We start from the raw sequence: 72,089 nt of genomic DNA on the forward strand, positions 1-72,089 counted from the left end.
CATGTTCCAGAAGCATTCTCTCCTAAAGTTTCACCCATATCTATGGCAGGCATCTTCAGAGGTCAGCTAACACCTTCCAACAAAGAATTCCCCCAGGCAGGAAGAAGCCAGGCTTTGAAGCTGTAAGGCTATTCAATGCTAATCAAGGTGGTTAATTGTAACATTCACACTTGCCTCAGACAGGAGTTCTTTCTCCTGCCTGAGACATTCCACTGAGATATATATATACACACACACACACACCCCACTCGCCAAGTTTCCAACAGACCTCACAACCTCTGAGGATGCCTGCCATAGATGTGGGCAAAACATCTGGAGAGAATGCTTTTGGGACATGACCATACAGCCTGGAAAACTCACAGCAACTCAGTGATTCCAGCCATGAAAGCCCTTGGCAGCACAGATATTGTTGAATTGCTCAGGATGCAATGCAAAGGTTATGGAACGTTTTTAGCCTAGGTTTTCTAGGATAATTTACACTGCTAGAGCAGTCAAGCAAGGTTGCCCTGCCATTGATATCTCAGACATTTGATCACAGAATTGCACAACATGTAAGCCTTCCTATGTCAAACCTGAATTTATTGCATTATGCTAATACTAGTTTTGCTGTTGTCCTTGGTTTGTAGAGGACTGAGATAGCTTTTGTGAAATGTTTGGGCAATACATCAGAATCACAGCCAGTTCAGATACTTCTATAAAAATGATGTGACAAACTGGGAAGAAGAATCATCATAAGTCATATACTGAACAACCACAAAGAAGGTGAAACTTTCTCAGTACCCATTCTGTCATTTTTAAACAAGTGAATGAAAGTTTCCTCCTGTGTTGACCCCAGAATTTTTTGAAGTGATGCCTTTCATTCAACAATACACTTGACTACGGGGCTGCATTTATACTGCAGAATTAATGCAGTTTGACATTTTAACTGCTATGGTTGAATGCAATGGGTACCAGGTCTTTATATGTCTGTCAAGGAAAGCCAGTGAGTCAAACTACAAATCACAGGATTTCATAGCATTGACCTATGTCAGTTAGGAGCCCCCTGTGGCGCAATGGGCTAAACCCTTGCGCCTGCAGGACTGCTGAATGAAAGGTTGGCGGTTCGAATCTGGGGAGCGGGATGAGATCCCGTCTGTCAGGTCCAGCTTCTCTTGCGAGGACATGAGACACTGATTTATAATTTTTAGAAAACTCCAACCGGCATGTTCAGTATCATAATGACTGGCAGGTTCAGGGAGTTTGGGGTCAAAATGTAACTTTTAAAACTCCTGGAAAATATATTGATTCAAGATGGGTGTGGAGACTTGCCACTCCACCCCAAGGAGCTGAACATCATGGGCATTGGAAATATAATCTAACAATACCGGGAGGGCCAGAATTTGCCCAGAATTGGAGCTTAAGCAGGACAGTAAATTAATAAAGCTGGCCAGTGTACTGGTAACATTGCTGCAGAACAATATATATTTTTAAACACTTTCAATGGTGCATGTCTTTTGCTGGTATTTAACCTTTAGTGCCTATGGCTAGGCCTTTCCATCTTGTTGCAAATCCCAAATTCTGAAATTGTGTTCTTAGTTATGCAGCAAGCAGAACAATGAGTTTACACAGTAGTTCAAACTGTACAAGCTTGTGGGTCAAGAGCTTAGAACAACTGTTCATGTTCTGAATTAGGGTCTAACCCAGTGGTTCTCATCCTGTGGTTCCTAGATATTTTGGCCTTCAACTCCCAGAAATCCAAACAGCTGGTAAACTGCCAGGGATTTTTGAGAGTCATTTTCAGGTAGGTAACTTTCATGTATGTATTATGCTTTAAACACTTCGTCCCTTATTTTTAATGAGCTGAACCAGACTTTTTACAAATCTGAGACAGAATTACTGAAGTTGTCATGTTGATGTTGTATCTAACGAAAAGCTTCTAGATTTTCAGTGTTTCCATAAGTTTCCCTTTTTTTTAGACCACCACATTTCATATGTGCATTTGGCATGCTAATTTAGGGAACATTTTATATTATCAAAGACAAACTGCCTTTGATAACATAAAGAAAGATGTGTCTTTTTAATCCGTGTTTGTTGTAATAATCCTAACCTTTTTTTTAGTTGCCTCCTTTATACAATTATGGTGTAAGCAACTTTGAATCCAAGTCCCAAGAAATGAAAGTGGGATAAAAGTGAAATGAAATAATCTGTGTTTTAAGTGACTATATTTTCATATTGTTGTTGTTCATTTGTTCAGTCTCTTCCTACTCTTCGTGACCTCATGGACCAGACCACACCAGAGCTCTGTCAGCCATCACCTCCCCCAGCTCCTTCAGGGTCAAGCCAGTCACTTCCAGGATACCATCCATCCATCTTGCCCTTGGTCGGCCCCTCTTCCTTTTTCCTTCCTTTTCCCCCAGCATAATTGTCTTCTCTAAGCTTTCCTTTCTTCTCATGATGTGGCCAAAGTACTTCATCTTTGCCTCTACTATCCTTCCCTGTAATGAGCAGTTGGGCTTTATTTCCTGAAGTATGGACTGGTTGGATCTTCTCACTATCCAAGGCACTCTTAGAACCTTCCTCCAACACCACAGTTCAAAAGCATCTATCTTCCTTCGCTCAGCCTTCCTTAAGGTCCAGCTCTCAGATACATAGGTGACTACGGGGAAGACCATTGCTTTGACTATGAGGATCTTTGTTGCCAGTGTGATGTCTCTACTCTTCACTATTTTATCGAGATTGGACATTGCTCTCCTCCCAAGAAGTAAGCATCTTCTGATTTCCTATTTTCATATTAGAAGATTTAGAGGATATTAAAATGAAAAGTTAATTTAATTTGCAACAATAGCTTTTTTTCTTGTTAAAATGAAAAAAGGAATATTTTAAGATAAATATTTCAATTCCTATTTAATTCATACTTAAGTTAAAATGGCTGCCAAAGCATAGTTGGCCTGAAACCTGAAGGCCACAATCCATTTAGATTTACAGCTTTATCCAGGATTCTAACCATAAGTGATATAAATACTGTCAATTAAACTGATTTTTAAATTATATTTCTAAAGATTCCCAAGAGGGGTAGATTTGGGTCTTGCAGTGTAGTAAGCAAACAGATCAGCATCTTGTTACTTAGTACAAATTAGAGTAGACCCGTTGAAAAAAGAAAAATAAATAATCAGATAGGCAAACCTCATTAATTTAGGTGTCTACTCTGGTCAGTACTAACAAGACTTAAGCTTTGGTAAATTACCACAAATCATTCTAACTTTGGGACTTTCTTTCTCCTTTCTCTTTATTCCTTTACAAATAGTTTAGAAATTCATAAATGTCATGTTCTTCCAATCCCCATTTTAAAAATGCACTTGCATTTTTATCAGCCAAGTTTGATACTGTACAGACTCTACAACTCTCATACAGGAAAGGCAGAGATACAGTAAATATTTTGAGTTTATTCCAGAATAATTTCTGTGTGACTAACGAAAGTATTATAAGCAAATGACATTATACATAAAACATACAGTTGATTAAAACTGGAGAAATAAAAACATGACACCAAGTAGCAATGTTCTTATATTTCCTTCTCTTGCTTCATTACAAAAGCACAATCAGCAAACAGGCACTAGAAGTTCACATGTTGAATTCCACAAAGCAGAAAGAATCAGAGGATTTCAAGATAACAGAGAAGGGTGATTATGAGTTGCACCAAAATGCATGGATTACAATTGGAGATGTGCCACTACGTTTTCCTTGAACATATATATAAGTAATGGAAATAAAAGATCTGGATTTCCTTTGTTTCCCAGAAGAACTTAGAAAAAAGGACACACAGGCATCAACCCTAGAAACAACAGAAATGGAAAGGAAAACAAACAACAATATGTGAAGGCAAAGATGGAAATAATTTGCATAGACACAATCTCCTCCTCCTGGTTATTTATTATATTGGCAAGAGAAATCGAAAGAATTCATTAAAAAAAGCATTAAGTATTGGAGAATGTTGCTTATCTTATACTAATTCATAGACAAACGGTGTTTCCATTTTTACAAACAGCTTGATAGTATCACACAGATAATTAATGAACATGATAATATAAAAGGAAAAAAAATTCTGTTGCGTTTAAAAACAGTTGCATTAAAGGCATCATTAAAAGTGCACTGCTGAAGCAGCTTTGACTTTGAGAAAAAGAGGTGGTACTTTTTTTTTAAGGTGATTTCAGATACTGTCCTGATGTGAAGGTGGTTAGTGGTGCATACTTGGCTCTCTTTTCCCAAAAAGTTATGTCCCATTACAGCTTCTCCGAAAGATGTTTACTCAGACATATAGAGGCGATACATAAAGACGGCAATAATCGCTGCTATTGCAGGAATCACCCAGTTGGTCCATATACTAGAAGAAACAGAAAATTACTTCAATACAACACCTATTTGCTTTGAAATGACAGACTACTGAAAACTAAACTTTTTATCGTATCTTCATCTGAGAAACAGCAGATCAAACAGGCTTATTACCCCACTTAGAGCCAAACACAATGAAACTATAGTCCTGAGTAATAAAATAAATGCTCGACATGGTTATTGCTAAGTAATAATGTGAATTAAGAAAAGGCATTGAGCCTAGAATTCTCATAGAAGCAATGCACAGTTTACTGAGATGCCTAACTGGTTCTTTTGCAAACAGATAGAAAGCTTTTTTTTCAGGTAATATTATTGTTCAAATGTCTCATAAGCAAGGCTCAAATGTATGAAGTCTGACTCACCCTCAATTTAACACAAAAGATTCACAAGCACAAGCAAGTCCACAATTGCTACCAGTATTATACTCTCACTTTCACTGAAAAAAATACTACTGGATTCTAAACCAAAGTGGACTTTGCCAGTCTCCCAGAACACATAACCTGAGAAACAGCTCTAGATTATACGCATGAGATCTTTGTGGCCAATGTGCTATATTTAAAGAATCATTTGAGCTGCTTAATCAGCATACATAAACACATATCGTAATACCAAACTCCGATATCCATTCTACAGATTTAAGGCAGAAAAGAAAATAAGCACATGTAGTATATAAATGAGTCAAGGAAAGCCATACTGTACCTGGAACTAGATTCCACGGTGGTAATGTAAGTGTCCTGAAAAACAAGCATCCAAATTAGTGAAATGTTTTAAACTTGCCATAAACCACCTCATGCAATGCTTGACTTAGCATTTTCACCATTAGTTCCCTGACGTAGAATCATAGAATCACAGAATTGGAAGAGATCTTGTGAGCCATCCAGTCCAACCCCCTGCCAAGAAGCAGGAAAATTGCATTCAAAGCACCATCGACAGATGGTCATCCAGCCTCTGTTTAAAAGCCTCCAAAGGATGAGCCTCCACCAAACTCCAGGGCAGACAGTTCCACTGCTGAACAGCTCTCATAGTTAGGAAGTTCTCCCTAATGTTTAAGTGGGATCTCATTTCCTGTACTTTGAAGCCATTGTTCCTGTCCTAGCCTCCAGGGCAGCAGAAAACAAGCCTGCTCCCTCCTCCCTATGACTTCCCCATACATACTGAAACATGGCTATCATGTCTCCTCTCAGCCTTCTCTTCTGCAAGCTACACATGCCCACCTCTTGAAGCCACTCCTTATAGGGCTTGTTCTCCAGATGCTTGATCATTTAGTCGCCCTTCTCTGGACACATTCCAGCCTGTCAACATCTCCCTTAAATTGCGGTGCCCAAAATGTCTTTGATAACCTGTAGTTTCAAACTTCTCATTCAGTTTAGCTTATCATTAACTATATAACACAACAACAACAATAATCGCCTGATGTCTTGTTTTTTTAGGCTATTCCTGAGGTTTTTTGGTGCACTGATTCAGAAAATTTAATTGGATAGACTGTCTCAGTTCTAGTTTGTTAGTTATGGTTATCTTGGTTTTCTACAGGCAAGCAGATGGCAACTGGTATACAGCATTATGTTCTGTATCTCGAAAATTAGAGTTGAGAGGAGAAACCTGGTGCCATTTTTAGGAATCAGCAGGCCAAATATTCCAAGAAACAGGTTTAACATTTGAGGCACCAAAATGTGTGTTGACAAGTGCTATGAGTACTCTCTTGCTAGTACAGAGGTTTACTTTGCACTCACTGAATACTGCTAAGGGTTTCTTAACATGAACACTGCATTATTAGTGAAATGTGAAGAGGATTTAGTGGAATGGAAACTGGCAAGGACAAAAAACCAACCATTCTCCCTGCCACATTTTAAAGCAAATGAAATCCAGCCACTGCTCAAAGTCCTCTCTAGTCTCATGAATTCGTAATACCAAACTGTGATTACTAAGAATAACCTTCGAAGCATTTCCATTTATAAAACTAAAAGGCAAACCTGAATGTGGTCAATTTACTTGCTAACTAGAATTATCCTGCCACTTGGAATAAGAAGTGAAGTCTAGAACAAGAAAGAAGCAGATGCTAAGCAATGCACTCCAAAACCCATTCAGAAGACAAAAAAGTGCCTTTGTATAATAATCTTCACTATAAAAGAAGTGATAGTAAAACTAGTACCCGAGGGCTATCTCACTTCAAAATGTAAATGTCAGAATTATTATTAGTATTATATCCTGCTTTTTCTCTCTCAAAAGAGACGCAAGCACCTTCTCAATACTAAAACAAAAAACACCATCTTTCGTTACATGCAATTCAGCATTACGAGCTAGCTGGGCTTCACTGAAGCTAGAAGGGCTGGCTTTAGCACAGCATGTTAAACCACCAGCTGTAGTCAACCTTGTCAGTCAAAAGGCTCCAAGTTTAAAGCCGAGTCAGGTTGAGCTCCTAGTCTTTAGCCCAGCTTCCCCCTACCTAGAGATTCAAAAGCAAATGTGATTCAAAAAAAGTGGGGCGGTATTCTGAGGCACCCATAAGGAATGCTGGCAATTCAATCCAAAAAGGAGGAAGTTATGAACAAGCTCTTTGGCAGGGAGATAGAGCAACAGCCCCCCCCCCCCCAGCACACCTTCCAAGATGCCGAAAGATGTGGAAAAGCCGATATATACCTTTTTGCTATACCTAATTGTCAGTCTAGTTGTGTATTAAATGGCACTGAATGTTTGCCTCATATGTCCTGTGAGCCACCCTGAGTCCCCCTTTGAGGTGAGAAAGGAGGAATATAAATACTGGAAATAAATAAATAATACTGAGAGCATGTATGCAATTCCTTTGAGGTCTATCTCTATTGTGATTCTAACATTTTGGCTTCTGGCTTAGAGAACAGCTTCCTTTGAGTGTCTCTTTTCCACCAACTTCAAGGAGAAACTACATGTTTTGTTAATACAGGGCTTCAGACTTAATCCATCATATCCCTAATTTAAATGATTTACAATATTATCTATTAAAGTACCTCTGTTGAGGCTTTTGATGTCTAATGCCAGGCAAAGTAGATAAACTGGAGCAATAGTGCAACTTAGTATACGATACTTACACAATTACATGACAAGTATTGTGGTATGCACATCTCACAGTAATCTGGAGAATACCTTTAAGATGGTGCACATAATTTTCCAGTGTAATATGGTTTAGTTTAAAATTAACACACAAAGTGAAGAAAGATTCCAAGGATTACTTTTACACATGCAAAACCTATAAAGCTTATCAAAGCAAGATGGAGCAATATTTGCCCTTTGTTCTTCTACAACCAAACACAAAAGTAATGGTCCCCAGGTATCAGAACTGATGCACTTTGAATTGTTTTCAACCTTGCTTTTCTCCTTTCCACAACATCCATTATTTCAAAATGTAGTGATATTTTTTCTAAGTAGGTTCATAACTTTCCTTGGCTTTATGGAGGATGGTTCTACACTTCACTCCAGTACCCTGCTTTGGAAGTGAAAAATTAATTTTTCAGGTGTGGACAACCTGTTTTTTACTGTGAAAAATAAGAATACTATAGAATGTGTTAAAGCCTGTCTCTTGTGGATTCTTGCACAACGTTCACAAACAATACTGACAACCCTCCCACCTCCAATATAACAAAGCAATTTCCAAGACTACTAATCTAGAAACCAGACTAGATTGAAAAGTAATCTGAAGGTTTTCAATTATGCAACTGTTGCAAAACCAGTTGCAAAATGTTTACAACCCAAAGCCAGAGAAAATCAAGGAGTGTCAACACTTGCACTTCCAAGAACCTCAAATTAAAGCAGAGAGTGAAAGAGAAAGATTAATCTGAAGTATAAATCCAAACCACAGCCTTCTCATCTACCAAATCTGGAGTCCTTATGAAACAGTAAGCCTGTAGTAATTTTCTCACTCTCCTTCATTTAATATTCTAGGGTGCTAGGACTTTGCTAAACTCTTCCCACATGTTGCCCTTCTGAAATGCATCCCGAGTATGTTGGGATAATACAAGCAAAAAGAGATGTTATTAACTATGGAAGGCTGGATTGAGGTTTTGCTTACCGTTGGTTTCTTAATTTTATCCCAATCATCCTGAAAGACACAAAACACAGTGATAAATAACATGATGTCAAATGCTTAAAATTACTAAATGCAAAGCGCTGTTCAAACATTACTTGCCAAATTTCCGGAACAGAAAAATGCCTATCCCTGATCTTTCCCCATCATCACTCTCTTTCACACAAAAATGTATCACTCACAAGGAGCCTCCCCAAAGGAAACAGATTCCTGATTGACTTTTGGTAAAACAACATGCTTTATTTGGTTTATTACAGAATCTGTAGTTCCTGATTTTATTCTGTACCCCACCCCTAAAAAAAAGCCCAGACCACTTTTCAAATGGCAAAGAGTAAGAAACACCTGCCAACGCAGCATGTCTGTCCCTTTGCTAAGTTAGAAATGAAGAATGTTATTGCTAAAGCAGTAAAATAAATTTCCAGTCTTCCTGAAAAAAGGACAAGGTAAACCTCTATTTGATCTGGCTTCAACATTTCCAGAAAGCACTCCCCCCCCCCCCCCGAGAGAACATCTGTTCAAACACCAAAAGTATTCATATTTAGTTTAAGAATATTTCCATTAATGCCGGGGTCTGATGAATGGACACCTTGAGAATAAATGGTAATGCAATTAACTGTTTTTGAGGAATCCTGGGACCACATTCATAGTTCAGATATATTTTAAGTAAATTGGACACGTTTACTGTTGTATCTTTGGAGTGCCACACATGACTTAGATCTGTGGTACTCAACCTTCCTAATGCCATGACCCCTTAATACAGTTCCTCATGCTGTGGTGACCCCCAATTATGAATGTTGTTTTTGTTGCTACTTCATAACAGTAATTGTGCTACTGTTATGAATTGTAAGGTAAATATCTGATATGCAGGATGTATTTTCTTTCACTGGATCAAACTTGGCATGGATACTCAATATGTCCAAATGTGAACACTGGTGGAGTTTGGGGAAAATAGAGCTTGACATTTGGGAGTTGTAGTTGCTGGGATTTATAGTACACCAGCAATCAAAGAGCATTCTGAACCCCAGCAACGATAGAATTGGGCCAAACTTCCCACACAGAACCTCCATGACCAACAGAAAATACTGTGTTTTCTGATGGTCTTTGGCGACCCCCCCCCCACCCCCCAGGGGTCCCAATCCTAGGTTGAGAAACACTGGTTTAGATTTGCGGACTCATTTAGTGATTGGCTTGATGTTCCACCATTTCCCCAGAACTGGGATTCAAATATATGTGTAAACCAAGAACGAAACATTTGGAGGGAGGTAGAGCGTACAAAGAGAAATTTGGTGTCTTCTAAGACAAAACTTTTATTTTTAAAATTTTGTATTTGTCCTGATTTTCCATTCTAGGTATTTGCACTGTTATTTTACAGTTCCATTCTCATTGAGAGAATGAACACATAACCAATTTTAAAAATTAAAAGCATCACTAATAAACTTGATGATTAATGGATTATATGTTTGTAATGTGCCATGTCTACTGATTGTGCTATATACGTAAATAAAACAATAATTGTAGGATTTCTGTCTTAGATTTGTTCATAGAGATATAAAAACTATGCAAAGTGGGCAGGAAACATAAAAATATCATGCTTCAGGACAGTGTACTCACCGGATGAAGTTCTCCTATAATGAAAGTATCTGACAGCGTCCTGGCATCTGTGGAATGGCCAACATCCTCAAAACTTTCTGTAGCATCTCCTCCTGCTTGTTCCCTTAGTACTTCTTCACCACCTGGGTGCTGTAAGAAAACAGTATATAAATATAGCAGTCTCTTTCTTATTTATTTTCTCATTCCTTTATTTTCCTATGTACTGACAATGACAGTACTCTTACAGCCAAAATTCACAAAAGTATTATTATTTATTTACCGCATTTATATCCCGCCCTTCTCAACCCCGAAGGGGACTCAGGGCGGCCTTACAAAGGCAGCAATTTGATGCTGCATGTACACATATAATTAATAAATAAACAGCACATTAAAACATTAAAAACCAACCAGTTAAAACATCACATTAAACAACAATTTCAAATCACAGAATCCAAGTAAGAACAGTATCACAAAAAAGAAAATCGCTGAAGGTCTCTCAACAAATAATTTAGAATAGACATTCTGCATAATTTAAATCCCTTCCTCTCCATTCAATTCAGACCAAAGCAAACTGGTAGATGTTAGTTCAAGGGAGACTAAAAGGAACCCAAGGGAATAATAAAGGAGGGAAATGAAACACAAATTTCCAGTGTCATGTTGCAGCAGGGCCCTCAGTCTTCAGCACCTCCCAACACACACAGAGCATGAGTATGGCAATCATTCAAGCCAAACTTTTCACAGAAACAAGATATAGTCTAGATCAGTTTCTTCTTAACCTTTTTAATGTCGCAACCCCTAAACACAGTTTCTCATGTTGTGGTGACCCCCAACCACAAAATTATTTTTTTGCTACTTCCCAACTGTAACTTTGATATTGTTATGAATTGTAATGTAAATATCTGATATGCAGGATGTATTTTCATTCACTGGACCAAATTTGGCACAAATACCCGATACGCCAAAATCTGAATCAGTCAAAAGGCATTCTGAACTCCACCAACAATGGAATTGAATCAAACTTGGCACACACAACTCCCATGACCAAGAGAAAATACTAGAAGGGTTTGGTGGGCATTGACCATGAGTTTTGGAGTTGTAATTCACCTACATCCAGAGAGCACTGTGGACTCACACAATGATATATTGATCTGGACCAAACTTAGCACGAATACTCAATAAGCCCAAATGTGAACACAGGTGGGGTTTGGGGAAAATAGACCTTGATATTTGGGAGTTGTAGTTGCTGGGATTTATAGTTCACCGACAATCAAAGAGCATTCTGAACCCCACCAATGATAGAATTGGGCCAAACTTCCCACGCAGAACGCCCATGCCTTGAAAGAACTCGCTGGCATGAGCCTCCCTCCAGCTTGCATGCTCTCCCTTACCTGCACATGCTCACCACACTGCCATGTGCCAAGCACACTTGCTCTCCCCTCCCTGCTTGGAGTTTCAGAAAAAGCCCTCCCCTTGGCTGAAGGGCCAGCCAATCACAGCAGAGGAGAGCTTTTGGTAGGAGGATTTGCCATCTGTTTCCAAAAAGGAAGGGAAGGACAGGCGGAGAGATTTTCAGCCATCTCTACCAAAGGGGTTCCTAAGACCATCAGAAATATATGTCTACCAATAAACGTTGTTTTAATTCATGAAAAAAAGAAATCCCTCAGATGGGTCTTTAGTGGCCCCTCTGAAACTCCCTCCTGACTCCCCCTCCCCCCCCCCCAGGGCTCCCGACACCCAGGTTGAGAAATGCTGGTCTAGATACTCTTTTAAAAGCCCTAAATACTATTCTGTTTCATTATAGTGAAATTGGTGAAATTTCGGTGTTTCTTCCATACATAAAATACTTGAGTTAAAAAAGGGCAAGTGCTTATGCACAGTGACTAAGCAAAAATATGGAGAGCAAAGATTACACATGGTCACCAAGCCAAAATAAGGTTAAGAGAGTGCATGTAAAAGAGAGATTATGCAAGACAGAGAGCAAGTACAACCCACAAATCCTGCCCTTGAATCAGCTCTGATAAGTAACCAAGCAAATAAATGGAGCAAAGATCATAGGCAACAACCAAAGTCAAGTACTTTGAGATTTGAACTGTCTTTAGCCAAAGGAATCCACAAACAGGTTCAACAGCAAAGTTCATTTACATAATACTAGAGGAGGGGATGAACCCAACCTTTAAAAACCAATTTGAATACAAGACAGAAGTGAACAGCTACACCTTAAAGACATTTCATGCAATGGACTCTTTATGAAGACTGTGTGAACTTCATATCCCAAAATAAATTAGGAAAGTGTTTTGTATCGTGACACAATTTATCTTGCTCTCATAGATCTCAAGGGCCTATGGATGAATCATCACCATATTTTGGGCCTTCATCTGCTATTATAGAGCTAGAAGAGGATTTTTAAAAACAGGACATGAGGACTTTTGCAAATTAAGCCTCTACTGAGCCTAAATTGGCTCAGGGAAATGCAAAAGCAATAAGGAGAGGCAGGTAATAAATAAAAATATATATAATCAGTAGCAGTATAATAAAATACATGGAAAGGAAACTGCTTTTTATTATTATTAAAATTGTTTCTGGCCCCTTGTGGGGAAGGAAACCTCCAAACCTTGAAGAAATATTCTCCACACTCCTTGGAAGTAATTTGGGAATATCCTGTAGCCAGAAATAAAATGAAAACTTACTTTTACCCTGGGTGCCTCTTGGGAAGGGCACGCTTTGCTTACCCATGGCACTCAAAGCAAAAGTATTTTTTCTACTGGGAAAAGGAAAGCCCAAAAAGAAAGCCACACTTAAATAGACAAGATTTATAGACACAATGATGGGAATTAAATGTCATGCAGATTTAATAATCAAGATAAGGATCTTGTAATTTTCAAAATATTCACCTTCATTCCAACCTTTGGAATTCAAAACAATTAGTGGGTGAACTTAGACAGATAACAGAAATATTTATCTTCAGATGATAAATGGCTTTTTGTGGCAACTAACTAGAACCTTAGCTTTCTGCGGCTCCTGCTATGAAAGATACTTTCAGAATCTCGACAAATTCATGCAGCATTAACTAACATGTTTGGAGTCCCTGTTTCAGGATGATTGAAGGTGAGGGCAGGATTATTGTTGGTCAGCATACAACAGTGACCAAAAAGTGATCCATGGAGATCACCAAGTAGTATGGGTGAGGTTACCCTGTTTTTAGCTGTTCACTCTGTGCTTCACTAGATATCCGCACCTCTAGAAATAAGTCCAGGAAAGCAGGTGGAGAAAAGTGCCACTGAACTGGAACAAAAAGATCTATCAAACTACTGCAACTCAAAGCAGAAGCAGGAACCAAACTTCAAGGTTGCCATATGCGAGGCCTGCACAATCTGTGGCCCTCCAGGTTTTTTGAACTTCAGCTCCCAGAATTCTTGACCATTGGACAAGCTTCTGGGAGTTAGAGACCCAAACACCTGGAGGGTCAAAGGTTGTGTAGGCCTCCCATACACCAGTTATTACGGGGGTGGGGTGGGGGTGTTTTTCAGCAAATCCACAAATAAGTGTCATTAAAAAGTTTGAAGTACACACCTAGAAGCATAAAAGTACACATGGAAACAAATGCATGTTTGCAAAGCCATGCATTATGCATGCAAAACAATTGTATTACATGCCCATGCCATCAGAATAATGGTGCAAAGGTATGATAAATGCACTGAACTCAACTGACATTGGCAGTCCTTACAATCACTTCTTGGTCATTCTAAGGGAGATGTGATTGCCATGTGTTGTCGAAGGCTTTCGTGTCTGGAATCACTGGGTTGCTGTGAGCTTTCCGGGCTGTATGGCCATGTTCCAGTCGCATTCTCTCCTGATATTTCGCCCACATCTCTGGCAGGCTAATCAAGGTGGCCAATTGCAACACAGAGAAGCCATTGAAATCCACAAGAATGTGGACAATTTCAACAGAAAGGAGGAAACCATGAAAATGAAAAAAATCTGGCTACCAGTATTTTTAAAAAAATTCTAAAATGAGGACAGTAAATAAAGAACAACAATTAAAAAAACCAGGGGAATTCCAGACAAGAATAAATCGGGGCTAGCTAACTCCTCCCAACAAAGAATCCCTCAGGCAGCAACCAGCCAGGCTTTGAAGCTGCAAGGCCATTCAATGCGAAGCAAGGTGGCCAATTGCAACATTCACACTTGATTCAACCAGATAAGAGTGTTTTCTCTCACCCTGGACATTCTGCAGATATATAAACTTCACTTGCCTTGTTTCCAATAGACCTCACAACCTGAGGATGCCTGCCACAGATGTGGGTGAAACATCAGGAGCGAATGCTTCTGGAACATGGCCATACAGCCTGGAAAACTCACAGCAACCCAATGTGATTATCATTAGCCAGCATATGGATCTCTATTAAGATCAAATAGTTTTATATGTGAAGATACATTTCTGCATAAATTATAGGTGATCCTTGCTTTCTGATGTTCACTTTTGACAATTTGTTCTTTTGACCCCTTTGCAATTACAATGTGCCCTTGGTGTCCACTGGGGTTTGGTTCCAGGACCCTCATAGATACCAAACCCAGTGGGCTCTCAAGTCCCATTATATACAATGGAGTAGTAAAGTGGTGTTCCTTATATTAAAATGGCAAAATCAAAGTTTGCTTTTTGGATTAAAAAAAGGATTTTCAAGCTATGGATGGTAGAATCCATGGATGTACAATCTGTGAATACTCAAACCTACACATTTGATGTCTAGCTTGCTCTTTCAATCTATGTCATCATGTTTTCATTACCTTTCACATGCCTTTCCAACAATGCACAGACCTGTTTTTCTGCAGACACCATGCATTTGCAAGCTAATAAAGGACTGGGTTTCACGTATTGTCAATTTCCAGTTTTCCACAGTGCTCTCACCCCCAAACCTGTCCAATAAATGGGAAGTGCCTGTATTTAATTTAGTTGTTATATCTATAAGACAACTAATATGCATGCTGATTTGAAGACATCCTTAAAATAAGGAAAATCATACTATTGCAACTGGCCTTCTTATACTTAGGAGGAGGAGTGAGAGCTAATGTACAAGAACTCAACAAATCAGGATGCAGAGTGTGTACACATAAGCTGAGAATACAAACTGCCAAAAGCAACAATCTTTAACTTTTCTAGAGTTGGAGGAGGATTTTTTATTGTTAACTTTTAACCTACAGTCCACAGATCAGAATAGTGGCCTCTAGTCAGAGTGAGAAATTGCACGTAACCACCTTCTCCTGAACAGAAGGAGGAGTGATTAAAACTACTGACACACACCATGCATTTACGTAGTCACACTTTCCTCCCAGTAATATTTGTCATCAAATGCAAAAAAGGCACTGCCTCTTTCCGTCCAGGTTTCAAAAGCTAAGCTTTTCTTCTGTATCAAAAGCACTATTATTCTTGTACTGAATTTAAAAATTATCTGAGTTTTTCACATTCCTTTCTTTCTGTGTCAACATTCCTTTGTTTATCCAGGAGACTATAGACTTGCAGTGAATAGCATCTCCTATTGCATCTTAAGACTTCAAATCACATCTTGGACATATACCAAGATTACAAAATAAGTAAACAAGCTTCTAAAATGACAGATGAAGCGAAACCATACGGGAGTTGCACAATAATTCTCATCTCTGTCTTGTACAGATTATGATAAAATTTTAAATATGATTTATGAATTATTCTTCAAAATGTAGGGATCTGATCTCACCTCAGTTTTGTATAACTTTATATTCTTAGCACACATTTTCAATGCAATGTTAGACCTCATCACAATTTTCAGTACAGAATGTTACCAGTATTTATTTTTAAGTAATGTGCAAGTGGGTCTCCAAAATTTCTAATTGCTGGAAATTTGTTCTATTCAACAACAATTTGGCTGGAGAAGTCCATGAATACTACCTATAGAATCTCAGTATAGATCTGTGGTCCTTGCTGGTTCATCCTACAAACCATCTCTCATGCAAATGAGACATACCATTTTTACATACCCTTTAAATGGAAATAACATTCTATTGTCAAAGGCTTTCATGGCTGGAATCACTGGATTGTTGTAGGTTTCTCGGGCTATATGGCCATGTTCTAGAAGCATTCTCTTCTGACATTTCACCTGCATCAGTGGCAAGCATCCTCAGAGGTTGTGAGGTTCATAGATGCAGGCAAAACGTCTAGAATATGGCCATATAGCCCAAAAAACCTACAACAATCTGGAAACAACATTTACCTGTGATTAAATAAGAAATGCAAAACGAATAGCTTAAAACTATAATTTTGTAAAAGGTTTCTAATTATCATTTTTTTTAGTGAAAAACTTCTGATAAGCTTCTGGGAAATCCCAGGTTTCCTCACAATGCTGTTTGAATGTGACAATAGTTAAAGCCACCAGTATATAAAAACCAATACAGTGACAAAATGCCATTTCTCCATTCTGCTTTAAGTATCAATGCAATGCAAAGATAAGACTCATTCCCTACTACATTGCATACAAAATTATAGGATCACAGGTCATAAATAATCTTCTAAAGCGGGGATTCTCAAACTGTACTCTGTGGGTGATAGTGAGGGGCTCCACATGCCATTCTGCTTCCTGCCTCTGGGGTTTCTGTTGTTATTATTATTACTATTTATGGCTGGCCGACCATCTATAGGGGGTGTTTTGATTGTGCTTTTCGCATGGCAGAAGGGGGTTGGACTGGATGGCCCCGGGGGTCTTCTACTGAAATACTGTTAAGTTTATGTTGGTAACAATTGTTCTTCATTTTAAATATAGTTTTGCTTTGTTCTTTCCTCCTCCTCCTCCTCCTCCTCCCTCTTCTTCTTCTTTTGCATTGTGTGATTTAGTTCACACAAACACTCTCCATCTATCTGCCACTGGCATGTCTTATATATATACATTATATATAATATAATATATGAACATTTATTGGGGCTTTATGATAAAATTTTGCTTCAAAAGGGGCTCTACGGATGAAAAAGTTTGAGAATCCCTGCTTTATTGTGATCTTGCTCATAAGAAGGGAACCTCTATCTAGCACTACCACCACATATTTCAATTTTATAAAATCTATTTGTATTTGGAATTTGCATCTAGTATTATAAAGGTACAGAACACAATATGTTACAGATTGCCCAGGTTAAGGAGATGGCACTGGGTGCTCCTGAAACACATGGTACACAGAGTTTTGGGCTATCTCTAGGACCACTTCTCTAATTATGAATACAGTAGGATGTTAATACCTTCAGGTGAAGCCTGTTGACAGCACCATCACTTAAGGAGCCAGGGCTTTTTATTATGGTGTCAAAAGAATGTCTAAATGAAATCAAATCCCTTTGCAAAGAATATGAAGACACATCTCTTTAAACTGTCCTTTAAAACTCACGTTTGCTACAAATATTTTAATTGTAATCATTGTAATGGTTTTATTGCCTAATTTGCTTTTAATTTTTAACATTTTCGTTTAAAATGTATAGGCAGACAGGATAAAAATGAAAGAAAGTAAATGAAAATAAAAGGGATGAGTAGGGGGAGAAAAAAATTGAAGCTTATCACTATCAAATGAAAGATAGCCCAAGGTACATTATGATACAGGCCACAAGTATCTTCCTATTCCATGAGATCAGCTGAGTAAGAACTCTTCTACACACCACAAAATTAACAATAATAAATCTATAGATTACAAGAACACAACTGAATAAAATCCCATATTTTCTGCTTTGAACTAGAATATATAGCAATGTGGACTCACATGCCCCAGTTCAAAGCAGATATTGTGGGATTTTTGCCTTGATATTCTGGGTTATATGCCTGTGTGAAAGCGCCCTGAATTCTAGGATATGGTACCACAGTTATGCAGCACAGTAATCTAATCTCGTTTGGAATAAATTACTGCGGTCTCTCAAAGGATAGAAGAGGAGAGATGGAATACTATCCCTCATCTATCAAGCTATTCACTCATCGGTACCTATTCCTTGTGACCTATAGATGAGCATTTTATGAGTCAGAGCTAGTCTGGAAGCATCCTTATACTATTCTTGGCACTAACAAAAGGTTGTTTCATTTCAAAATTGCTTAGATGTTAGTTTCTTGAAACACTGTCCATATGAGTATGTTGCACTTTAATAAAAACAGTTCTTATTTAACCAGTCACAATGCTAACCACTGGGAAAATACCTTAGAAAGGAGAAGTTCTTATTTAACCTGCATTTGGAATTCTACGATAGCTAGAGTATTCAGTTTTATGAACAGGCAAATCCACACTGAAGACTTTGTGAAGTAAGCGTACTGAGGGCCAACCCTGCAATTAGGCAACACGAAGGCTATTCCACAACATAACAGGGCGTTGCAATTCCACATAACTGCTGCTGTCTTATATGTTCTCTGGAACTGTTACGCCATAGAATTGATGGCTTCTGAGGACCCAAATAACACAAGCAATTCCTCTAGACGAGTGGTTCTCAACCTGTAGGTCCCCAGGTGTTTTGGCGTACAACTCCCAGAAATCCCACCCGGTTTACCAGCTGTTAGGATGTCTGAGAGTTGAAGGCTAAAACATCTGGGGACCCACGGGTTGAGAACCACTGCTCTAGACCATCTGCCAAAATGATGAAGCTGAAGCCAAAACATCTGGCTCTATGGAGAACAATATACTTGCTCTTTGGGGGGGGGGGAGCAGGGGGGAATCTGGTTCTAGGGCAAACAATATACTCAATGATGCACCTACACCTGTTAGAAGATATAGATTGCGCTGATGTATATGGTGGGGCATAGGGATAACATTATACATCTTTCAAATAGTTTAAGAACTTGGATGAGGCCCTAGCATAACCATAACTTAACTACAGAAAACTTTAACATCTGGAAGGAAGAATCAGATATGCCTCCCTAAAAATTATCATTGCTTCCTTACTTCATAGGAATACATAAGCAAAAGAGAGCAATTTCAAGGCTGTATTTTCCAGCTGCAGAATATGCATTATGGAAGCTTCACCACCAATGAGAGAGTGCAACCAGTCCAACGTCACTTTGTGGCTTCCCATGATCAAGCAGGGATTCAAACTCTTCTTCAAAGTCACAGTCCGAGACTCATACCATGACACCATCCGCGCTCAGGAATAGACTGTAAAGCAAAGAGTTACCTATTACTAATACAATGCCAACTTTCATAATGTATAATACGAATGGATTACTAGTATGACATGTCAAAAGTGTTTCAATTATTGCAGTCTGGTAGTGCAATACTTTGATGTGGGCAAACAAGTTTGTCTTATCTAGTTACAGCAGAAGGATGTGGCCTACAACCTGTGGCCTTCCAGGTGGTGTCTTGGACTTCAGCTCCCAGAATTACTGACCATTGGACAAACTGGCTACTGGCTAAGGCTTTTGGGAGTTGGAGCCCCAAACACTTGGAAGTCCACAAGTTGTGCTAGCCTGGTCTACACCATTGGCAGTACTATCAGGAGGTCACTGCTGCATCCATGCAGTTTAAAGTCTACCCAGATTAATTTATTTCCAAAAGATTCACAATAGCAGTTTTGCAGAAGCACTGACCAACTTAATCCTTCCTCTCCTAGCACTCAACACACAAATTCTTTGCTTAACATAAAAACATTATATAAGGATATGGGGAAATGGCATTACCAGGAGTTTCCTGTTTTAACACCCCAGTTTCTGCGATAAGATCTCACGCTGCCTCAAGGAATCCCCCATCCAATCCAATGAGCGAAATACTTAGCTAAAATAGTTAAGCTTGGAGAGAGGTTCCCTATTAACTTAAACCTTGTTAAATATAACAATAAGACTTTAAATCAGCTCGGTTTAATCATTACACCACTGACAAAATTTCACCTGGAGTACACAAATGCAGCACACTAATTTTGTGACAATGAAACCATCCAGTTTTAATCATCCACCCAAACTGATTAAAAACCAATGTCACGCTGAAGAATCTATTCAAGATAAACCCGTATTTCACATTATCTCTTAGCCTGACCATAAACTATTCCTGTAACTTTTACTATGCCACCAGGCAGTCTGAGTACATGTATTTATGTATGGATCTATCTATCTATCTATCTATCTATCTATCTAATTTTTCTATCTATGGATACACACATAGAGTAACATTGCTCAGATCTGCAGATCCCTTATCTGTAGCCTGGGCTAGGAATTGAGCATGAAATCACCACTGCCTGGAAAATCCTGAAGCCCAAGGCTATTGTACATACATCAACACAACCCATAGCTTGGGGTGGGGGGCAGAAAGAATAACTACTGAAGGGGTTGTACTGTGTACGTTTGTGGAAACCATTATAGTAGAATCATTTTAGGTTTGCCATAAGTTGGAATGTTTTTATTAATAATGACCTCAAGACACACAAAAAGTTGTATCTTAATAGACTTAAGATTTCTATATGCTTAGATATAAGTTTTACATTTTAATTAGCATTTTAAGGTTCTTTGATACTATGCTTGGTTGGCATTAACTCATTTGGAACCTACCCAAAGACCTAAGGAATCAACCATTTAATCACCACCCTTCTCCAACCTGCTACCCTCCAGGTATTATTAACTACAATATATATTATCCTTGAAAAATGAATAATAATAATATATGCATGGGCATGTGAAAAATGTGGTCAGCAAAGAACATATCCAAAGAGTCAGAAAGGTTTTGAAGAGCAAATTAAATGATGGAAATACAATCAAGGCTATCACCACCTGGGCCATCCCCATGTTTAGATACACTGCTGGAATTGTGAAGTGGACACAAGCAGAGCTGGATGATCTGGACAGAAAAACAAGAAAACTGATGACAATCCACTACTCATTGCACCCGCATAGTGATGTCAACAAACTTTACCTGCCCAGAAAATCAGGAGGCAGTGGGCTTCTGCAAGTGAAACAAACAGTAGAAGAAGAGAAACATGCACTGGCAGATTATGTGAAAGATAGTCAAGAACCAACATTGAGGGAAGTCAATAGTAGTAAATTGCTTAAAGTGCAAAAGACAAAGAGTGAATACTGTAAAAAACACAATGCAGAGCAGAAGAGAAAAGTGGCAAAAGAAGGCTCTCCATGGACAGTTCCTGGGGAAAATTGAGAGCCAAATTGACAAAGAAAAACATGGTTATGGCTCACAAATGGGACTCTGAAAAAGGAGATGGAGGGCCTGATTCTGGCAGCCCAAGAACAAGCCATTAGAACAAATGTAATCAAAGCCAAAATTGAAAAGTCGGTGACAGATCCCAAGTGAAGACTCTGCAAGGAAGCAGATGAAACAATAGTTCACATCCTCAGCTGCTGCAAGAAGATCGCACAGATAGACTACAAGCAGAGGCCTAACACCATTGCTTGGATGCCTCATTGGAACTTGTGCCACAAAAACCATTTGCCTGCGACAAAGAACTAGTGGGATCACAAGCCAGAAAAAGTTACAGAAAATGAACACGTCAAACTAGCCAATGCTTTCCCTCCCTTGTGTTATACCCATATACTCTGGGACTTCTAAATTCAGACTGACAGAGTTTTGGAGCACAATATTCCTGACCTCACGATCGTGTTAAAAAACAAAGTATGGATTGTCGATGTTGTAATCCCAGGCGACAGCAGGATTGAAGAGAAACAACTGGAAAAGCTGGCACAATATGATGATTTAAAGATCGAACTGCGAAGACTCTGGCACAAGCCAGTAAAGGTGGACCCAGTGGTGATCTGCACACTGGATGCAATGCCTAAAGACCTTGACCTGCACTTAAAAACAACCAGCACTGACAAAATTACCCTATGTCCGTTGCAAAAGGCCACCCTATTCGAACTGCACACATTATTCGCCAATACATCACACAGTCCTAGATACGTCAGAAGTGTCTGAAGTGTGATCAAGTACAAAAGCCAGCATAGTGATCTTGTTTGCTGTGTACTGATCTTATGTATCAAACAATAGTAGTAGTAATAATAACACTTTATTTATAACCCACCATCTCCCCCCAAAGGGACTCAGGGCGGTTAACATCCTCAGTTAGTTTGCTGACGATGCAATAAATCAGAATGATAATGTGAACAGTTCATCATCATCATAATTATCGTGTATTTGTATATAGCACCTTGACTGCACAAGATGTTTCAAAACAACAAAGCAATTCCCTGCCCTCTGACTTAGAATAATTAATTATTTTCTCACACTGAGAACACTAAATATACTTAGGAAAAACGACAATGGTAATGAACCCTTTATCCTTGAACAACTGATAAGGGGATCATGCTGCTTGGGTAGGCACGGAACAGTAATCATCTGATTACCAAAGGTTTGCTTGCTCTGCAACAAAATTTTGCAATCTTGCTCTTCCAAGTCAAACAAGTTCACATTGGATCATTCTAAGAGTCTGTCGTAAGACACAGCTGCACATTCAAAATGCTGCATATATATGGAGCCCACAGTGGTGCAGTGGGTTACACCACTGAGCTACTGAGCTTGTTGACCAAAAGGTCGCAGGTTCAAATCCGGAGAGCGGCGTGAGCCTCCGCTGTCAGCCCCAGCTTCTGCCAACCTAGCAGTTTGAAAACATGCAAATGTGAGATCAATAGGTGGGAAGGTAACAGTACTCCATGCAGTCATGCTGGCCACGTGACCTTGGAGGTGTCTACGGACAATGCCGGCTCTTCAGCTTAGAAATAGAGATGAGCACCACACCCCAGAGTTGGACACGACTGGTCTTAATGTCAGGGTAAACCTTTACCTTTATACATACATACACACACACATATATATACACACCCATAACTGAAGCCAGTGTTCAGTTTTACAAAAAGCCTAACAAGGTACAAGAAGTTCACTGCACCATACCTTTTAATAAAGCAAATAAAGTCTGAGAATCAATACTGAAGAGAAGTTGTCAAGGGAAATTGCTTCTTGATCTCTGAACCAATATATCCTCCAAGTGTCAAGGTGGATCTATATGAGAGAATGAATGCATTTTGACACCAAGACTATACGATCACGGGAGTTGTAGTTAGGCGAGGCACCAGCATTCTTTGGCAGAGAAAGCCTATGAAACTACAATCCCCATACCTCCATGGCACTGAGCTAAAAGTATTGACAAACTGCATTAATTCTGCAGTACAGATGCACCTCTAGTCTTAGTATAATGTAATGTTAGGTTAGTTTGCTGAGACTAAAGACCTTGTAAAACTACATCTCCCATGATTCCACGTTAAAGTGGTGTCAAACTGCATTAATTCTACAGTGCAGATACAAGGTTAAATTCCACCCTTTCCTTCTGAACCTTTAGCCAATGCTTTCCCTCCCTTGCCTTATATTCATATACTCGCCTCCTCTAGGAACTTGGTGAGGTCATAGATGCGGTTGTGCAGGATGATCCAGGTGCTCTGGCTATGGTTGTGCTTCTGGATCTCTTCCAGCGTGTGGTAGCGACCCCGCCATGGCTCCTTCCCGGGCTTGGTCTCACTCTTGGTCTCCACCATCGCCTCTGCCTTCCACCCGGCTGATGCTCTCCTCTAACGCAGGCTCTTACAGCACCTCCGGATCCTAGCCGTAGAACTCTGACCTGGGAGGCCTCGGCGCATGCGCAACGCCAGAGCACGCCCGCCTCTACGCAAGGGAAAGGCGGGGACCTGATCCTCTTGCTTGATTTTCATTGGCCTCGTGGAACGCTTTCGTAACGGATTGGCAGGGCGCCTGTGGGCGGGTCCTGTGTTCCTGCAGAATTCCAAGAAACTCAGGGGCTTGCTTTCCTGGGATGAAATGGGAGGATTGTTGCAGGATCTCGACGTTGTTTTAGGAAACTGAAGTTATTCACCAGGTGACACAAAAAGTAAAACAGATCTCTCCTTCTACTTCAAACTTATTATCCAGAGTATATATGTGTGTATTTATTTATTTATTTATTTATTTAATGCACTTGTATACCGCTAATATCTCAGCCTAAATCGGCGACTCATTGCGGTTTACAACATTTAAAAAACAATATTCAGTTAAAAGCATAAAACACATATACAGTACAAATTATTGGGCCACCAATAACAATCCTATGCATCTCATAACTGGAATCGTAATCCAAAATTCATCGTCCGTGTATAACCAATCCTTAGTCATCACAATTCGTTACAACGGATTAACCGAATGCTTGTTTAAACATCCATGTCTTCAATCTTTTCCGAAACACCATCAGCGAAGGGGCTGATCGTACCTCTATGGGGAGGGTGTTCCAAAGCCGGGGGGCCACCACAGAAAAGGCCCTATCTCTCGTCCCCGCCAGCCGAGCTTGAGAAGCAGGCGGGATCGAGAGCAGGGTCTCCCCGGAAGATCTCAAACTCCTGGTGGGTTCATAGGCAGAGATGCAGTCAGATAGGTAGCTTGGGCCGGAACCGTTTAGGGCTTTAAAGGCCAGCGCCAGCACTTTGAATTCAGCCCGGTAGCAGATCGGTAGCCAGTGGAGTTGGCGCAACAGGGGGGTTGTATGCTCCCTGCGCTCCGCTCCTGTTAAAATCATGGCTGCCGAGCGTTGGACTAGTTGGAGCTTCCGAGTTGTCTTCAAAGGCAACCCCACGTAGAGAGCGTTGCAGTAGTCTAAACAGGATGTAACCAGAGTGTGGACTACCGTGGCCAAGTCAGACTTCCCAAGGTATGGGCGCAGCTGGCGCACAAGCTTTAGCTGTGCAAATGCTCCCCTGGTCACCGCCGAAACCTGGGGTTCCAGGCTCAGCGATGAGTCCAGGATCACTCCCAAGCTGCGAACCTTCATCTTCAGGGGGAGTGTGGCCCCATCCAACACAGGCTGTAACCCTATGCCCTGTTTGGCCTTGCGACTGACCAGGAGTACCTCTGTCTTGTCTGGATTCAATTTCAATTTGTTCGCCCTCATCCAGACCGTCACAGCGGCCAGGCACCGGTTCAGGACCTGGACAGCCTCCTTAGTAGCAGGTGGAAAGGAGTGACAGAGTTGGACATCATCCGCGTACAGATGACACCGTACCCCGAAACTCCGGATGATCTCCCCCAGCGGCTTCATGTAGATGTTAAACAACATGGGAGACAATATTGAGCCCTGAGGAACCCCACAAGACAATGGTTGTGGGGTTGAACAGGTGTCCCCCAACAACACCTTCTGAGATCGACCCTCCAGGAATGACCGGAGCCACTGCAAAACAGTACCTCCAAGACCCATCCCTGCGAGGCGTCCCAGAAGGATACCGTGGTCGACGGTATCGAAGGCCGCTGAGAGGTCGAGCAGCACCAACAGGGACACACTCCCCCTGTCGAGCTCCCGGCGCAGATCATCCACTAAGGCGACCAAGGCTGTCTCGGTACCATGTCCCGGCCTAAAGCCAGACTGTGCCGGGTCTAGATAATCCGTGTCTACCAAGAATACCTGGAGTTGTGAGGCCACCACACGTTCCAAGACTTTGCCCAAGAAGGGGAGATTGGAAACTGGCCGATAGTTGTCGAATTTAGTGGGGTCCAGTGATGGTTTCTTCAACAGCGGTTTTATTATAGCTTGTTTTAAGCTCGCTGGAAACTTGCCTTCCTGAAGGGAAGCATTAACCACCACCTTAACCCACTCAGCCAATCCCCTTCTGGCCTCCTTTAGAAGCCAGGATGGGCAGGGGTCCAGGATGCATGTGGTTGGCCTCATTCCTCCAAGTATCTTGTCCACATCCTCGGGTTTCACCAATTGAAATGAATCCATCAAAACTGGACAAGCAGGTGCTCGTGTTACATCCTCAGAGACTGCCATATACATATACACATATGTATATAAAATGTATATATTATATATACACCATAATTTCTACATATAGGTATATATAACTTTTCAGCACTAGCTATTTTGCAGTTTTCAGAATAGGAGCATAATTCCAGAGAGCATTATAGATTGTGGTATCACCTATTAATCAATTGACACTGTTTTATGGAAAGGGAAATAAGAATATTTTAGAAAAATTACATTTTTGGAGACAAAATCAAGTGGATACTATGGCATAACTGATCTGGAAATCCAAATCAGTTCAAAATTCGAAATCGTCCACATGGTTGACTGAGATAGTAACACTTCTGCTTTCTCGTGGGTAATAAATAAAATTAATTATTATTATTGCACAAATTTAGTTTCATGAAAAAATGTGTAAAATTACCCATCTGCACTGCCATATAATGCAATTTGAAGTTACATTTATGGTCAGTGTAAATCAGGGGTACTCAAACTTTTTATGCAGAGGGTCAGATCATGGTCCTCCAGACTATTGGGGAGCTGGACAATAGTTTGAAAAAAAATGAATAAATTGCTGTGCACACTGCATGTATCTTATTTGTAGTGCAAAAAGCCATCAAATAACTATTTATTTATTCATTTATTGTATTAGGAGAAAACCAGGGATACAGTTGTAATGTGTTTATATTAAAAAAACCCACAAAGTTTAAAAACTTTGCTTTATATTAAATTTCCTTTGACCAGTAGCTGGCCACTTGGAGTGCCTCTGGTGTTGCTATAAGAAGGTCCTTCATTGTGTATGTGGCAGGGCTAAGACTGCATTGTAATAGGTGGTCTGTAGTTTCTTGCTCACATGTCGTGGACTCCATTTTGTGGCCCCATTTCTTAAGGTTGGTGCCAGAGCACAGGCTGTTCAGCACCTTCCAAGTCGCCCAGTCTTCTGTGTGCCCAGGAGGGAATCTCTCATTCAGTATCAGCCATGGCTTAAGGTTCCAGGTTTTAGCCTGCCACTTTTGGACTCTCACTTGCTGAGGTGTTCCTGCAAGTATTTCTGTAGATCTTAGAATACTATTTCTTGATTATTGCCTTTGTGTGCTGGCTGATATCCAAACAGAGGATGGGCCGGAGATGTCACTGCCTTCATTATTGGCTGCTCCTTCCCAGCAGATGTAAGGTGGTGCAGTACTGGCTAAACAGTATAATTTCTCCAGTGATGCAGGGCATAGACATCCTGTGATAATGCAGCATGTCTCATTAAGAGCCACATCCACTGTTTTAGCGTGATGAGATGTATTCCACACTGAGCATGAGTACTCAGCAGCAAAGTAAAAAAGCACAAGGGCCGATCCCCAGGTTGTGCCTGTCAGCTGTCGTATGATACTGTTTCTAGTTCCCACTTTTTGCTTGATATTCAACCAGTGCTTCTTGTAGGTCAAAGAACAATACAATATCGAAAATGAAGAACAAATTTAACCAACATGAACTTACCCATATTTCAACGGGAAGTGTGGACCTGCTTTTGCTGATGAGGTAGTCAGGATTGCTGTTGTGTGCTTTCCAGTCTTTTCAGACTTATTCTAAGTTTTAAGATTAAGTTTTAGACTTAGTCTACATCTAAAGTTTAGGACAGGGGGCACGTAAATAACCTTGAAGGGCCTCAGCCAGCTCACAGCCCTTAGTTTGGGGACTCCTGGTGTACACTGGTATAATGTAATTTAAGTGCATTGAACTTCATTATATGAGTATACACCATGCATGGGCAAACTTCGGTTTTCCAGGTGTTTTGGACTTCAACTCCTACAATTCCTACCAGCTGTTAGGAACTGGAATCATAGAATCAAAGAGTTGGAAGAGACCTCATGGGTCATCCAGTCCAACCCCCTGCCAAGAAGCAGGAAGCTGAAGTCCACAACATCTGGAGGGCCAAAGCTTGCCCATGCCTGGTCTACACTGACCATCTAATGCAGTTCAAAAATCCATTATATAGCAGTGTAGATTTGGCCATTGTGGGCATATATGAATGTTGTCTCTAAATTTGGGTTGCATTTCAATGATTGCTCATTATGTATGTATATGCTCAAATTTTATTTCTCTGTCTCTAGGGCCTAATTTTACCAGTTTGAAAACATGCAAATGTGAGTAGATCAATAGGCGGGAAAGTAACGGCGCTCCTTGCAGTCATGCTGGTCACATGACCTAGGAGGTGTCCACAGACAATGCCGACTCTTTGGCTTAGAAATGGAGATGGGCATCACCCGAGTCGGACCCGACTAGACTTAATGTCAAGGAAAACCTTTACCTTTGCCTTTAGGGCCTAATTTAGCAGGAATACAACGAAATTAGGCATATCTGCAACTCATAGCAATAATAAACCTGTGTCAGTTGAGCAGGGATGACATTGGATGTGAATCCAATTGATCACTGCAGATTCATTTTAATTAGATTCTCCATTAAATTAGCAAGGCATATTTCTGTGCTTGGCTATTCTAGAGTAAGAATATTCCCTGGGTATTATTCCCAAGCAAGAGAAAAGATCTCTACTTGATACTGGCATCATAAATCCATTTATCTGGAAATAAACCTGAACGAACTCTGTCATATTTACTTCTGGAGCTACTTGTATGATACCAATTGTAGTGAATGATTAATGTGGGTGAAGGTAAAAGGGAAATTATTGTTTAAAAATGCTGCATAAAAATCTATGTGACTAATACTTAACTGGATCTTTGTGCCAATAATCTAAAATAATCTATGTTATACAATTAGTGCACAACACATGGAGAAAAGACCTCATTATTATATTAACTGGAGAGAAGCATTTTATTCATTAAAAAAATAATAACGCATAGTCCTATAATGATGCATGCAAGTATAATGTACATACACAGTGCAAGTCAATTAATCTTGTTTATGTACAATTTAGTTACATTTGAGTTTGAGTTTTCACTTACTCTCTAACAAAAAGCAATAAGGAAGTTGTAAATGCACTAGAATTACCATCAGAGGGTAATGGGAAAACCACAGAATGCAACTGTATGCATACTTTGAGATATTACTTAGAGATAAGTAAAACTGAGTTCAGGGCATCCTGTTCCTGGAAGTGGACATAAGTATGCAGACAATCTTCTATTTTCCCCCATGCCATATATCTCTGTCCAACTTCTCTGTTTCTATTTATTTATTTACTGTACTTATACCCCACCCTTCTCACCTCAAAGGGGGACTCAGCCTGTCCTTTCACTAAAAAGTCCCATAAAGAGCACGATAAATAACTACAACAGCCTGAAAGCGGGAACAATAATTCCTGGTGTTCTCTTGTGAAACAACAAATTAGAAAAGCAATTGTGAAGTAATGCTATAGGGCTTGGCAAGATATTCCCACGACTAATGGCTGCTTGCACAACTATAATTGGAGGATATAATTGGTCCATACCATATCACCAGACACAGTGAAACAAATCGCTCTGCAGGCTTCTTAAATCATAAAGATCATAAAGATGGCTTTGGAACGATTATGTGGCTCAACATGTCTGGAAGCTGAATAGAAATGTTAGGAAAAAATTGGTTCTTAAAGAAAAGCCATAGAACTTCAACTAAGTCAATCCAATAATTTGTTGGAAAGATCATTGTTTTGATTCTGTCTACTTTTCCATAAGAGTGCCAGGAAGGTACCAAAGAGTTGTTCCTGTTTTTACACTAATAATAATAATAATAATAATAATAATAATAAAAAAAAAAAAACCCTTTATTTGTATTTCGCCCTGTCTCCCCAAGGAGACTCAGGGCGGATTCCAGCATAACAATGGCAAACATTCAATGCCTACATAAAATACACAATACTAACATAAATTCCCAGGGAGCCCCAATTATAAAAGTAACATTAAAGCCTAACAAATTAAGACCTAACAAATTAAGACCTGGTGTAAGTTAAACCTGACATCAATAAATTAAACTACCCGTAATCAGACAAAATTCTATAATAACATAAATCTAAACAAAATATTACTGTCTAGCTTTTATTCTTGAAATAGCAAAGCCTCTTCAAATGGCCTTTTTATGATAGTTTTAGAAAACCTTGGCTTCTGAATGATGCTGTTTGACCATACATTTTCTAAGATCTACAGAAATACTTGCAGGAACACCTCAGCAAGCGAGAGTCCAAAAGTGGCAGGCTAAAACCCAGAACCTCACCCCATGGCTGATATCGGATGAGAGACTCTCTCCTAGCACACAGAAGACTGGGCGATTTGGGAGGCGCTGAACAGAGTGCGCTCTGGCACCACAAGATGCAGAGCCAACCTTAAGAAATGGGGCCACAAAGTGGAGTCCACAACATGCGAGTGTGGAAAAGAGCAAACCACAGACCACTTATTACAATGCAATCTGAGCCCTGCCACATGCACAATGGAGGACCTTCTTATAGCAACACCATAGGCACTCCAAGTGGCCAGCTACTGGTCAAAGGTCATTTAATATAAACTTTGTGTTTTTAAATACATTACAACTGTACCCTCGGTTCACTTCTGATATAATAAACAAATACCACAGATTTGTCTGAAGAGTGTCATTGCCATATTATGTCAGTCTTTCCATAGGAGTCAGCTTCAAACATTCATTTTCCTTCTCTTTACTGAGTGGTGAGTAACTTTTGGATACCTACTTCTTGAATCTTGTGACGGATATCAGTTCCTTCACTGATATCAGTCACAAATCAAATGCCCTTGGGGAAGTTGGGCCATATAACACTTCTCAAAGAATTTCAGGTCATTGGGCGTGAGAAAGGACAGAGATGTAAAAGCTAGAGAGGGTTGACATAATCAGTTTATTAGCAGCAGCTAATGTACAATGCAACATTTTTTGATTTTTGATGAGAGATCCACTCATAATTTTCTGAGGATATTTTATTTGTGTGTGTGAGTATTTATACACACACACACAAAGTATATATATATACACACACAGAGGCATAATTGGTCTTTCAAATTTACAGAGTTTGATTAATTGCAGATTTCATTAAAATGCTCTATAGGAATTTCTAGGTTTTCCAGTGCAACCTTATAGTCAACTCCCCCTGGAACAGTGTTTCTCAAGCTGGGGGTCGGGACCCCTGGGGGCGTTGCAAGGGGATGTCAGAGGGGTTGCCAAAGACCATCAGAAAAGACAGTATTTTCTGTTGATCATGGGGGTTCTGTGTGAGAAATTAGGCCCAACTGTATTGTTGGTGGGGTTCAGAATGCTCTGATTGTAGCTGAACTATAACTCCCAGCAACTATAACTCCCAAATGTCAGGCACTATTTTCCCCAAACTCCACCAGTGTTCATATTTGGGCATATTGAGTATCCGTGCCAAGTTTGATCCAGATCCATCATTGAGTCCACAGTGCTCTCTCTGGCTGTATGTGAACTGCAATTCCAAAACTCAAGGTCAATGTCCACCAGAGCCTTCCAGTATTTTCTGTTGATCATGCGAGTTCTGTGTGCCAAATTTGGTTCAATCTCATCGTTGGTGGAGTTCAGAATGCTCTTTGATTATAGGTGAAATATAAATCACAGCAACTACAACTTCCTAATGAAGAAATCAATCCCCTCCTCAACTCCACCAGTATTCAAATTTGAGTGTATCGGGTATTTGTGCCAAATTTGGTCCAGTGAATGGAAATACATCCCGCATATCAGACATGACAATTCATAACAATATCAAAATTACAGTTAGGAAGTAGCAACAAAAATAATTTTATGGTTGGGGATCACCACAACATGAGAAACTATATTAAGAGTTTGCAGAATTAGGAAGGCTGAGATACGCTGCCCTGGAAGGTTAAAGGAAAAAAATAGTGCTTTTAAAATTCATGTAACCCCAACACATGTTTTAAATATGTTTTTATGGATTTTAACCGTAAATTTTTAATAACATATTTTGAGTTTGCACGAGCCTCAGCCTGGTCTTTTAATTGCTCTGAACAGGCAGGATAATTTTAATATATGTGTGTTATTGTGATAATTTTATGCTTATGTTGTTTTGTTAATTTTATGTTATGCTGTTTACTCTGTATGCTTTCGTGATGTTGCTTGGAAACCACCTTGAGTCCCCCTCGGGGAAATAGAGCGTTATATAAATAAAGTTTTATTATTATTATTAGTGGAAGAAATATGATATATTTATTTATTTACACACACAGTATTTGTCAAGCTGGAAAAGCTTCTCTTCTTAAATTTCAAACCTATTAAATTATGCACAATTTTACACTATTACATCTTTTGTGCCCCTCTGCAAATGCTCTTAAGGTTTCCTGGAATCTGGTGTGATTGGAAAAAAAGCGGAGGATTTAGGGCCTTTCCATTCTGCCCCTGTTGTATCCCAGGATCTGATTCCAGATTATCTGTTTATCCCAGGATATCTGGCAGTGGTGGCTCATATATTCCAGTTTAAAGCAGATAATCTGGGAACAGATCCTGGGGAAAAGGGCAGTGTGGAAGGGCTCATTCTCTCAGCATCCTGTTATTCGTTCGCACACAAGTCTTGGGTTTGCCGTTTTGTGAGGTACTTCTAGGCCACCCACACGCATTTGAGTCCACACAGCCACATAACCCAGAATATCAAGGCAGATAATCCACAATATCAGCTTTGAACTGGTTAATCTGAGTCCACATAGCCATATATTCCGGTTCAAATCAGATAATCTGGATTCAGGAACTGGATTATATAGCAGTGTAGATGGGGGCTTAGGGCCCTTCCACACAGCCATGTAATCCAGAATATCAAGGTGGAAAATCCCACAATATCTGGGTTATCTGAGTCCACACTGTCATATGTTCCAGTTCAAAGCAGATAATGTGGGATTTTATTCAGCTGTGTGGAAGGGGCCTAAGAGAAGGAATTCAAGGGGCAAAATGAGGATATTATGGAGCCTCAGTTCAAAGCAGATAATCTGGATTTTCTGTAGATTCAGCCAAACTCTCCTATCTTCTCTCTCAGCTTTGCCTCACACTGTTTCCCTCAGAAGCTGTTGCTTCTCACAAGGTTTTCCAAAAGGCGGGAAAATGAGGGACAAGCAGCCATTCAACACAACACAGGGATATAGCAGAGGGGCGGGTGAGGGTTGAGGAACTTAACCCTGAAAGCCATTTTCCTTCTCTTGGCAAATGTGGAGTGAAAGAGCAAAGTCCTCCACTATTGCAGCCTCTTTCTTAACCCCATTATTACTGATATCTCTTCTTTCTGCTTGTTCTCATTCTCTCAGCGTCCTGTTACTCTTTCGCACAGCAGTCTTGGGTTTGTCATTTTGTGAGGTACTTCTAGGCCATCCACACTGCAGAATTACACCCATTTAGTGCCACTGATATGGCTCCCTTATATAAATTGTTGTTTGTAAAAATTCCTATGAGCCATGGTAGTTAATGTGATGTAAAACTGCACTAGCTCTACCGTGGAGATGAACTCTAGTGTTCAGGCATTCTGTTCTATTGCTCAAAACACGTCTAAGAATCTATTTACAATGCCATAATACAATTTAATTCAGGCATGGGCCAACTTGGGCCCTTCCAGGTGTTTTGGACTTCAAATCCCATCATTCCTAACAGCCTCAGGCCCCTTCTTTTTCCCCCTCAGCCGCTTAAGTGGCTGCGGGGAAAAAGAAGGGGCCTGAGGCTGTTAGGACTGATGGGAGTTAAAGTCCAAAACACCTGGAGGGCCCAAGTTCACCCATACCTGTTTTAACTGCACTATATGATTCTATACTGCCATGTAATGCAGTTGAATTCAGTTAAACTGCATTATATAGCAGTGTAGATGGGGCCTATGTGATCGATTGCAACTGAATGTAGAAATTTTCCTTCCTATCTTTCAGTGCTTCTCTTTCGGGGGGCAAAACTTCTCATGAAAGACACAAAACACTTTTCAATTTAAATAATATACTTGTGAGGACATAATACACACATAATTTACGCTTTGCTAAGATTTTCTTTTGCTTCAAAACAGCTTTTTTGGGGGACTTTCTCCATATCAGGGAGCTTGTTTTGCCAATAAAAGAGCCAAAATATTTAAAGTAAATAAAATATAAGAAAAATAGTAAAAAAATAATCTTTAAATATAACTTGTATGCTTTTATTTAATTTTTTTTAAAAATTCACCAGGTAACTCATAAAGCTCCTTTCTTTCCTGTATTATCTTCATCTAGAGATGGCCATTGTTGCTGTAAATATGTAAAATATAAGAAAAATAGTTTTTAAAAGTCATCAAAATATAACCTTTATGTATTGGCAAAAGCTTTCATGGCTGGAATCACTGGGTCGCTATGATTTTTCCGGGCTGTATGGCCATGTTCCAGAAGCATTTTCTCCTAACGTTTCACCTGCATCTATGGCAGGCATCCTCAGAGGTTGTGAGTTCTGTTGGAAACTAGGAATATTGGGTTTATATATCTGGAATATCCTAGGGTGCGAGAAAGAACTCTTGTCTGCTTGAAGCAAGTGTGAATGTTGCAATTGGCTCCCTTGATTAGCATTTAATGGCCTTGCAGCTTCAAAGCCTGGCTAATTGCTGTCTGGAGGAATCCTTTGTTGGGAGGAGTTAGCTGGCCTTGATTGATTCTTGTCTAGAATTCCCCCCCCCCCCCCCCTTTTAGGTGTTGCTCTTTATTTACTGTCATGATTTTACAGTTTTTTAATACTGGTAGCCAGATTTTGTTCATTTTCATGGTTTTCTTCTTTCTGTTGCAATTGTCCACATGCTTGTGGATTTCAATGGCTTCTCTGTGTAATCTGACGTAGTTGTTAGAGTAGCCCAGCATCTCTGTGTTTTTCAATAATATGCTGTGTCTAGGTTGGTTCATCAAGTGCTTAAGACAAGAAACAATCAGGGCCAGTTAATCACTTCCCAACAAAGGATATATAAACCCTACTTTCCTAATTTCCAACAGACTTCACAACCTCTGAGGATGCCTGCCATAGCTGCAGGTGAAAAGTCAGGAGTGAATGCTCCTGGAACATGGCCATACAGCCTGGAAAACCCACAACAACCCTATAAAAACAAAATAAATTTTGCTTAAAAACAAAATAAATTTTATTCAATTTGATTTTTTTTAACCAGGTAACTCATAAAACAAGTTTCCTGTATTATCTTCATCTAGAGATGGCCATTGTTGCTGTGTGAGCAGTGTTAAATAAAGATGGAGTAATCAGCCAACCAATAATTAACTCAAATCAAAAGAAACAGAATACTCTTCATACTGCTAGAGGTTTGTTTTTAAATTTTATACTTGTAGAAATAAGCCATTAAAATCTGATATTTGATATGAATCCTTCTCAAAGCTATCTTTTCTACATTGCAATATCTGAGTAATTGTTTTCCGAACAATAGAAGTCATGCAAGCACTCTGTCCCTTCTCCTAATTTCTGGTAAAAAGATTGCAGAATGCAAAGCATTTCATTCAGCCGTAATGTAGGGCCACAACTCTGACCCTATAATATAATGTGTGTGCATATAAATCTAGCATAAAGTTTGAAATCTTGTGCATAATAACCGAAGTGGTTAATTCAAATGAAATAGAACTTCTAAATAATTGTGAATAAAACTGGGCTCCTGCTCAAACAGTTCAGGCAGATGTGTACTTTTAAAAATGCATCTCCTTAAAGCAATCCAAGTTTAGGCACTGAGCAAGAGAAAAACAATAATTATAACTTTATTTATATCCCGCCACCATCTCCCCAAAGGGACTCGATCTTAGAGCTCGTGCCGATTTATGAAAAGAGATGCGGTCTCAAAGATAGGTTGGACCCAAAGTTTATAGTGCTTATATAAACATCACTTTGAATTGGACCTGGAAACGTGTCAGCAGCCAGTTGAGCTGTTTTAATAGGGGCATAGTATGCTTCTTATAACTGGCCCCAGATAGTAGTCTGGCTGCCGACCTTTGCACTAACTACAGTGTCCGAGCTGTCTTCAAAGGCAATCCCACGTAGAGTGCATTGCAGTAGTCCATTCTAGATGTCACTAAAGTGTAGACCACTGTGGCCAAGTCAGGCTTTTTGAGGTATGGTCGCAGCTGGTGCACCAGTTTTAACTGTACGAAGGCCCTCCCAGCCACCACCCACACCTGAGCTTCAAGTGTCAGCACTGAGTACAGGAGGACCCCCAGAGTGTGGACCTGTGTCCTCAGGGGGAGTGTAACCCCATTGAGTACAGGTTGCCACTCTATACCCCAGTCGACTTCGCTACTGACCAGGAGGACCTCTGTGTTGTCTGGATTAAGCCTCAGCTTGTCCCTCATCCACTCCATCACAGATGCCAGGCACTGGTCCAGGATATGGGGAGCTTCCTTGGAATGGGGTGGAAAAGAGTAGTAGAGTTGTGCATCCTAGGCCCTTCTACACTGTCATATAAAATCTAGATTATCTTCTTTGAACTGGATTATATTATTTATTTATTTATTTATTTACAGCTTTTATATTCCGTCCTTCTCACCCCGCAGGGGACTCAGGGCGTATTACAGTGTACACATATATGGCAAACATTCAATGCCAATTTTAACATACAACATATACAGACATACACAGAGGCTATTTAACTTTTTCTGGCCGCCAGGGGAGCTGTCGCTTTCATCGTCCATCGGCGACACTGATGAAGCACTTCCGCATTCCCGCATGCTTCCCCGCTGGAATGCTTTGCTGTAGTCTTCTTTACGGCCTCATAAATCAGTTAATTTAGCCTCCCCACACTTTAAGGTGTTACCTAATTTTCCTACTTGACAGATGCAACTGTCTTTCGGGTTGCAAAGGTCGACAACAGGCTACACACAATTGGTTGGAAACCCACTCCAACCCAGGCTGGCTTCGAACTCATGACCTTTTGGTCAGAGTGATCTTAATGCAGCTGACACTCAGCCAGCTGCGCCACAATCCCTGCTGTGTAGACTCGTATAATCCAGTTCAAAGCAAATAATTGGATTATCTGCTTTGATAATCTGGATTATGTGGCAGTGTAGAAGGGGTCCTAATGTAAGTTTTCTTGTTCTGGACATACATCACATACGTTTCTTTGATATTTGACAATTTTAAATAAAAATCATGTTTAAAACATGCTGTTCATAATTTGACTCTTTCAAATGAATACTATACCCCAGCTTCTAGAGCTCCAGGATATATTCTGCCAATCCATGCATAATCAAAGCTTCCGTGTCAGTGGTGCAATGAATTTAGAGTAGCTATTCAAGCCTATCTCACAGTAAGTTCAGTAACACTGATAGCCAATGTCTGAAGTAAATGGATTCATAACACCACCGACATAGAAACATCTGTTCTCCTTTGCCTCAATTCCAGTCTGTCTTTCAGAATCTTTAGTCTGCTATGTACCTGAATGGTAACTTCCTTCCCTCTATCTAGTTCCTATTCATTGATTTTTCATCTTCTGACACCTCAACATTTTCTACATTTGAACCCTTTGTAGATCACAAAGTATTTTAAATTAAATGTTAAATTACAGATATATATGTCTGCCCACTTAGAGAGTTCCTCGCTTGCTGTCGTATTTTTGCAAGCCTTTTCCCATCCAAACTGTTCAATCACCTAAATTCACTGCTACAGAAAATGGTTAGACGGAACATCCATATTTCTGATATGCATTTGTTTTATACCTCTATATCTTTGCTAATCACTTTCCCTCTTTTATACCAGGTTGTTCTTTTACACTTAATAAAATAATATGGGTGATGCCAGGTGCCAATCTCTGTATTTCATCAGTCTGCCTGAACTACAAAACCTCTGTGCTGTAAAAGTTACAGTGAATTCTCAATTGGATGCAACTGGGGTTCGAGCATCACAAAGAAAGTTGTGCAGGTAATATGCTTACTATATTTTTTGCCATTAAACCACCCCCAATATAGACCTTAGAAGATCCCTTTTTAAAAGAAAAAAAATTGGCAGCAAAATTATATATTACAGGCTGCTTGCTGTAGTTAGCTCACATACTTCAAGATAATCAGCATTGGATATACTGAATTCATTCTGCACTGGTGGTGCTTGCTGAGCCCGAGAACTAACTGATCCTATTCTGAAGACTTTTAAACCCATGTCATGATTATGAGGGAGTTGTTATAACTCAATTTCTAAAACCTGTTGCTTTGAAATTGCAAATAATAATAATTCACATTTTAATAAGAGATTTAGTATAGGTTGGATTCAAGACATTTGTCATTGAAGCAGACCTTAGAAATTCAATTAATAGTGAACAGACCTGATTAAATTTTAACACCTTAAATTTTAAAACCTGTTTTTTTCAACACTGCAAAATCTTTATACCACAATGAGACCATCACAAGTTCAAATGGGTATTTTCAAAGAGTCGACTTTGTCAAAAACTTGTAAACTATGGTGAAACAATTTAAAGTGAAGGCAAAAGCTTTAACTACATTATTTATTTATTTATTTATTTATTTATTGGCTTCCTGACAGAATTTTTGCAGAAGCAATCAAATTCAGTTCAGATAACTAATTGAAACAGAAAAAAGTTGCATTTTGGTTCTAAATGTTTTTCCTATTGTGCTTGGGACAGTAGAATTTGAATATAGAACAAGGCATTACTCTTTATGAATAAAAATGGCAGTTGCTGGATTTGTGTGTGTGTGTGTATTGGTTGATTGGCTGTTTTTCACTTCTGCAATAAAACACATGGGATGAAATTTCAGTGTTCTGGAAACACGCAAAGGCCCGCTAAGACCAGCTACACTTTTATCTTTTCAATATATTTTTCTTATTGTGTTTTGATGTTTTGATTACCATGTCCACTTTGAAGTATTTTAATGACAATTAATGTATAAATCTTCTAAATAAATATAAATATTGTTGTGAGAAGTTTGAGATTCATTAAATCTAATAAAAAAAATATTCAGCTATATAGCAAGATGCAGGCATGTAGCCAGGGTGGGGGGGGGGCTTGAGGGGCTTCAGCCCCCCCTGTGCCGTTACGCCCAGACGCTTTAAAATAAAACTTTGACGTGCTGCTATCTATGTCTGGGCGAAACTGCTGGGGTCTTTCTTTAGGCAGATTGAGCTTTCTGGAATAACTGAGTCCACTTCAATTTTAAACAATAAACAGGGTATTTATTCACGAAGTCCTGGTAGACTTGGCTCAGCTTATTAATGTTACAACAATCAATGAATAATAAACTCCATCTATATTAATAAACTATCTATATTCAGTTCAACTCAATTACTCTATCTATCTATCTATCTATCATCTATCTATCTATAATCTATAGGTCTCAATTAAACTAAATTACTCAATTATACTAAATTATTTTCTATCTATAACTAAGTTAAACTCAATTGTTTTTACAATGATATTTTCTGAGGTACCTTGTCTGCCAACAGCACATCATGGATTCTTTCTAAAACTGAAGGGGCAGGGAGACCTCCAAAATGGCTGCTTCTATCCTGGAAACAGGGGCGGGCCCAAAGAGCTACTCTTTGGCCAATTAATGCAGAGGGCCTGAAAACTGGCTTTCCTGCCTCTGGCTGCTAACTTTTTAGGCCTTTGCAGAGGCTGCAGAGGCCTAGGCGAAAGGCAAGGGGCAACCAATTTAAGCAACCCAAAAAGACAATAAACCCAGTCTCCTGGGAGACGGAACACCCCCCCCCCCGAAATTCTCATGGTGGTTTACGAAAAGACCTTAATGGTGCATTACTTAAACTGCTATGTTTATTCATATCATGATCTGATCACTATACTCAATATATCCCATATGCATGGGGGTTTTGGGGTAACGATACAAAAGGTTTGCCAGGGTAGACCCTCTTTCACTCAAGCTCAGCCCCCCCCCCCCGAAACAAACTCAGTCCCCCCCCCCCCACCTAATCAAAATCCTGGCTAACGGGACTGGCAAGATGTCAACCTACTTTGTTGAAACTTACTCCTGAGAAAGTGTATTTAGGATGATAATCTTAGTATGAAAACATGAAGATCAATGACAAGGTTTTAATGTTTTTTGTAGGCAACTTGTGCTGCTGCATCAAGAAGTCATTGTTTCACCTATTCTTGGAACACTGAATCAAATTTCAGTCATTATGACGGTCAGTATGGGAGTAGAAAAAGATTAGTCTCCATTTAATATGTGTCCTCGCTGAATATCTTGGCTCAATTTTTTTCTGATATAGGAAAGTTAAGTACAGATTGGTTATGTATTCACATTTTGTTATAAATGTTTAGTCCCCGGTGGAAAGGAAGGTCAACATCCTTCATGCTGCGGAGGGAGCCCGAAAGTCAAAATTGTCTTTATTGACATGGACAGGAGAGCAGTTTCAACTTACTATTATTATGGGACAACATACTGCAAGAAGTCCCCAAGTTACAAAGAAGATTGGTTCTGTAGGTTTTTTCTTAAGCTGAATGTGTATGTAAGTCAGAAAAGGTACATTTTAAGTCTTTCTCTCCCTCCCTCCCTCTGTTCCTCTCTCTCTCTCTCTCTCTCTCTCTCTCTCTCTCTCTTTCTCTTTCTCTCTGCCTACTTTGCTCACTATAGAGAAGGATTTACAGCCCCATGGTGTTTGCTTTGCTGTCTGTGCCCCTGTTCACAAGAGTTTATCTCACTTTCTGTCTCTGAGATTATTGGATTTTGACAAATTTGGCTTGTTGTAAAAACAATGATTGGCGATAAAGCTTCAGTGGAGACACATTTTCCCCATGATCACTCTTTCAGAGGTAGATTTCTCTTGCTTCCTGTTGTCTCACCCCTGTTCTTAACTGTGAGTCTTTTGTCACTCAGGAACTGCCTATATACTATGGGAGACTGGAAATCTCTAGTTCCCTCCAGTTCCGCCTTAATCAAGCCTCACTGTTGTAGAAATATTCCTTCAGAATTGGCTATGACAACTAGAAGAAGTTCAGAACACTAATCACGGAGTATTTCTTTGACTGGAGAAAGTCAAGGAAAAATCAGTGACACAATCACTCTTCTCTTTTATTAATTAAGCAAAAGTAAAAGTTTACCTATATTAATCCCATCAACCTTTGCCCTGGCATCTTGCTAATTCCCAACTGTCCTTCTTAGGACTCCCCTTTCCCTTCTGCTGCTGCTTCTCCCTGTGCTCCTCTCTCCCACCTTTGACAACCAGCTGCTGCCATCATTGTACATTTGAGAGGTTACAATGAGTGCCCTACTACATCCCCTTGAATTACCACCACTTTGCAGATCACAGTCAGAGCAAGAACAGGAAAACATCCACTCCTTTCCCTCTTCTTTCTGAGTTCCACTGTCGTTTTTGATGCCTTCAGAAGTTAAAAGATTTGTCTCAGTCCTGCTGTTCAGTCCATTGCCTCTTATTGAAAAGCCTCAGATTGAATTGCTTCCCCTATATTTTCTTCAGTAACGTAGAACAATCATCTCTCATTCTGTGAGTCTTTTGAAAGCACCTAATAGACTAAATTATTGTAGTACTATCAGCAACTAATTCCAGTATGCTAGAGGTAGACTAACTCATTTAGGCCCACATTAGCACGTGTTTCAGTTGAATAGAAACAAGGTCACAGTGGGAAAGGACCACAGGCTAAATTACCACAGGTGTTCATGTTCATGAACAAGTATAGAACCAATGTATTGCTTGTTCAAGATTGCTCTGACAAGGTATTTCAGATGCATTCCTTACTTCCAGAAGATCTGCATGAGAAAAACCAAAGAGCACGATGCTGGTCAAGCATTTCAAGAAGGAGAGCATGACAACTTGGTAGCATGATGACGTTGATGACATCTCTCCTTCACTGTGAAGGAATTCTGATGTTCATTCACAGCGAAGGAATAAATATCTGTTTCTCATGATTACTCTCAGGATCTGTGTGAATGGTGAGGAGGGAGAAAAAGGTCTCAGAATTTGGTTAAAGTAGAGTCCAAGAAAGAGGATAATAACATATTTAATGTCTTTGACTCCCTTTTCTTCATATCTGATGCTTTGTGGAGAGCAGCTTGGCAATTTGGCAAAACTATGTTAGCAGAATTCATGTGATATGTACCTTTATCCTGCTTATTTGCTGGTATTAGTATGCTTCCAGGCCAATATCCACAGTCCTGTTATTTGTCATTCCAGTAGTCTGGTGTGTTTCCTTCTATTTCACTCTGTTTAGAACTGGCTTTCTGTAGTCCAACGAGAACCTCGAAGTAATGCCACGTAATGAAGAGTGTCACTCTTTTTGGAGTATAATTATGGGAGTGTGGCTTCATTAAATTGTGGAAGATTTATATCATATAGTTCAAGTGTTGATTTGTCCTGTGCCATGTGCTACTACATTTAGATCTTTTCAAAGCGAAGTAAAAATGTCAATTTTAGTTACTCTTTTAAAAATAGAGCAATAAAGCTTGATTTTAAACAGAATTATAAATATAATTACCTTGAATTATAATGGTAATCTAATCCATAATCCATGCATTTAGTAAGAAACTCTGCTTTATCCAGTAGTAGACTGGTTTTGGCCTTTATCAGCACAAAATGTACCAGTTACCTACAGGGAAGATCTTGTCCCAAACTCACAAGGGACTTCACTACCATGCTGTAATAAACATGGTGCCTCTCATCTTTTCATGTTTTTTAGAGCACTGTAAAACTAGAAGGACAAGACAGTTCGTTCTGTTTCCAGGAATAGGTATTGGTCATGAAACAAAACAAACAATGGATCCACTCCAGAGAGATAGTAAATCCACTCTTGACCCCTCTTGCATCAACTCTGAGTTGAATGGAAGCTCTCCTAATGTTGAAGTGACAGAAATTAATTACCATCAGAACTTCCATGCAATGGAGAGCCCTTCTACACATCTAGAAATCTTATTTTAATCCAGTTCCGAGATTTTGCCCCTGACCCAAATCCCAGGCTTGCTCTTGGGGGGTGGCTAGATGCCGTCCCAGACCAACCAAAGGTTGACCTGGGAGGGCATCCAGCCACCCTCAAGCCCCCCATTTCCCCTCCTCCTACCCCCACCTCCTGATGCATCATATGTGGGAGGCTGGGGGAAGGGGTGGGCACCATCCCTCTCCTTTGGGTTCTAGGAGCCTGAAGAACCAGGATGGCTGTGGGGACTGACCCCTGGAATTATAGAAGCAGTCCCAGGAGTCATTCCCCACAGGCCTAACACCTGCAAAGGTCTGGACCTTAGCTTAAGGTTCAGATCTTTGCAGGTATCAAATTAATCCAGAGAAAACTGGGATATTCCAATTTTCTCCAGGTCAATCCAGATTTACCTGAGGCATCGTTAGAGTCACTGTTAAAGAAGGAATAGTAAAATCAGACTGGATTTATCTCCTCTGTAGCCCCCAATCAAATAGCAGCAGATTAGCTGAACAGGTGCTCTGTTACGATTCTGTCTCCCTAAAACATAACATTATTTTCATTTAAATGTATTGTATTGAAAGATCCCATGTCATCTTTTTTTGCTTTGCTTGTTTTAGATACCCTTTTACAAGTCAGGAAAATGTCAAGCTTACATAGAGAAACACGGAGCTACAGTAAGTGAATGAAAAAAAATTGTTTATAACAAATATACCATTATCAATCTGGCGATTGTTTTTGATCACCATTCCAGTATCTGGTAGATTTGTGAGGTTGCATGACTTTCCTAACCCATTTGGCAGAATGCATGTTTACTGTGTATCCTCAGTATAAACTATTGCCTCTTCTCACAAATGTACTGTGCAAAGATGGTCAAACCTGTTGAATCTTGTTTCTTCATGCAGCAGCAATATTCTGTATGTTTTCTCCCTTTTTTGATGTCTTGTGTATGATGGAGGACATTCAGGACTCATGTTTTGAGTCATGGAATCCTTTTCTTGGTATAGACTTGACTATGTAGGTGAAGAACCTTAGGGTCCTTCCAGACAGGCCCTCTATCCCAGGATCTGATCCTAGGTTTTCTGCTTTTAACTGGATTATATGAGTCCATACTGCCAGATAATCTGGTATAAATGGAAAACCTGGGATCAGATCCTGGGATAGAGGGCCTGTCTGGAAGAGCCCTCTGAGCGGTTCTATAGAGACCTGCAAAGCAGACTTGGTTTGACATCCTGGATGTGGGATTGAGCCCACTTGGCAGCCCATACTCCATGAACCTCTTCAGACGTAGCATGGAGTTCCACACTACCTAGCTGTTACATGTAGATCAGAGGTGTCAAACTTGCAGCCCTCCAGATATTTGGGCCTCTAGTTCCCAGAAGTCCTAGGCAGCTTGTCCAATGATAAGGAATTCTGGGAGCTGAAGTCCAGAAGTGCCACAAGTTTGGCACCAGTGATGTAGATGTTAAATAGCATAGGGGACAAGACTGAACCAGAGAGACTCCACGAACCAATGGCCAAAGAGCTGAATGGAAATCTATCAGCGCCTCTTTGAGAATACCCTTTCAGAAAAGAATGGAGCCACCTTGAAATGCTGGACAAATTCTTCACAACAGTTGCTTAGATTCTCCTTCTAGCCAAATTGTAACAGGTCCCTAACCCCTCGTGTGACCATTTAATTGCTGCCATCTCTTTGGAAAACCAGGGAACTGATTTAGCTCCATTCCATGGGAAGGAATGCTTAGGAGCACTTGTCTCCACCATCTTGGTCATTTCTCAGTTTCAGAGCCAGAGCATTGATAGGATCACTTTGCCAAGATAGTAGAAAACTCTCCAGGAGAGTCAGGACTCCATCTGGATCCATAGATCTGCTGGGGTGGGCCATCTTCACAGATCCCACATCCTTCCTCAGGCAAGTTTAAATCTGAACAAGAAGTAATTTGCCAATGACAATGGAACAAAAGAAAACTCCTCTATTCCTAAATCGCTATCATCCCCCCTCCACCCCACATAGAAAACATTTGTGTAAAGCCTGCAAAGGACAAGGACAATGGCAAAAACAAACAATTATGTAACTCTATGTCATGCATCTTGCTAAAAGGAATGTATAACTGATTCCTGTTTTAACATGAACTATTGTATGGTGTTGGCTTTCTGTCTGCAAAAAGGCAATGATGATTGGACTAGATGGGCCTTGTGGTCTCTTTCAACCTTATGGTTCCATGATTAGATAAAAATCATGGAACCATAAAGTTGAAAGAGACCAAAAGGCCCATCCAGTCCAATCCCGTGCCATGCAGGTGCACCACAGCCAAAGCAGTCCTTACAGATGGCCATTCAACCTCTGTTTAAAACCTACGGAGGAGACTCAACCACACTTTGAGGCAGCTTATTCCAGTGTTGACTAGGTGGTTGTATACACTGTCTTCTATCTGCGCCCTCTATTCAGGAATTAGAGCATACTTTTAACATAGATTACAATATACTTTTCTGTTTCTTACTGCCAATCCTTTGCAATGGTATCCTCCAATATTTTTTCTTTGCTGCTTTGTTGAAATTCTTGACAGCCAGGCAAAATAAATAGGTGTGGTTGAGCAAATAAGTTCTATCAAACAGTGTGTAAAATGAACATGTCGACTGAAACCATGTTTGCATAAGCTTATAGTTACTGTTTTGTATTCTTTTTCCTTCATGTTGCAGCACATTAACACAGATATTCAAGTAATCTCTCTATTCTACCCTCCCCTCCCCACCAGAAGCACTTTCAGATTCTAATTGCCACTCAGCTGTAGTCTCTTTTTTAATCATCACATTATCTTCTAGCCAATTTAATGTGCTCCAGATTTCTTTTTGTCTCACTCACTCTCTCATTGACTCACTCCTTCCTACTCTCACCCTTTGCCTTATTTACTCTAAAATACCAACTTGTAACACAGCTCACTGTGATTTCACTATAATACAAATCCATGTGACCATATAAAATATTCCAGCATCATATGGGTAAACTTGGCAAAGCTGGATTATCCCTTCAGATATGAAGCATTTGGTTATTAACAATAAATTCCTACTCTGCATCACTCTTTTTCACTCTGCAACTGTGGCATTTATAATTGTGGTGCTATTTTGATTATTATATTTTAATTTATTTAGTAATGGCGTCTAAAATCAATTCTTGTCTTTTATAAAATGTATACACATTTTTAAATAACTCACGGTGGACTGTCAACATTACACCATGACGCTTTCTTGTTGATTTTCTGGTTTTACTTGTCTTCTTGATGGAAGTAGTTGAACTGGTTTGGGAGCGTTTAGTGAATAATTTTCAACTTGGTTATCAGAATAGGCAGAATAACATTCAGTTGCTTAATAATCAGATAGTATCTTTTTATCTTTACTGTGAAAGTATTATTGCTCTACAATGCTGCCTAATGAAATCCAGTCAGTGATTCATATATGCAGTAATATTCTAATAATATATAACTTTTTAAAAACAAAAATTGGATAGTATTGATTGTTGTGAATGGGTGCATCACTACATCTGCCCCTAAACTGTCCTAAATGATGGTCACAATTACATATTTCCCCGAAAATAAGACATACCCATAAAATAAGCCATAGCAGGATTTCTAAGCATTTGCACAATATAAGCCAGACCCTGAAAATAAGACATAGTGATACAAGCTGAGGCATAGAGAGATACATAGAAAGTGAAATGCAAGAACTTTCTGCAGCATCTGCAGAGTTGAGTCCTGGCCTTCCCCTTCTCACTTCCTGCCTCCCCTTCTCCTCCTCTTTTGTCTCCTTCTCCTCTTGTTCTTTCTTCCCTTCGAGCTAGGCCAGGCAAGGCAAGGCTTCCTCCCCGATTGATTGATTGATTGATTGAGTGAGAGAGGGAGTGAGTGGCAGCGCTGCTTCCCTTTGGCCTGTTCCCCGGGAAATCTCCTCAGTGAAGTGAGGAGCAGGACACTCTGCTTTAGGCATTGTGTGTCCTCAGGAGAAAGAAGTAAAGCTGTGGCTGCTATTTTACTCGGCACTATATTTGAATAAATGCAGATTGTTGTACCATACTTAATAAAAATAAGACATCTCCTGAAAATAAGCCATAATGTGTCTTCTTGAGGAAAAATAAATATAAGACAGTGTCTTATTTTTGTGAAACAGTAGTTAGGAGGAGGAACCTTAATGTTCTTTGATGTCTTCAAGTATGTCTTGCACCAGATCTATCTGGAGACAGGAGAGAAACAATTCAGATTAGAATTAGTTTGCTGTTTGGAGTTCAGCAGAACAAGTGGAACCTACAATAAAATGTTGCAATATGAATTGCTGCTCTTAAGATTCTTGACAGGGAGGCATTTGGCATCATCAAAGATATACCATTAGATTTCTTCTTCACAATTCTTCTGATTCATTTCTTCTGGTGTTCATTGGTTGTGGAAAATGCTCAATTCTCACTGGGTAGTTTTGGATTCTACCTCATTGTTCTGTTTATTATTATTATTATTAATTATTTATTATTATTATTATTATTATTATTATTATTATTATTATGCTACTTCAGAAAAATTTGGTTAATCCTTTACCTGCTGGTATTTGACTCTGTCATGGAAAAGAGTTTATCGCACAAAGTGAGCAAATTGTAATTACAGCCAAACAGTGTCTTTGCCTTGTATCACATGACATCACTACCTTCCTATCATTTTCCTAGTGAGAGACCACCTGAAAGCATTTGTTTTGCAAAAGGTCATTGAAAGATTATTTGTGTTTATGAAAGAAATACTTTCTAGGTTTCTATCCCTGGAAAAGTAGTGGGAAAGGAGCAGCATAATCTGATGCTGTTGTCCTGCTATAGTTAAAATTCTCCTGCCTGTGTGATAAACTCCTTTTTTAAATTTCCATGACATACCCTAGAGTTAAATATCAGTAAGAATTGGAGGATCCAAACTTGGCCAAAGTACAAAAGAAAATATTGCAGGTAGTTTTCAAAACTACTCAGTGAAGAGCAAGCATCCATCATGGCCATGGAACCCTGGGTCACTTTTGCGAGAAATGCAGTTGTGATTTGCGTGCTTCATATGATAAACTCCAAAATATGAACTGAATTGCATCTTTGGAAGGTAGTTCATATTTTCATTTTTCTCCCATAAAGCGAAATCTTGTTTAAATTTTATTAGTATGGCATTTTTGTGCCATTCTTGCTTACTACGAACACTGCTTAATAATCTCTATCTTATAGCTGCAACTCAAAAAAGTGGCATTTTCAGTATGAATATACAGATATAGAGTTCACTTTATTGGCATCATTTAGCACTGCCGCTAAATAATATCATTAGCCAGCAAATTTACTAGATCATGCTGGATACGGCAAGATATTTATTCCATATTTTATTCAGAATAGAAAGCTATGTATATGGGTTTTCATTTGACAAACCATATTTCTGCACATGTATTGAGTATCTTGCAGAACTGACAGCGATGAAAGGATGAAAATCGGGTTTAATTAATAAAGATAGAATATTGGAAGAAAGAATTTAACCCTTCTCTCCTACATGGCCCCAGTTCAGATTGTAGCTGTAATTTGACCTGGAACGAAAGCTGCCATTGCTTCTAAAGGTTCAATTAGCCTTCTTCTTAATTTTCACAGCAGTAGCTATTTTAGACTCTTGCAGCATAAAAAGGAGGACAGGAGGAGAAATGTAAGTGATGGCCAAGGATCAGTAGGTCACATGCTAGGGTCACAGTACATGCCACTATGGTAGGTATTTTCCCTACCGATGACAAATTGTCAGGCAATTGCCTGTTTTACGACTATTGCTCCATATTTTTTGCATCTAGATCGAGTAAGTTAGAGTAGGCTAGAGGTACTACTTTTCTTATACAGTGTAATGCAACTTCATATAGCATTCTTCACTTGTTGAACATGATTAATGGTTTTCTTAAAGAAAAAACATTAAATAAATAAAAATGAATAAATAATTGTTTTCTCTCTCTTGTTAGATGACAGTACCAGAGAGAGTTATCCCAGCAGTCTTTCAGACCTGTCTTTCTTATACACTTATAGCCAAACTTGCTCCTAAATGGAATGAAGCTGGTCACCTCTTGATACAAGGTATTTTCTGCAATTGTTGACAGTTGCAGTAAGTTATAGGGACTCTACACCTATAGTGTAAAATATTTAATATAGATTCCATACATTTTCCTGCTATCATTTTTTGTTCTGTCATTCTTAAGGTATTCAAAATGTACATTGATTTTTGAGAAATATCTAGAATCTGTATATTTCTGTATTCTTCCTAATCTTGGTTTGCCATCAAACTGTCTCTATAACTGCAAGTAGGTTGACAGAGAACAGTGAAAAGGAATGTATATTCTGACATCTAACTGGACATGATTAAGCTAGGGTATACAGCTACATTTCTTCTTTCTCCGTGAAGAACAATGCACCATTGTTGAGAACAAGAACCGTTTTTTACAGTTCATCAGTCTCCCCCACATCCCATTGCACACTTACCACTGGATATGGTAATCCCTGTTACATGGTGTTGATTATCAGTATATTTATAAGTAATACAAAACCAGACATACGGGACAATAAGAATACATTTATATAAAAATAATAAATGTGCATTCCAGTTCATATTCATAGCCATATCTTATAAACAGTGGGTGGAATGTATAAAACTAGTCTGGGCTGTAGCAGTCAAGGTTGTAGAAAGAGCTCATATCACTGTAAAATATTTACATAAACATTTCATGCACTGGAAAAATTAGCATGCCAGGTTATTTATTTATCGCGTTAGAAGTGAGTTGAGGGTGCAGTTAAAATGCATTCAAACACAAAACACACACACAAAATGTAAAAAGAACTTGGCATTATGCTAAATGTCCTCTGACCAGAAGCTGGCCACTTTAAGTGTCCCTGGTGTCACTGTAAGAAGGTCCTCCATTGTTCATGCTCAGGCTGCATTGTAGTAGGTGGTCTGTGGTTTGCTCTTCTCCACACTCGCATGCCATGGACTCCACTTTGTAGTTCCATTTCTAAAGGTTAGCTCTGCATCTTGTAGTGCCAGAGCACAGCCTGTTCAGTGCCTTCCAGGTCGTCCAGTCTTCTGTGTGCCCAGAAGTGAGTTTGGTTTCAGCCACTGTTTGAGGTGTTGGGTTTTAGCCTGCCACTTTTGTACTCTCGCTTGCTGAGGTGTTCTTGCGAGTATCTCTGTATATCTTAGGAAGCTGTTTCTTGATTCAAGGCGTTTGCATACTGGCTGATATCCGAACAGAGGATGGGCCAAAGATGTCAATGCCTTGGTCTTTTCATTGCTGGCTGCTTATTCCTGGCGGATGTCAGGTGGTGTGATACCAGCTAAACAGTGTAATTTCTCCAGTGGTGTAGGGCATAGAGTTAAGTTCCAAATTCTGAGATATTCAGAAAAACAAGTTTGGTTAGATTGGGATTTTATGGAATTTTATGTACATAATGAGAGTTTTTAAAATTATGAAAACAATAGCATTTTTTTTTTTTTTGCATACATGTTAATTTTAGAGGACTTCTAACTGGCACATCTTTCATTTCTTCTGTGTTGCACAAGAAATATTTTTCTTGCACAAGACCATCCTTTCCAAAATACAGTTTCATAAGGCTTTGTAAAGATTATAGTAAAAGGAAATTTTGTAATATGTGCCAATTTCCTTTTTTAAGGGAAAGATTTTCTGTCGCAACATGGAAAGCAAAATGCAATTGGTGAGTACAATATCAATTAAGGAAAAATATATGGTTCTTTTCGATCTCATATTATCTTGTTGATGTGTATGCATACATCAGTGGCTGATTAATAATAAAATTTTGTAGACATCAAATATATCACAGAAATTATCATAAGCCAAACCTCTACAAGGTTTATCATACTAAAACCTGGTGAAGAACAATGTATTTTTGCAACGCTGACTCCTCAGCCATGATGGAAGCAGATAATGCAAGCACTTACATCGCTGCCAATTTGACAGAACCTTACCCTCAGGCTTGCAATCTAAAAGACACAAAAGGAAAAGGGGGTGGCAGTTGGGAAAGGGGTTAAGTTCAGCAGATACTAACTGTTCCTCTCTCCCTCAGAGGCCACAGTAGTGGTATTTGGGATGGAGGGAGAGACTGTCCTATGCTCTCCTAGCAGCATCAAAAACATACAATTTATAGCAGAAGAAAAAAGGCTTATTCACTATGAGAGATATTCCTGCAGTTTAGCACCCAACTCCACATCATCATACATAAAGAGTCCCATAAATATGCTGTGTTGATATAACAACGACAATAATGCATTTATTCTCTACCTCTCCCTGTGGCTTGAGTTGGGATACTGCATTATTAAAACAAAAGATAAAACAGTATTAAAAGACATATAACAAGAAACACAGAGTTAAAATATAAGTTAAAATCCATCATTGAAATGCAGATTTAAAATCACGACTTAAAATTGACTGGGTAGGCCTGCCAGAAAGCATGAATCTTCAGTTGTGTCTTAAATTCTGACAACTAATCTAGCTGTCAAATCTCTTTTCAAACCTCTTCAGTCTTGGGGCAGCTGATGAAAAGGTCCTCTGGGTGATGGTTGCCAGTCGGGTTCTGGCAGGTTGGAATAGAAACTGTTTGGGGCAGATTGTATGGGTTAATGCAATCCTGTAGATAACCTAGTGTCCTGTTTTGCACGATAGACTTAGATTTACAACAAGGGTTAAAGCAACTAAAAAGCTTTACTTGAGCAAAATGATAATAATGTAATGAACAGCAGCAAAAGAACAGCAGGTAAATCCCAAAAGGAAAGCAAAAGCCTTACATCAGACATGGCAAAAAGTCTTTGTGAGGCACTTGGCAGACACTGGAGCTGCAAGCAAGGAAGCCAGATAACAGAAGCACTAAGCAGAACAGTTGCTGCCAGCACTGACCACTTGCTTTACTGCTGATTTATAGCCCTCAGCTCCCAGTACAAGTGTTCCTAGGACGAGATCTGATTGATCAGAGTCCTTGCAGCAATTCTAGCTGACTTTCTATTTTCTTCTTTTGCCCTTTGGCATTCCTGAAACATAGGAACCGGCAGTATGTTTTCCTTGCCCTCTTCTTCCGCCTTCACACTTGGCCCCAAATCCTCAACTCCTACATCTTCAGCCTCCTGTTCTACCTCCTCCTCAGAGGAGGAGTATACAGCACCTGGACCCAAACCATGTAGGGCTTTAAAGTCAAAACCAACACTTTGTACTTTCCCCGAAACTAATTGGCAGCTAGTGGAGTGACTTTAATATAAGTGTAATATGCCCACTCCTGGATGTTCCTGTGACCAATTTGCTGTTGCATTTTGAATTAATTGAACTAATTGAAGTTTCCAAAATTGGTTTGAGGACCAGGACATCCGTAGGGATACCAAGGTGCTTGTTTTTAAAGCTATTGTTCTCCCAAACCCTGCTATATGTCTGCGAGACGTGGACTGTCTACAGACGTCACATGCAACTCCTGGAATGATTCCATCTGCAAATCTCTTGGGAAGACAAGCCGACAAATGTCAACACGCTGGAAGAAGCAAAGACCACCAGTATTGAAGTGATGGTCCTCCGCCATCAACTCAATGCTGGGAGACAGTGGTCGGCCACGTTGTCCGGATGCCCGCCCACCGTCTCCCAAAGCAGTTGCTCTATTCCAAACTCAAGAATGGAAAACGGAATGTTGGAGAACAGGAAAAGAGATTTAAAAATGAGCTCAAAGCCAGCCTTAAAAACTCTGGCATAGACACTGAGCCCTTGAGTGCTCCAGTTGGAGGTTAGCTATGACCAGCAGTGCTGTAGAATTTGAAGAGGCACGAATGGAGGGCGAAAGAGAGAAGCGTGCCAAGAGGAAGCCTACCCAACCGGGACCACCTGGAAACCAATGCCCCCACTGCGGGAGAAGATGCAGATCAAGAATAGGGCTCCACAGTCACCTATGGACCCACCACCAGGACACTACACTTGGAGGACCATCATCCTTGGACTACGAGGAATCGCCTAAGTAAGTAAGTAAGCCTGAAATTGGTACAGAGTTAGTACAATGCAAGTTTAACCTTAAAGACATCACTGTCTCATTCCAAAGGCACAGGAAGGTTAAGAAAATTATATTGTGTCACCTCTGCTGTAATGATTAGGAGTTCAGCAACAAAGGCTGCAGCCACAAGCAATGGGGATTTCCTCAAGCATGTGATGACTCTACACATTATAAACAATGTGTCTTTACTTGGATCCCAGTCCTGTTGGAAAACATATTGGACATTATGGATTTTATTTCAGTTATGGACATCAACGTATTAGAAACTCAGCTTTGCATCAGTGTGGAAGTTTGTACGATCCGGCTACCTCCAGCTAAGGTACAGAGCAATTCAGTGTTTCCTGATAAGCTTTGTTGTTACTAAGAGATGGTTCACACAGCTGATTGTGATTAATTCTAGAAGTATTCTTTTCCTCACACTCCCAATAAACCAAGCTTATTATACTTTTCATAGATTTAAGGAGATCAAAGGATATCAGAAAACAAAGCATTATAATTTTTTCCCAAGGAAAATACATCTTTGTTCTAAACAATATGCACTTCTAAATTTTGTTTGTGCAGTCTAAACCTAGGTGGCAGAATATTGCTAAGAAAGTATATCTTTTTTTCTCTGTACTAAAGAGTTTAGACCAGGCATGGGCAAACTTTTTTGCCTTGGAGCCTCATTGCGAACTGGGCCAGGAGGGAGAGGGACCAGGAGAGGGCAGGGCAGGGCCTGGGTCATCCTCAGGTCCTCCTGGCATAAGGACAGGACTGCTCATCCCATCCTTATACTGGGAGAAAGGCAAGACATGTGGCAAATGCCCCAATCCTCCATCCCAATCCTCCTTTTGATCCTTCTCCTCAATCCTCATGCTGCAAGAAGGGTGAGACAGGTGTTGCCTGAGAGTGCTCTAGAGGACTCTCACCACAGTGTACCTTCTCGAGCTATCCTTTGCATAAGGATGATACTGCTTGCTCCATCCTTATGCCAGAAGGAGGACAAGATGTGTGGTGGCTGAGAGCACCCCAGAGGGCTCTCAGCTGCTGCATGCCTCCCCCCCCCCATCTTTTTGGCATAAGGATGCAGTGGGCCAGCGTGTCCTCATGCCAAGAGTAAAACAAGGAAAATGAGGAGGGCCTGAGCTAAGGTGTCTCTGTCAGGGCATGGAACAATGGAACCCCACAATGTGTGGTGGAACTGGCATTTTGCATGCCGTTTCCACCCCAAATGTTGTGGTTGTGTAGAACTGGCCATAAAGAGAGGAGAAGTGGAGCCAAGACTGGGTCTTCGTCTCCAAGGTTGAAACTCTGTCCTACATTCTATTATTAATCCCAGAAGTAGGAAATATTATTGATCTAATTGGTTTCTTCTAGTTTTATCTACCAAAAGGATTCAGACCTTTGTCTCTAGCCTTTGGTGATAGAGGAGAGGAGGAATCTGATCTCTCCAATGGCTCCTAGGATGGTGTCACATGGATGATTGTTCCCTAAAACACTTTGTGAATGTCAAAATTATTAATTTTCATTAAATATAGTAATTCAGCATAAATTTCAGGTATCTTATGTTGACTCAATACTTCCTTGCTTTGAATGTTTTATACATTTGAAATATTACTAAATTGATTATTTTTTTTCTTTTTCTAGCTAGAAGATTTTGATATTTCAACAAACATCATAAAGAAATTTGACACTGATTGTAGTGCAGTCATTCAAAGATGTTCTATTTTAAGTAACTGGTGTTATGTATTGCCAAGGTATTTCTTTAATGCTTTGACAAGAAAAATTACTGATATAACTTGATTATTTTTATATTCTTCATGAGCAAAGCAAAATTGATTTTTTCTACTTTTATCTTTGTTAATACAATTTCAAAAACAGAATTTTCAATTGCCATGTGTTAATGCACTTTTGATTTTAATTTTGAAAACCTGCCTTTCAAGGCTTCTCCTCACATATTATTTTAATCTTTTCACCTTTCTAGAAGAAAATGGTTTTCTTCCTGTAACTTATTTAAAACTCTATCAAACTAAATATGGTTTTTGTATATATAATTGATCAGCAGCTTCTTTTTTCTATGTGGGAATCTGGATAAAATATTTTAAGATGTTGTAAGATAACTTTCCGGTATGAAGATATAAATATTGCAATAGTTCTATTTCTTCCAAAAATAAGTCAGTTGTTTCAAATTAAGTGATGTTGTAGTGGTACAACTGGCTCACTAGCATGGTACCATCTATCTCAAAAGTCTTTACTAGAGGACTATACTTTTTAACCAAATAATCTCTTTCTTACCTCTGTACAGTATGAAAATGGGTCAGATCATAAACATCAGTCATTTTATTCCATCCGATTCTCCTTTTCAATCATACAATGAGTTGCAGTTGCATTGGAAAAATCTGGTATGACAGTGTCGTTGCCCTTTGTTTCCATTATCCATTACATCCTATACAATGAATTCTTTACTTGTATAATGTTATACATATCTGTATATTTTCTTTAGTACGGCTATAGCCTATCAAAGGATTCCCAGAAGTATTGCAATGTTTACTTCAAATTCATAGGAGAGCAACTCTTCACGTATCTTTTGTATTTTTAAAAACTGCATACTGAACTATCATTTGTGATCCCTGACCTTGTATCAAGCCCTTTTTCACCCTGGGTCACTTTCAACACAGGTATTCAGAGATGCATAAATGGTCTCAAGTGTAAGTAGCTGATGTGAGAAATTAGTGATTGCTTTATAGCAGTCCCATTATGTCATTCCTCATAATTCTTGTTAAATGAGACCCCTCAATTGAGAACGTTGTGGATCAAATATACAGTTGGCCTCCACATTTGCAGTTTTGACTTTTACAGTTTGATTATTCATAAGTAAAGGTAAAGATTTCCCCTTGACATTAAGTCTAGTCGTGTCCAACTGGGGGTGGTGCTCAAATACACAGGTGGCTAAAGAGAATTACAATTGGAAAGCAATTAGAACTCTCTTCAACCATACATTTCTTTAGGTAAAGGTAAAGGTTTTCCTCTGACATTAAATCCAGTCATGTCTGACTGGTGCTCTGTAGACACCTCCAAGGTCATGTGGCTGGCATGACTGCATGGAGTGCTGTTCCCCAGATACAAACTGTCAGCAAATTCAGCAGCTCAGCCTTTTAACCTGCTGCACCACCAGGGGCTCACTTGAGTATTCATGGATGCGATTAAAATGTTATCTCTAGAAAACTCTATACCCATTATGACTCTATAATCGACTTCCTTCATGCTGGAGAACCTAGAGATTCCTAGAGATAACATCTCTGCAGGTATTTGCAGGTACTCCTATGCAATTTTAAGGGCAGCATCCAGAAGAGGTTGTAGAGTAATGCTGGAGGACCCAGAGATTCCTAGAGCAGTTTTTTTGTCATGTTTATTCACAGGTTTATTCTCTGGAGTTTTGTACCACTAAATGAAGTGACTGTGGAAGGTTGACTATAGAGTTTGTTCAAATTAGTTTGAAATTCCGTATGAACATTCCCTAGTTGTTCTCCTACAAAAGGAAGCTAGAGAAGAGCATACCTTTGTTGCTCCCATCCATTTCATTGGGTCTAGTGCAAAAGTGGCCCTTGATAGCTTGTTTCCCCTCTCCTTCACATTTACATTTCTCAAGAAAGTATTACTTCTTCGTAGACATTTCTCCAATAATTATTTCAGCACTTAACAGCAATCCAGATATCCTATGAGTTGCATCAGAAGTCAACCAGTCCAGTACTTTCCCAGAATAAATTTGGAAGGTGTTTTAGATGCTTTTATTACTGATGTGAAAGCTATTATTCATACATGTGGGTTTCCCCTTAAGATGACAAATAAAGCACTATATGCCACAAAAGAACTTACACAAGCATCTGCTCAGGTAAAAAATGCTCTGACTTTTCTTTTTTATGTACGTATAATTGATAGAACTATGACAAAGATAATTGCTTTGATTCTTACTATTATAAGTAAAAGCCCTCTTTACTACTTTTATGGGATTGAGGTAGTATATGATATCAGAAATGTAATAATGAGTATAATTCTTGCATTCATGTGAAAATGAAGGCATCATGTACAGACTGGGTAATTTTTGCTATATGTTATGTTGGTTTTTTTTCTTACTGCCATTCCGATATCTGCAAATGTTTACCAAAAACTGTTCCAAATCGTCTAACTACTAAGGATGTGTAATCATAATGTCCAGTTTGCTACTTGACTTTGGAAAATGATGTTTGTAATATATGAAAGCATCATAATTAACTTCTTTAACTGAAGAGTCGAGACTTCTCATTGTTCTGTGCATGTGAGTTTGAATCAATAATGTCAATTGGTGCTGAGAATGTTCTTGCAGAAATGAGATCAAGTTTGAGCTAAGTAAATTTTCACTGCTGGTGACTAATGAGCAAAATCCAGCACTGCTTTATGACATTACAATACAGTCTGTTGGAGTGCAGGATGCGCAGTAGCTTTAAATTTAATGTATCAGATCTGTCCCAGAGACTATAATGCTTGTTCCTGGCATGACCCTATTGATTCGCAACAACTGTATGGTAAAAGCTGTGCATCCTTCTGTTGTGAGAGACCTTTGCATAAGCAAATAGTAACACACAATCGAATGTTTACTTATAAATCAGTCTTGAAGAAACAGAGATTAGTATAAACATACTTGTGTCCAGTATGGGTATAAGATTATTCCAACTAGTAATTTGACTAGGGGCGGTATTTCAGAGAGCTTGTATATAAGTGAATTTGGAAATTCTGTACCTATAAGGAATGGTGATAATCCACTCTTGGCTGGATCTGCACTGTCATACAGTACAGTTCAGTGCAGTTAAACTGCATTATGTGGGTCTACACTGACTATATAATACAGATTCAGACTGTATTATATGGCAGCATAGATCCAGCCATTGCTGCAGCTCAGGCTTTCATTATCAGTTTGGGGCAGTATGCTTTCTAGGTTTATCTTTGCATCTACATCATTATGCTATAGTTTTGACGAACTTTCTTAATAAGGTTACAACATTTTGTGGGATAATGGCACCTGGCAAATGACATATATTGCTTATACTTAAAGATCATGTATATTTTAAAATAATTATGAAAATGTATCCTGTTCCCAATGAATTAATGTTATATAACGTAACTCAAATTATTATTTGGTTTATTGTATTTTAGAAAACAAACTCTAAACCAGCTAATCTTACTGAAAAAAGAAACTACAGGTTAACTCTGACCCAAGTAATTTCCCCAAGATCTATATTGTTCAGCCCTTTAACTTGTACTATAGGAAACAGCCACAAGATGGAGCTTGAAGCCAAGCCGCCAAATACAGGTATCTTTTCTAATCTCAATTTGCTGAGAAAAGATACAAACCCAGGGGGAATGGAAAGGAAAGTCTACGGCAAGAAAGAGTGGAAAGCTTCAAAAGAATCTGCATCTATGCCGAACTCAAAAGATTCTTTTAGAATCTCAAATAGTTCTACAAGTGAAAATTCCACTAAAATCATACCAATTTTCAAAGGAAAACTGTTGCAGATGGATAGGCAAACCACAAAAGCCATCAATGGAAAGAAAAAACAGAACATTTCACAATATTCAGCAAAAGTAATGACAGTTAGCTCAGCTGTTAAATCAGCTGTATTCAAGTCGAGTCCAGTTCAACTTGACAAATTGTTACAGGACACTTCATTAAGTAATATTGCACACAGAAGTGTTGTTCAGATACAGAATGGAAAAAACAATATAAAATCTGCTAAACCAAGCTTAAAAGAGAAAAATGAGAATGGCGGACTCCTATCAAATGGTGCTTCAACTAACAGAATCATTTGGGGTAATAATTCAAGTACAATCAAATCCAAAAGATTAAATCCACCTTTGACATCTACCAGCGATCAATCAGCACATCCTGCACCAGCTGTCCAACAACATTTGAATAAACCTGGAAATCTCACAATGAGAAATAATGCCCTGACCAGTTGTTCACAGAAAAACCATCTCTACGTAGCTTGCTCAAATGTAGACGAAACAAAATCCACCATAAGTTGGAATCAAACACAAAGTTCAGCTGAAGAAGCAAAACTGAATGTGTGCAGATCAAGCAGTTCAGTGTGCAAGAGGGCAAAGAAAAGTGGAGAACAAAAAGAAATGGTAAGATCACAAATGGGTTTTAAGGGTCTAACTGCTTATTTTGTAATACCTTTAAGATTTAACTCTGTTTTAATATTTGTATATTTCTAGGTTTTTAATTGGGTTGGATTGGATTCACTGTAAGCTTCTTTGAGTCTCTTTTTAGACAAAAAAGTGAGGTATAAATAAAAAATAATAAAATCATCAAAATTTAAATCAAGGTACTACAAAGGCATCCAGTCATCATCAATGGGTAATAAACATCAGCACAATTTAGGACATATCATTATCAGAGGCTTCGTAGTGATTCAAAGGAGAATGCAGAAATCAGAGGAAAGCATTTTGTTATGTGAAGTTCCAAGACTATTTGTTAAGTTTCTTGTTGCTAGATTACTTACCTATGTGAACTAACTGATAATTAGCTCAGACTGTGAATGATTCATATGTGCTCTATCACATGTTTCACTAGTGCAGCTAAGTCCCTTCCCAGAGAATGGTCTGAATGTACATGCTGGTATTTATTGTGACTTAGTGAATGAGCTTTACTCAGGTCTTACAGACTCAAGGCTGTGAGTTCCTTGATTAGTTTATCTGACTATAATGCAATCTTCCTCTTCTACAGTCATCTACATTATCAAAAATTATTGTCTTTCTAGTGAGTCATATTTTCTCATGATATTTCCAAAGTCTCGGTTTAGTCATCTTGGTTTCTAGGGAGAGTTGAGGCTTGATTTGCTTTAGGGGCTGCAGATTTATCTTTTTAGTCTTTTATACAACTCTTCTCTGGCACCACATTGCAAATGAGTTTATTTCCTTCCTATCAACTTTCCTCACTATGCAGCTTTCACAACCATACATAGAAATTAGAAATACGATGGCATGGTCAGTCTGAACTTCTGGCTCCCCATTAATGTGAATCTATTTTTTATATTTTAAAAAAATTCTATGGAAATGTTCCTCAATTATTGGTTTAGTGATATTCTTTAGCTTTACTTTAATTTTTGATATTAGCAACAATCTGCTTCTGGGCTTGTTTTGTAGAGAGAATGGCACTTCTTCATCTTCTGCTTCTAATTTTGTAGTCTATTTGATTTCTATATTGGCCATCTAGTGGTATACATTTAGTTGCCTGAAGAATATGTTTGCAGTGAACAGACTGTTCAACTCACATAATTCAGTCTCTTCTCTCTTTCTAGTACTCCTTCATTACCTGAGACAGGATTTGCAGCTTAAAGCCCACTATCAGTACCCCTAATCCCTATTCAGGCCCCACCACCCAAGCCATTTTCTGCGGCTAAGAGTAATATTCAGGTCACTTTTAAAATCTCATTTTTGTACTGTATGGCAAGAAAACAGCATGTAAAAACAAAACCATATGTCAGAGGCATTTCTCTCCAGCAAAAAAAAAAAAATGTATGGAGGTGGGATAGGCAGACCCTGGTACTCCCAAACACTATCCAGGGTCTTCTGTTGATTGCAGCATTTCCACTCCTAAACTAAGAGTTATACCGCTGAACCACATTTTTTAATTATCTTCCAGCTATCTCTGGAGCCAGGTGAAGGTGAAGTTGGAATGTCTTTTGACTGTAGACAAATGAAAATGCATTATTATACCCAGCTGCTGGTGGTTTAGAAATATAACTGATCTAGGAAACTGAATGCTTTGTGCAGTTGAAGGATGGTATCTGAAATCGTTCCCAGATGGTTTGGGGTTTTTTGCTGTTTTTAGAGGACCAGAATATTTCATATCATACCAGAACTGGTGCCCTTAGCAACTGAGCAATCAATTATTTCAGAGGACCAAGCCTAGAGAAACTCTTGATAAACTAGATCAATGAAGTATATCATGTAAACCACTTGGGATTCAATCTACCCTGCTCTGTATCCATCCAAATGCTTTACCAAGATGTAGTAGTTTATTATTTGTGGATAGACTATTGGAGATTGTGGATAGACTTATAACGTAGATAACCAACTTATAGGGGCAGGTATAATGTGCTTTCCTCTTGAGTATAATAGAATTTGAAATACGTATTTCAATTTTTATTTATATTAAATGAATTGTGGAATAAGATTTATTTTTTACTTTATTTTAAGATGTTAAAACCAAATGAGTCATTGCATTGTGAAAACTGGAATCCATGCCTGATTTATTCAAAGTCTGAAAAGTGTTTGACATCTGTGCCAAATAAAAGCAGCAAAAGACACCAGGTAAAGGTTGTATAGGAGACATTTTTGTAAGTGAATGGGATATTTTAAATATTGGCTCTTACAAAGAGTACATGATTTAATCTAGAACTGGGTTGTAAGAGTTTTTACAGTGACTTAGTTGCTAAATATCATAACCCCATTCTCTTTCCCATACTCTTCTCCCTTTGAAATTGTAATTGTGATTAAAATATTTGCTTGATGTAAGTCCTTCAGCTCTGGTGTCTAAAACATGCTTCTGTCTTTATTATTATGATCCCATTGCTGTCGCCAACATCAAATATAGAAGCACAACCCAAAACATTTAGATGATACATTTTTATACTTTATTTAACATATGCATATTGCCTCAACACTGTAATGTAAAAATGTGTAAAAGATTAGAATAACATTTGTTAGCATAGTTGTTGGCTCAGACCTACATGGTACAAAGTGGTTTGATTTTCTTAAATGTAAATGTAATTTGCTTTAATGCTTCAACATGTTGGCAGGAAGATGGTGTAAGTTATTCAAAGTCCAAGAAACCAAGGATCAATAAACCACCAAACTCAAAAAAGGTATGTCAATATTAGAAGGCCTCCCCCCCCCCCCCCCGCTCTCAGTTATACTAAAAAAAATCAAGTCATTGTTTGTCAATTGTGTTCCATTCTTGAAAGCCGAGAAATCTGCTTCTTTGTTATAAAGGTACAAATTAGCTTAACTTGGAGGATAGGACACTACATCTGGCTGCCTTCAAGGTCAATCTAGAACATAAATGCTGGCCCCAGCTTTAGCAGCCAGTATAGTCTCATCCTCAGGAAGTAGTGAGTTTAAGGGGAGGACTTCTCATAGAGATCTCAGGGTTGAGATAAGTTATCTAACCAATACTCTGAACCAAGCTCAAAAAGACAGGTAGCTAGTTAAAGCATTGTGACATTCTTCTTGTAATTGGTCCTAATCAGCAGTCTGGCATCAATATTCAGGACCTGCTGAAATATCCCAAACATTTTCAAAGGCAGCTCATTATAGTAATCAAAATATGAATAAATAAGGCATGCATCACTGTAGTCAGATCAGAAATGCATAGGAATAGTTGTAGTGGCCACATCGCAGCAAATATAGTATGTAGCCACCACCAAAACCCAGGCATCCAGGTTCAGGGCTCAACCCAGAAGTTCACATAGAGTTTTTTGTGGCATAGCTTGAGTTCCAACTCTGTGATCTGTTTTGAACTTTCGAGGTCCATCTCTCTCTAGTCTGAATGTTCAGTGTGTTCTCTCTCATCTAGTTCAATATTGACACAAAAACAGCTTCTTTGAATTGAGAGAGAGAGAGAATTATAGTTGTCATTGCCTAACTGATTTAATAGTGAGATCATGGAGTTTGCTGTATTTCATTTTCTTTTCTAGTATGTATGTTTTGCAGGTTTGTGTAGTTTTCATAAAGAAGTAAATCCTATTTGACATAAAGTAACAATAAGGGAAATGAAGCATTTCTACAGCTTATAAGAAACGAAGTTTCACTTAAGTACATTTCAGTCCTTTACAAATTGTCTTGTCTCAAGATATATATAAATAGGACAGATCTACTTTTCTCTGTGACTAACAACCTTCAATCTAATGAGTAATATTAGTAGCTTGTCACTCTTCCATGCCCAAACATATCTCCCTTTTTGTTTGTAAGTTGCACTTTATGTAATTTTTGTTATTATAGGAGCTGCACAGAACACAGAAGAACTTTTGGACCTCTGCCCCGGAAGAGTAGTAGTAATTTTGGTTGTTTTAATCAGCTTTTAAATATATATTTGTCTATAAATGATAAACATTGCCAGTGTACTTTTATGACAGTGTGGAATTGCAAAAAAGTAAGCCAATACATACATTAGGCTTCTTTTCTGTTGTTGAAAGCATGTACAAATTTCCGGGATGTAACCCAAAATTTTATTTTACTTAGAAAATGTTGAATATGTTATCTAGTTGATTTAACCTGTTTGTTTAATAAAGTTTGTTTCTGCTTTGAAATGCCCTTCCTTGGGTATGTGACTGATTTTTATCAATGCACAAAGTGATAAATGTTAACATTGAACACAGTTACTGATTTATTCTTAGAACAGAAGTAAAGAACAAGACAGCATTATGTTTTATTTGTATAGTGTGTCATTCTTTTGTTTTCTGTGACACTGAACAATGAATTACTTTCAGTGCAGACATAGACTGAGTGATATCAAACACTCTTACTAACATAAAACCTATCTTATGTTAATTGGTTCAACAATCATCTAATTGACAATTGCCCTGTGAAAATGTAATTGGCTATCATCAGGATTTTGGTTTCCACCAGGCAACGGAAACCCACAGAGTCACACACTCTCAGCTTCAGAGGAAAGCAAAGGCAATCCCCCCTCTGAACAAGTCTTGCCAAGAAGTCCCCATAATCTGTGCCTTAAGTCAAAAACAACTTGAAAACACACAGTAATAAATTTATTACCACCAAAACTAATGATTAAAACTATTTAATTAATTCACCAGTGACCAAATCTATTTAAACTGTTAGTTTTCAGAGCAGACCAGGAGGTTTTAGAGAGTAGCATAGAGGTTGTCATAACTGACAATAAGGGCACATTTTATTCTAGGAACATTCAAGAGTTCTCTTTTTCTCATTTTAAATTTGCTTGTCCCCATTTGGAAATTCCCTCCCTCAAAGGACTTGACAGTCCATAATACATTTAATTAATTCATTAATTGGCTCACTAAGGTATGAGATTGACTTGGTATTAATCAGGAAACTTAGTGATTTGGCCACACTGCAATAAGGAAATCCTGCAAGTAAATAACTGCATGTTAATTAACCAGTTATTTCCAAGTTCTAGGGGGTGTATGTTGATACGTATACAACAAAATCTACAAATCCGCCATGCTGGAAGCAGTCATGTCAACTGCAAATACTGTTCTTCCTCAGATTGTCAGGTTTTTTTTATTCCTTCTTCCCTGCACTATTATTTAAAAGTAAATTATACACTGTGCATAGAGGTTTCTACAGAACGATTGCACAGACGTCAAAATAATTCTAATGGAGTTTTTATCTACGATGCCTTTTTAAAAATGATCACATTAGGGTTTTCGAAAATGCATAGTCTGAGCCAGTTCTCAAAGCCAATACACCCAAAGACAGCCCATTTGACAATGTCAGTCTCTTTTTGCAACACAAAATCTCACAGCACTTTAATATTGCGGACCAAAGTCAGCTTCATCAGATGTAATGTGTTGTATTTCCTTCAAGTGGGAATTAGAAATGCCATGATATTAAAATGTTGTGGACCAAAGTCCACTTCACCAGATGTAATGTGTTGTTATTTACTTGCAGTGAGAATTACGAACCCCTGTTCCCCCTTTAAAATAAAATAGAAAATCTGTTTAAAAAAACAACTGAAGTGTCATGCTGAACTGGCAGCAGTACTGCAAATGTACATAGTACTGGTGTGGGAAAATAGAGAGATTAGCTGAATGCAAAGTTGGTTCCTGGGATCCCCTTTTCTTTATCATGCAAAACTGTTGACAAGTGTTTCTAAGCAGTGCCTCTAGCTCCTGGCTCAATGCCAGCAAGCTTATCTCTGCTTACAAATAAACCATTGTCTGGAAGGATTTCTTTGTAGCAATACAATGAATTATTTTCAATAGATTATAGAGATGTGTTTATATCTCAGTGTCTAGTGTAACACAATGAAAAATTCTGTATTATTTCGATTATTACTATTGGAACAAGTGCTCTGTATGATTTGTTTATTAACTCAGTAAGGTTTCTTATTCTAGTTTGAATATTAACCTTGAACAGTTTTAATTTTTATTCCAGCCACATTGCATTCATAAGATACACACACATAAGGGCATATACTCAATTTTTAAAGTTAAGGATAGTTTCAGAAATGTGCAGAATATGTTAAAAGGGTGAAACAGTGAAACGGAAGTTCAGAACGATTAGCAAATTTTGGGTCACTCTTTGTTGCCAAATTGCAACCTGCTGACGTATGGAGTCTAATTTCCATTTTGTATCTTTGGTTCTCATGTCATAATATATTACACACAAAAATCCATTAACAGTCATAAGAAGACACTGCCAAAGTCTAATTGGCTTTAATTGTGCTGCTGCAATTAAGAATGGAATATTCTACTAATTAAACAATTGCCTTCTGTTTTAAAGGGATTGCAACCTTATCTTGCAAGTTTTTATTGCAGTTAATATTATGTCCAAAGGTGAAAGCAAATTAACAGTTTTAATGAAATCTCATATCCTACTTTAAAACATTTGTATTAGTAACCTCACTGAATTAAATGACAATATTAATGTAAGGGAAGATACGAATAGCTCTAACTCTTTTGGACAGCTGTCTGGTAAATTATGACAAAACAGCACCAACCCTCTACTGGGGTAAACAAATCAGTCCCAACCCATGTCTGTCTCAGCAGACTGATAAAAACCATTTCTTGGCTATCATCCTCTGTATTTTCCATATGTTGCTAGCTTTAAGCATTTCATTTCCCAGTCCTTAAGGTTGTAATGTTTAAGAATGATGTTTATGGTACTGGAATGTTGATACAATAAATGAGAGTGATGGGTTTGGATTATAAGTGTGGGTCAAATATATGGATTTCTTCACAATATCAAATGCTTGGCTTTTGAGGTATTTTCCAAATTCTGTGATACCCTTCCTCTTCAAGCCAGTCTCATATTATGGTAATGTTTCTACCTATACTGGAATAAATATAGGGCGTTGATTAGCTTCTACACTTTGTTCTGTTAGAAATGTAATATAATTGACTGATTGCCCTGACACGACAAATAAATAATTAGCTTCTACAATCGTTGTTGCTGGTCACATCTCAAAATCTCCCCTTTGTTAGAACAGTAATAGGATACCCAGTTTTTAGTCCCAAGTAATATGGCTGGACATTTGATTTTTAATTTCCTTCACATGTGGAGTGAATTAATTTCTCATGGTTAACAACAGCTAAACTCCAAATTGCATCAAGATGAAATTAGATTAGATCTCCAGTTATTTTTGTTTTTTCATATGGTGGGGGGAAGATTTTCATATATCAAATGACACATATTGAACGTGTTTAAAGGTCTAAGGATTGGTTCCTGAAGACGTGGCTTTCTTTTCCTAATTACATAAGCTCTGAAGAAATCATATTGAAAACTAGAATATTAGAAATCTTTCTTTTAAAAATAACTTTAAGTTGCAATCTTTAGCTAGAACCCCAAAGTCCCACTAAATTCAGTGGAATTTCCTTCTTAGTGGCCATGGCAAGAATTGTGCTTTTTGTAGTCATAGAGAAAATACCACCAATAAGCCATTTATTGCCCCATGCAGTCATGCCGGCCAGATGACTTTAGAGGTGTCTATGGACAACGCTGGCTCTTTGGCTTAGAAATGGAGATGAGCACCAACCTCCAGAGTTGGACATGGCTGGACTTAATGTCAAGGGAAAACCTTTACCTTTACTTAAGCCATTTATAGGTGAGGCAAGTGTTGCAATGTGTTTAGATTCTAGAACACCTGCCAGTTCTGACATCCAGGATAGCAGATGCCTTATAAAAAGAAGTTATGGTCTCCTATTGATCTGATGCAGCACACTGAGGTTTCTACCCTCCCATCAGCAATCTCTGCTGCAACAATCAGAAGCAGGATCACTGACAAGAGGTGGGTGAAAATATCAGATTCCTTATCCTGATCAACCGGTGAACAGACCCTCATCACTTTTAGAGACTACTGTCTGGTAAATTAGGATTTGGGGGGGGGGGGGTTCACAACCTACATTTTTCACACTATCTAATATAGAAGTATTACAAATGCAAATCAATTAACAAAATGTAACACTAGGCCCATGTCTACACAGGCCAAATTAAACATATCTCAATCCTCCTGCAAGCAATTCACATGATGTCCAACTGCAGTAGAAATGCTGCTTCCAACAAAAGAATCATAAGTGACCCGAGATTCTGGGAAACACCTAAGTGACCCTGACATTTTTGCCAGGTGAACAGCTGAATTGGGTTGAATCGGGTAGCCCAGTGTCTACATGTTAAAAAGACACAGCTGTCAACTCCAAGCAGCTCCCTAGCAAAGCTTTGCTGACAACCTTGTTTTCTAGTTATCACATGGCTGGGTGCCCTGTTATGACTTCACTGGAAGCAATGTCACCACCAAGGCTTTGATGGGGAGGTCCATGGAGCTGCTTCTAGCTAAATAAACAATGGTGGTGGCGGCAGTCCTCAGGAGAACAAGACACTGGTGCTGATGCACTGTTGGGCCAGCCAGTCTGGAATTCAAAAAGGTTTTGAGATGCTTCCATGCCATCAGGTGTAGATTCCTTGTGCTGTATCCAGGGAAGCTCTGGAACAGGCTTCTCTCATTTATTTTGCCTGGTATAGAGACAGCTTGGGTTGCACATTTATAACTGCAATCATGAATTCCAGCCAACTAGAACTCATGATTGGCAATTTATGTAATGCATGAATTGCATAAGATCTATCCTCCCATTGTCTGTTTTTTTCAAGTCTGTAATGAAAATAAAAGAAATTCAATCCAACTTTCCAATGGTGGAAAGTTGTTTTTCCTTATCTCCCCCATTCTGGCAGCACTTTGCACTGAAAAAATATAGATGTGTTGGATCCCAATCTATCCTCTCTACTGAAATCAGAGGATGTCTCTTTGAACTGAGAGCAGAACTATGCATTTAGAAATATCACATGTTGCAGTTATTTCTGACTGGTCATACTAAAGGTTGAAGCGAGAATGGAAGAACACCTTTACATTCTCCAGACGATAAAATTGTTTTGTATACATACTATAAAATAAGTACAAAAGATCCCATCAGCTGCAGTCCTAATTGGCAGAGTCATAGCAGACATATGCCACATTATAATTTTTAATATATGAGTGACTCCATGTAGGATTTCTAAAACAACATGTTTTGTACGTGTATAGACTTACTGCATATGCCACTGGACATGAATTCAAAATCAAGATATGTATTTTCAGGCAAAGACATTGGCCAACCTTCACAATCTTTATGATCCCAAAGATCCAACAAGTAGTTTCAAAGATCCCATCCATGCACATCAATGCTATATTGAATTGAAAAGATTCATACCATGGCTGTTGCACTACTGTAGATCCTATCTGCATAAAAGCAACACCTGTTTCTGTGAATCATGATCCTGAAGTCCAATTCTAGATGTTCGAAGTGGAATATCCTGTCATATAATTGGTCCTTTAAGCAAATGTTCCTTTGCTTCAGGCTGTGGTTGTACAGCATCAGAGATTGTGCCACAAAATGACTGATATATTGTACAACCTACTTGACCTACATAGGAAAACACGCTTATCTAAGGAAATTAGAGCAATTTTTTTATAACTCTAATGCAATTGTAGGCTCATCTGTATTGCTATTGATTTAAAGTCATACCATTTGCCTAATGCCTGGCCATTTTTCAGCTATTAATTCTGCAATGGTCTTTGTAAAAAAATACATTTAAGATAGCTATATTCGTAACATAAGTATATAGTTTAATTGGGAGGGGGAATCTATTGTACACTATTGAAAAACTTTGATTATTTGTATTAGGTCTCGGCATTGCTTGTGCGTATGTGTTGTCTTTACTGGCAGAGACACACTTTACTTTGCCCTATTGATTAAACTTCAACTCATTGAATTTTGGCTTTACAAGGCCAATGAGATAGTCTGCCTCTAAGGCTCTTTAAAATAAGAAAGAGGAGCAATAATTTTCAGAGTCAACATGATCTTTTTTTAAAAAAAAATGAATGTACTACAACAGCATTTCTCAACCTGGAGATCAGGACCCCTGGGGGAATCACGGGGGGGGGGGGGAGGGTGTCAGAGGGCTTGCCAAAGACCGTCAGAAAACACTATTTTCTGTTGGTCACTGGGGTTCTGTGTGGGAAGTTTGGCCCAATTCTCTCATTGGTGGGGTTCAGAATGCTCTTTGATTGTAGGTGAACTATAAATCCCAGCAACTACAACTCCCAAATGTCAAGGTCTATTTTCCCCAAACTCCACCAGTGTTCACATTTTGGCATATTGAGTATTCGTGCCAGGTTTGGTCCAGATCCACTATTGTTTGAGTCCACAGTGCTCTCTGGATGTAGGTGAACTAGAACTCCAAAACTCAAAATCAATGCCCACCAGACCCTTCCAGTATTTTCTGTTGGTCATAGGAGTTCTGTGTGCCAATTTTGGTTCAATTCCATCATTGGTGGAGTTCAGAACACTCTTTGATTGTAGGTGAACTATAAATCCCAGCAACTACAACTCCCAAATGACAAAATCAATTCAACTCCCCAACCCCACCAGTATTCAAATTTGGGCATATCGGGTATATGTGCCAAATTTGGTCCAGTGAATGAAAATTTATCCTGCATATCAGATATTTACATTACAATTCACAACAGTAGCAAAAATACATTTATGAAGTAGCAACGAAAATAATTTTATGGTTGGGGGTCACTACAACATGTGAAACTGTATTAAGGGGTTGACATTATTAAGGGGTTGACATTAGGTTGAGAACCACTGCACTACAATAATGCAAAAAATGGGGCTGATGATGTGATTTTCTCTCCAACATATTTCAAATGAACTTCTTTAAAACTTAAGTTAGAAATATGACAACACTGCATCAAACAAAAATGAAATAAGGAAATAATTAAAGAATAACATTTATACTGTAGGAATTAAATATAAAAGAATGTTAAAGAAAACAGAACTGCCCTCCTTCTTTTCCTCTTGGACATCATGTAACATTGTGCTTTTTCCACATCTTGTCTGGACCCGGCCGCACTTGTGTGCATTAATCCACAACTTCTCTGTGCAGAAGGGCAAAAGTAGCTATCAAACATCTGCCACAGAATTGCAGTTGACAACAATGCCATCAGTCTAGGTGGCTGTGAGCCTGTTGAAATCCCAGAGTCCTCAATCTATGAAATATTGGAAGGAAGTCACCTCATGGTATATATCAAGAGCATGAAACAGATGAGACCAAAAGGAGTGAGAAAGGTGGTTTTCTGCCTGGAACTGGATATCAAGCTAATTGGCCTATATATCTTGGTTGACGTTTCAAGGGTCATGAAGATTTATTTTCCCACTTCTTATATTTCACAAGGTATCATATCCTCCTTAAAACTTGTTGAAAACACCTGATTTCAATCTTCCATCTTGCAATGAAATTTCACAGTAGACGGTAAAACCATGCAATTGCAGTGAAACCCTAGTCAAAATATTATCTAGCAGGTAACTAGAGTAAAGTAATTCAAATGGAATGCAAAAAGATTTGCTCTTTGAAGTGACTGTGATCTTTCCTTCCTGCTGAATCATTATATTCGACAGTATGGTTCCCCTCATCGGCTAAGTTCACTTACTATTCATTTTAATCATTCTGCTAGAAATAAACTGGCATTAGATACAGCTACTCTTATATTTCAGATCAGCCATGCCAGAGGAAAATAGCTGATCTTTCGATACTACCAAATAGAGCTTTTAGAATAAGAAAACATTAAGAACATTAAATTTGTACACTGAAGTCACTGGAAAGTTAGTCTCTTTCAAAGACACAAGAGTGTTCACTTATTGTGCTGTTCAAATAATTTCCATGCGGAAGGTTTTAAAAAGCTTATCTCATCAAGAATTGTTGCACTTGCTTAATACTGCATATTAGGGAAGTGAAGTCTCAGTGCAACAGCACAGTTTCCCTTTTAATAAAGCGTGTAGGTCTTTTCCACCCACTGCCACATTGTGATTGCTGGAATCGGGAACTCACAAATCATTATTTCTTATTGCATGGAGGATAAAAATAAAATATTTATGTAATAACCATTTAAATTATTAATGTTGTTTATTTTCTTAATTAAAAAGGTTTCGGAAGCTTGGCAGCTCAGTGGAAACAGGAAAGTGAGGTGCAGTGTTACTGAACAAAATTTGGTGGATGGAAACTTGCCGTCAGATTTGGAAAAGTGTATACTATTAAAAAATATTTCCAGATTCTTGGTAAAATATATGACTGTACTTCTCTGCTCAGTCATATACCAATTATAATAATGGTCACGAATAAGGGCCACTAAAGCCCTACAAGCATTTTGCATCTGAAATCCATTTGCCTTTTTCTTTTATGGGGCATTTGCTGAGCCTATGAAGATGTTCTTCCATAATATTCTTAATGTTAGCTTAAATTGATTTTATTTTTTGTAATTATTTCAAAATAATTTTTGCCGTACACTAGAGCAGTAACACATCTGACCTTAAACACCACACCGGCTTGGTAAAATCAGCAAGCAGTTTATTGAAGAATATATGAGGCAAAGCAGTAAAAAAATAGCAAAACAGTAAAGATCCAATATATGAAATAGTCCATAAGCTTCAAAGCAAAACAAGATCCATGAGTACATTAAAAATCCATGAAACTAGGCACTCGAATACATGAAACAGGACAGCAGGAAAACCTCATAGAAAATTCTTAAGCTTGGCAAAAACTTAGTACATAAAACTCAGAGCACTTGAAAGCAAGACCATGATAAAATAAAAATGTTGACCTGACTAAGGCAACTCTCCCATTAATCATTATAAAGCTTTTTCAGATTCCAAAACTGGAGTGAAAACATATTTCTTGACCTTCCCACCAGATAAAGGTTTGTTATCTCTCTTTTGTTGTAGCCGATCATCTCAGTCTCTAAATACTTTGTCTCTGTTTACTAAAACTTTGCTTTCTGTCCAAGCTTTCATTATCTTCTCCCTCACTAACTCATGCATCTGACAAATCATGGTCAGACAGTTGTTCTGAGAAAAGTGGCAAAGGGCCTCTTCTAAGAATGTGGTCTTGTGAAATTCTGAAACAGCTCAGGCCTCTCTTCTGAACTTAACTCAGTCGAAGCAAACCCTCATCACCATCAGGAACATCATCCCCATTCTCATCATGAACACTAACATGAACATCAGACATAATCACAGGCTGAACAGGCTGACATACAACAGTTAACTGTCAGATGCAGTAAATCTTGCCAATTGGAAGGTCGACAGTTCAGATTGGGGTGAGCTCCTGGGCTTTAACCTAGCTTCTGCCTACCTAGCCGGTCAAAAGCAAATGTGAG

The 72,089-nt window shown here is 38.9% G+C and overlaps 2 protein-coding genes across 2 annotated transcripts; one reads left to right on the forward strand and one right to left on the reverse strand.

The window, feature by feature from the left end:
- Nucleotides 1–3,402: 3,402 nt before the first annotated feature.
- CYB5A (cytochrome b5 type A) lies at nucleotides 3,403–23,625 on the reverse strand. The gene is made up of 5 exons (XM_060774983.2): nucleotides 23,362–23,625; nucleotides 10,034–10,162; nucleotides 8,408–8,437; nucleotides 5,068–5,102; nucleotides 3,403–4,360 (listed from the first exon to the last, which is right to left on the reverse strand). Exons 1-5 carry the CDS (start codon nucleotides 23,512–23,514, stop codon nucleotides 4,282–4,284), a joined length of 426 nt encoding a protein of 141 aa, XP_060630966.1. The 5' UTR covers nucleotides 23,515–23,625; the 3' UTR covers nucleotides 3,403–4,281.
- A 13,809-nt stretch (nucleotides 23,626–37,434) lies between these two features.
- C4H18orf63 (chromosome 4 C18orf63 homolog) lies at nucleotides 37,435–56,669 on the forward strand. The gene is made up of 10 exons (XM_060772726.2): nucleotides 37,435–37,592; nucleotides 39,746–39,824; nucleotides 43,185–43,241; nucleotides 48,559–48,670; nucleotides 50,258–50,299; nucleotides 52,864–52,940; nucleotides 54,248–54,357; nucleotides 54,906–55,002; nucleotides 55,104–55,180; nucleotides 56,312–56,669. The coding sequence occupies exons 1-10, from the start codon at nucleotides 37,459–37,461 to the stop codon at nucleotides 56,667–56,669; spliced, it is 1,143 nt and encodes a 380-aa protein (XP_060628709.2). The 5' UTR covers nucleotides 37,435–37,458.
- The last annotated feature ends 15,420 nt before the right edge of the window (nucleotides 56,670–72,089 follow it).

Source organism: Anolis sagrei, chromosome 4, assembly GCF_037176765.1.
Source record: "Anolis sagrei isolate rAnoSag1 chromosome 4, rAnoSag1.mat, whole genome shotgun sequence".
Lineage (NCBI taxonomy): Eukaryota > Metazoa > Chordata > Lepidosauria > Squamata > Dactyloidae > Anolis > Anolis sagrei.

Excerpts from the sequence above, each read along its gene's own strand:
- CYB5A (XM_060774983.2), bottom strand. The coding sequence starts at position 23,514 with ATGGTGGAGACCAAGAGTGAGACCAAGCCCGGGAAGGAGCCATGGCGG. Across the intron at positions 5,103-8,407 it reads ATAAAATTAAGAAACCAACG|GACACTTACATTACCACCGT; the intron begins GTAAGCAAAACC and ends CTTGTTTTTCAG. Across the intron at positions 4,361-5,067 it reads ACCGTGGAATCTAGTTCCAG|TATATGGACCAACTGGGTGA; the intron begins GTACAGTATGGC and ends TGTTTCTTCTAG.
- C4H18orf63 (XM_060772726.2), top strand. The coding sequence starts at position 37,459 with ATGGGTGATGCCAGGTGCCAATCTCTGTATTTCATCAGTCTGCCTGAA. Across the intron at positions 39,825-43,184 it reads AAATTTCAGTCATTATGACG|ATACCCTTTTACAAGTCAGG; the intron begins GTCAGTATGGGA and ends TGCTTGTTTTAG. Across the intron at positions 54,358-54,905 it reads TGGTGTTATGTATTGCCAAG|TATGAAAATGGGTCAGATCA; the intron begins GTATTTCTTTAA and ends ACCTCTGTACAG.